Genomic DNA, 72,089 nt, shown 5'->3' with positions numbered 1-72,089 from the left:
AAAAATTCCACAGACCAAAACAATACATTCAAAAACTCAATTGGACATATACAGAAAGAAGTAAAAAAAGCTAATGAAGAAAATAATTCTTTAAAAATTAGAACTGAACAAATAGAAACTAATGATTCATTGAGACAGCAAGAATCAGTCAAGCAAAAACAAAAAAATGACAAACTGGAAAAAACCATGAATTATCTACTTGCAAAAACGACAGACTTGGAAAATAGATCTAGGAGAGATAATCTGAGGATTATTGGACTTTCTGAAAACTATGATGAAAAAAAGAGCCTAGATACTATTTTACAAGAAATCATCAAAGAGAACTGCCCAGATGTAATAGAATCAGAAGGTAAAATAGGCATTGAAAGAATTCATCGAACACCTTCTGAAAGAAACCCTAAAATAAAAACCCCAAGGAATATTGTGGCAAAATTTCAGAACTATCAGATTAAGGAAAAAATTTTACAAGCAGCCAAAAAAAAACCATTTAAATACCGAGGTGCCACAATAAGGATCACCCAAGATCTGGCTGCCTCTACATTAAAGGAAAGAAGGGCCTGGAATATGATATTCCGAAAGGCACAAGAACTTGGGATGCAGCCAAGAATAAACTACCCAGCTAAGCTGAGCATTTTCTTCCAGGGAAGAAGATGGACATTTAATGAAACAAATGAATTCCATTTGTTTCTGAAGAAAAAACCAGAACTAAACAAAAAATTTGATCTCCAAGAATAGAACTCAAGAGATGCAGAAAAGGTAAAAATAACTCTTGAGAATTGTATTTCTGTTGTGGATATACAAAAAGAATACATGTATAATTTGATTGTACTGATATAACATAAAAAAGGGAAGTAGATATGGAAAAGGGATGATGGCAGAATAAGGTGGGAAGGAGGGATAAAAAGAGGGAAACCACATCCCACAAAGAGGCTAAGGAAACTTATCATATCTGAGGGAATTTAGAGAGGGGGAGGAACATTGTGTGAATCTTACTCTCATCAGAGTTGGCTCAAAGAAAAAATAATTGACATTTGTTTTAGAGAAAATTCTCTCTCGCCTCATTAAAAACGGGGGAGAGGAAAAGGGAAAAGAAAAAGAGTAATAAGGGAAGGAAGGGGGAAAGACTCAAAGGGGGGGAGGGAGGGATTATAAAGAGGATAAGTATCGTGATACAAGAGGGGTACATAAGTTTAAAAGGGGGAAAGAGGGTTGGGGGAGGCAAGAATAAGTAAAGCACAATCTGGGGTTATTAGGATGGCAGGAAATACAGATTTAGTAATTCTAACCGTAAATGTGAATGGGATGAACTCCCCCATAAAGAGGAGGCAGATAGCAGACTGGATCAAAAGTCAGAACCCTACAATATGTTGTTTACAAGAAACACATTTAAAGCAGGGGGATACATATAGAGTAAAGGTAAAAGGCTGGAGCAAAATCTATTATGCTTCAGGTGAAGTCAAAAAAGCAGGGGTAGCCATCCTTATCTCAGATCAAGCAAAAGTAAAAATTGATCTAATTAAAAGAGATAAGGAAGGAAACTACATCCTGCTAAAGGGTAGCATAAACAACGAAGCAATATCAATATTAAACATATATGCACCAAGTGGTATGGCACTCAACTTCCTAAAGGAGAAGTTAAGAGAGTTGCAAGAAGAAATAGACAACAAAACTGTAATAGTAGGAGATCTCAACCTTGCACTCTCAGAATTAGACAAATCAAACCACAAAACAAATAAGAAAGAAATTAAAGAAGTAAATAGAATATTAGAAAAATTAGGTATGTTGGATCTTTGGAGAAAATTGAATGGAGATAGAAGGGAATATACTTTCTTCTCAGCAGTTCATGGAACCTATTCAAAAATTGACCATATATTAGGACATAAAGACCTCAAAATTAAATGCAAGAAAGCAGAAATAGTAAATGCTTTCTTTTCAGATCATGATGCAATAAAAACTACATTCAACAAAAAGTTAGGGGGAAATAGACCAAAAAGTAATTGGAAACTAAACAATCTCATCTTAAAGAATGATTGGGTGAAGCAGCAAATTATAGATACAATTAATAATTTCACTCAAGATAATGACAATGATGAGACATCATACCAAAATTTGTGGGATGCAGCCAAAGCGGTAATAAGAGGGAATTTTATATCCTTAGAGGCTTACTTGAATAAAACAGAGAAAGAAAAGATTAATGAATTGGGCTTGCAACTAAAAAAACTAAAAAAAGACCAAATTAAAAACCCCCAATCAAATACTAAATTGGAAATTCTAAAATTAAAAGGAGAAATTAAAAATATTGAAAGTAAAAAAACTATTGAACTAATTAATAAAACTAAGAGTTGGTTCTATGAAAAAGCCAATAAAATAGATAAGCCTTTGGTAAATCTGATTAGAAAAAGGAGGGAGGAAAATGAAATTAGTAGTCTTAAAAATGAAAAGGGAGAACTTTCCACCAATGAAGAGGAAATTAGAGAAATAATAAGGAGTTATTTTGCTCAACTTTATGCCAATAAATTTGATAACCTAAGTGAAATGGATGACTACCTCCAAAAATATAGACTTCCCAGACTAACAGAGGAGGAAGTAAATTGCTTGAATAGTCCCATTTCAGAAAAAGAAATAGAACAGGCAATTAAACAACTCCCTAAGAAAAAATCCCCAGGACCAGATGGATTTACATGTGAATTTTACCAAACATTTAAAGAACAATTGGCCCCAATGCTATATAAATTATTTGATAAAATAGGGAATGAAGGAGTCCTACCAAATTCCTTCTATGACACAGACATGGTACTGATACCTAAACCAGGTAGGCTGAAAACAGAGAAAGAAAATTATAGACCAATCTCCCTAATGAATATTGATGCTAAAATCTTAAATAAGATATTAGCAAAAAGACTACAGAAAATCATCTCCAAGATAATACACTATGATCAAGTAGGATTTATACCAGGAATGCAGGGCTGGTTCAATATTAGGAAAACTATCAATATAATTGGCCATGTTAATAACCAAATTAACAAAAACCATATGATCATCTCAATAGATGCAGAAAAAGCATTTGATAAAATCCAACATCCATTCCTATTAAAAACACTTGAGAGTATAGGAATAAATGGACTTTTCCTTAAAATAATCAGCAGCATCTATTTAAAACCATCAGTAAGCATCATATGTAATGGAGACAAACTGCAACCATTCCCAATAAGATCTGGAGTGAAACAAGGTTGCCCACTATCACCGTTACTATTTAATATTGTATTAGAAACGCTAGCTATAGCAATAAGAGCTGAGAAAGAGATTAAAGGAATAAGAATAGGCAATGAGGAAGCCAAATTATCACTCTTTGCCGATGACATGATGGTATACTTAGAGAACCCCAGAGATTCTGCTAAAAAGTTATTAGAAATAATCCACAACTTTAGCAAAGTTGCTGGTTATAAAATAAACCCACATAAGTCATCAGCATTCTTATATATCACTAACAAAATCCAACAGTCAGAGTTACAAAGAGAAATTCCATTTAAAGTAACTACTGATAATATAAAATATTTAGGAATCTATCTGCCAAGGGAAAATCAGAAACTTTATGAGCAAAATTACAGACCACTTTTCACACAAATTAAGTCTGATCTAACCAATTGGAAAAATATTAAATGCTCTTGGATAGGGCGAGCAAATATAATAAAGATGACAATATTACCTAAACTAATCTATTTATTTAGCGCTATACCAATCAGACTCCCAAAAAACTATTTTAATGACCTAGAAAAAATAACAACAAAGTTCATATGGAAAAACAAAAGGTCAAGAATTTCAAGGGAATTAATGAAAAAAAAATCAAATGATGGTGGCTTAGCTGTACCAGATCTAAAATTATATTATAGAGCAGCAGTTACCAAAACTATTTGGTATTGGCTAAGGAATAGATTAGTTGATCAGTGGAATAGATTAGGTTCAAGGGATAAAACAGTCAACAAATATAGCAACCTAGTCTTTGACAAACCCAAAGATCCCAGCTTTTGGGATAAGAACTTACTGTTTGATAAAAATTGCTGGGAAAATTGGAAACTAATATGGCAGAAACTAGGCATTGATCCATACTTAACGCCGTACACCAAGATAAGGTCAAAATGGGTTCATGACCTAGGCATAAAGAATGAAATTATTAATAAATTAGAGGAACATAGGATAGTTTACCTCTCAGACCTGTGGAAGGGGAAGGTCTTTATGACCAAAGCAGAACTAGAGATCATTACTGATCACAAAATAGAAAATTTCGATTATACCAAACTGAAAAGTTTTTGTACAAACAAAACTAATGCAGACAAGATTAGAAGGGAAGCAATAAACTGGGAAAATATTTTTACAGTCAAAGGTTCTGATAAAGGCCTCATTTCCAAAATATATAGAGAATTAACTCTAATTTATAAAAAATCAAGCCATTCTCCAATTGAAAAATGGTCAAAGGATATGAACAGACAATTCTCAGATGAAGAAATTGAAACTATTTCTAGTCATATGAAAAGATGCTCCAAGTCATTATTAATCAGAGAAATGCAAATTAAGACAACTCTAAGATACCACTACACACCTGTCAGATTGGCTAAGATGACAGGAAAAAATAATGATGATTGTTGGAGGGGATGCGGGAAAACTGGGACATTGATGCATTGTTGGTGGAGTTGTGAACGAATCCAACCATTTTGGAGAGTAGTTTGGAACTATGCTCAAAAAGTTATCAAACTGTGCATACCCTTTGATCCAGCAGTGTTACTACTGGGATTATATCCCAAAGAGATTATAAAGAAGGGAAAGGGACCTGTATGTGCACGAATGTTTGTGGCAGCCCTTTTTGTAGTGGCTAGAAACTGGAAACTGAATGGATGTCCATCAGTTGGAGAATGGCTGAATAAATTGTGGTATATGAAAATTATGGAATATTACTGTTCTGTAAGAAATGACCAACAGGATGATTTCAGAAAGGCCTGGAGAGACTTACACGAACTGATGCTGAGTGAAATGAGCAGGACCAGGAGATCATTATATACTTCAACAACAATACTAGATGATGACCAGTTCTGATGGATCAGGCCATCCTCAGCAACGAGATCAACCAAATCATTTCTAATGGAGCAGTAATGAACTGAACTAGCTATGCCCAGAAAAAGAACTCTGGGAGATGACTAAAAACCATTACATTGAATTCCCAATCCCTATATTTATGCACACATGCATTTTTTATTTCCTTCACAAGCTAATTGTACAATAATTCAGAGTCTGATTCTTTTTGTACAGCAAAATAATGTTTTGGTCATGTATACTTATTGTGTATCTAAGTTATATTTTAATATATTTAACATCTACTGGTCATCCTGCCATCTAGGGGAGGGGGTGGGGGGGGGTAAGAGGTGAAAAATTGGAACAAGAGGTTTGGCAATTGTTAATCCTGTAAAGTTACCCATGTAAATATATCCTGTAAATAAAAGGCTATTAAATTAAAAAAAGAAAAAAAGAAAAAAAAAAAAAAAGAATAACATTCCCATAATTGTTTCTATTCTTATATGCTGGCAGTAGATGAATGTCATGAGTGCAGAATTGAGTCAAAGCCTTCAGAATAATCCTTAAAAATAATACAAACTATATGATACTCCATTTTTTTTAGGAAAATGGAACATTTTATGTATGATATGCTCCACAATCCTTGGTATAGGTTTACTATTTCATAATGATCTAAAACCACAAGAAAATCCTGAGAAAGAAGGAGGAAAATCATGGGAAAATTAGCCTTCTATTTATCCTTCCACCTCTAGTCAACTCCAAAGAAATATATCCTTGGATGGGATCTGGTGGACTAACTATCATCCTTGTCTTTCTATTGATCATGAAATCCTTCAATTTCCATCATTCCATATCTATTCCCCCCTGCAATTACGTTATTTCTCTCCATAATAATGTTATGTATAGCCAATGTGCATGTTTGATTTTATTTTAATAAGGTAGCACTGAAGGAAGTTAAAAGAGAAAAGAAATTGGAATAATATTGAATAAGGAATGATTTCAAAATCATCCACATTTGATTAAATATGTAAAGCTTGAAGAGACCTTAAAGACCATGTAGTCCAACCCCTTTATTTTACAGATGAATAAACAAGATCTATGAAAATTAAATGATTTGATGAAGGTTATATAAAGAAGTATCTGAGCTTGTTAGATTTGAACTTTCAAGTTCCTTGACTTCATAGTAGTGCTCTTTCCATTCCAATCCAACAGTAAAAAAAAAATAGAAATTTGACTATATCATCATCTTTTCCTTCTTCTTCTCTTTTTTTAATCAAACTTTCTCCAATACTTACTCTGCTGGAGCTTGGATGGCACTGTTCCTTTTCAAGCACAGTTTCATGCCAATGTCCTTTGAAGTATAGAAGCCCATTTCTCATCTTGCAAAATTCATGCCAGCAAAGAGACCCCACTGGCTTCAGAGGCAGCTCTGGGTATATCTGAACCCTATAGGGCATGGAGAAAAATAGAAAATTTGATCATGGGGAAAACCACATTAGTCTCCTGATGCCTAAAATCTGGTAATATACAGGGAAAGGACTATACTGTTGATCTGAAATCTGAAAGGAGAAAAAAATCCCACACACAAAGATTAATTTTCAGGCATATACAGTAATGGTGCAATATTAAATTGGACCTTTTTTCTATCTAAAATTTGATTATTCTTCCTCTCCGTCTATTCCCCCTATGAAAACATGACATTCAATTCCAGCACATTGGTTTGCATTTTCCAGTAGCTTTCTATAAGTGAGTAACCTGATCCAGGAGTTCGTGCAATCCTAATATGGAATAGTTCAGAAGAGTAAGGATTGATTCCCAGCAATGAGTAATCAAACATTGACATGGGAGTTTTAAGCCTCAATAAGTGGAGCAGTGAGCCCCAGGGAGAGAATTTTTTTTTTTTCTTTGGTGTAATGAGACTCAAAGATTCTAGCCCTTATGATTATTAGTGGAAATTGCCTATTCCATAAATCCTCAAATATTTCTTTGGGAATAGCTTGTGTATATATGACTCTAACTCAGTCCATCAATATACTAGTAAATCAAACTCAGTATGGAAATTAGGTTGCTATTCATTTTCTTTGCACTCATCAGAGAGTTTTGGTTATCACAATATGCCAAGGGAACAAGTTATTGAATTGGAAATTAGGAGTCACAATTGTTTGTCTTACATCTTCTGAATAGAATCACATATGATGGGCACCTCTCAATTGGTTCAGAAAATTTCCCTTTGAATTATGAATGTTGGATAATAGTTTAGACCTCTTGTCAAAATCTTCTCAACTTTCTCAGGACACGAAATCTTAAAGCTGACTTTTCTGTCATGGCTTTGCTGGGATCAAGCTGGAATTTCAGAGACCTCTTTCTGATACTTCACTGTCTGCATTTGTTCTTTGGTATTGGGAGTAGTGATAGTAGTAGCTGTTTCCAAATGTGATAGATAGCTAGATAATAAAGGTCAGAGGGAGAAAGATAGATAGATAGATGATAGACAAACAGTTAGACATGGAGAAATGAAGACTGAAATAGATATAGACAAGGATATAGTTTATGTGGATAGATATGAATAAATATCATCTGTTTTATATGTGAATATAAATATCATGTCTCCACTACTTACAGTCTTAAGACTGATTATATATTCATGTCCTCACATACATACAACTAGGTTTTCTTGGCCTAGTAAGACAGGGCATAATGGAAAATGAAAGGCAGCCTATAGGTATTCCTATTTATCTATATGCATACATACATACATAATTATACATATATGTATATATTGTGTTACTATATCAAGAATATTATTATTAATGATTAATAAGACAAATATTGGCATAATATATAATTATAATATGTAATCTATACACACATGACTATATACACATAGTGTGAGTATATATATATATATATATATATATATATACATACATATATTATGAGTATATACATACACATATGTACTCTGTGTACATTATATGTATGTATAAGAATATATGATCATTCATGTATATGCCTTTAGTCTTACAGGCAACTTATTACCAGGAAGCTGGGGAAACCATAGTACACAGAGCACCAAGTCAAAATATAAAGGGCAGCTAGGTGGTGCAGTGGATAGAGCATCAGGATCTGAGTTCAAATCTGGCCTTAGACACTTAACACTTTCTAGCTGTATGATCCTGAGCAAGTCACTTAATTTCAATTGCCTCAGCAAAAAAATAAAGGAAGATATGAGTTTTAATTGTGCTTCAGAAGCTTACCAGAAGTGTGACCCTGGGTAAATCACTTAAACTCTCTCTATCTCAGTTTCCCCATCTGTGAAATATGGATGATAACTGTACCTTTCTCACAACACTGTTTTGAGAATCACATGAGACAATGATGGTAAAGTGCTTAGTACAGTGTCTGATGTATAGTAGGTGCTATATAAATGCTTATTTCCTTCCCATCTCCCCCTGCACTGGAAGAGGGATTTCCTTACTGGGTGTTTGCCATACCAATGAAATCATAAGTTTGGTTAAAAAAAAAAAAAAACATGCACACATGCTTATGTGTGTGTATGTATATATATATGTCAAGATTGATTGTAACTTAAAGTGAAAGGAATTTAAATTACCAATAATAAATATCAACATAAATAATATAAATCATATGTGTAGGGGAGTATGAGCCATCAAAGCACTAAGACTTTTGGGATGCATTTATCTGTATGTATATATATAAAATGTATGTATATATATAAAATATCAATATGAAACATATATGTATATATGATTTCTATACACATAGAGTAATTAGGTTAAAAACTCTTAAGAGAATAGGAATTTACTATTTGTCAAACAAATATATGAATGAATGAAAATTAGAATGCTACATAATGTGATTAGGTGCTCTAACTACTACAATGTATCACAATTAAATGATAACTAAGCAAATTGCTATTTTAGGATCTTTAATCCTTTTGTAAATCATTCCATCCTTGATGAAATGTTTCCTTTCTGAATCAATTTTCTGGACAGCTATCTTTGAATATAAAATACATGTTAATAGACTCTTAGTATTGAAAGAGTTGGTAGGGACCTTGTTCAATCAATTAGATTGATTCCATTTAAAGTTTTCTTGACAGATATTGGACTGGTTGGCCATTTCCTTCTCTCTCTTATTTTACAGAGGGAAACTGAGGCAAACAGGGGTCACATAGCTAGTAAGATTTGAGGCCACATTTGAACTCAAATCCTGACTCCAGCCCTGGCACACTATCCACTATACCACCTAGCTGCCCATTGGTAGAGACATTATCAATCATCTAATCCACCTTATACTCAAAAGAGAATCAATCACCTCTACAAAACACTGAACAAGAGGTCATTTAGCTCTCACTTGAAAACATTCCCTAATGTGAGCCAACTACTTTCTGAGGCAGCCCATTCTACTTTTGAGGGGAGGGATTCTAAATATTAGCAGTTTTTTTGTTTTGTTTTTTTCTAGTACCGAGTCTAAATTTGCCTGTTTATAGCTCACTATATCTTTATAGATTCACTGTATCTTTTTTCTTTCCTATGGAGCCAAGCAGAACAGTATAATCATTTTTCTATATGACATATTTTCAAATACTTCTAAGACAGCTATCATGTAGCCCCTCAGTCTTCTCTTCTTAAGCTAAATATTGTCTGTTCCTTCAACCAGTCTCCAAATGGCATGAACTCAAAGCCCTTCGCCTCTCTGGTTGCTCCCCTCTGGATGCTCTCCAGATGATCAACATAACACAATTGAAGACTGTTGGATTTCCTTCTCTGACACTTTGAATTTGTCATGCTGTTCCCATGTAGAATGGGAAGGAGGGCGTCTGATTAGGAAAAAGGAAGAGGGAAGAGAAAAGTTGGAAATTATAAGAGGGCAATGAATGCCCAGTGCATGCTGGGTCGAATACTCTGCCCCTTAGTCACTTAGAAATTGTTATAGTTCAGTCAATACAGCATTCATTTATGCCCAGAGACAGTCAGGGCAAGGTTCAGACAGTCTGCTGGCAGGAAGAAAGCTCAAGGCAAGGGGAGGCCTATTTGGATTGTCATCTGAAGTTATGAGCCTGAGAAATGCTTGCTATGAGTCAGCCTGTCTGATGCTGAGTTGTCCTTATTTGTAACAGTAAGGAAGATAATATTTTAAAAGCTTTTAGGCATAAAGTGAGTTTTAACCACCAAAGAGAAAAAATAATGATCTCCAACCACATGGCTTTAGGGCCAAATGATGATTCGATGTGAAATTAATCTCCCATTAGAGCACCCCACATCTAGGTTCTCAGGTTAGATAAAGTTTTCTTTTTTTCTTTTTCCCCCCCCTAGAGGAGGTTAACTCTCGGATTTGGGAACGAATCAAATGAATTAAATCTGCATAAGGTGTTGCTATCCCAAATTGAAGTTGTCTCTAATAGTCAGATCATTGTGCCTGCTCCTAATCCTGGCAAGGTAAAATACAAAAAAGAAAAAGAAAGACCCCAGCCTTAAGGAATTTAGGACTCGATTGAGGGAGACTAAATGCACATATTTAAGTGTTGGTACTGTTTTCCATTTGGTTTCGATCTCCACATGCCTAAGTACTAGTGATATGAATCCACTTATCAGAGTTCCCCTTCCTCAAATTATTTTGATACATATTCATATGCATTTATGGTGTGCTTCCCATCTGCCCTCACCCCCATCCAAAGTAGAATGTAAGCAACTTTAGGTCAGGGATTATTTTTCATTTAATTGTCCTTGTATTTCCAGCATCATATTCGGTGCCTATTCAATTGAACTAGATTGGATTGGACTGATATACTTGGATTTAAGTAAATTGTTTAGAAACTTCTTTCTTGTTTAGATCAGGATCATAGATAACTTCATGAAAGTATAGCTTTCATATCATGATATGACAAATATGAATCTGAAATCAGGAAAAGTCAAATGACTTCATGTTCTAGAGTAGGAACCCTTAATATAGAATCTGTAAATTTGTTTTTAAAAAAGTATTTTGATAAGTGATCTCATGATAATTAGTTTCCTTAGTATTTCTTCCTATACATTTTGTTTTATGCATTTAAAAGAATTATTCTGGAAATGAATTCAAAGACTTTACTAGACTTTTTAAAGGAGTCTGGTACAAAAAACAAACAAACAAAAAAACTAAGTTAAGAACCATTATTCTAGTTGAAAAAGCCTATAGTTGAAAATTAGGAAACTTGATTTTTAGGAAGGAGGCAAAAGTAAAGGAACAAGCATTTATACAGCACCTACTATGTTGTAGATATTGAGCTAAGTGCTTTAAAGACTTTTTTTCCCATTTGATCCTTTCAACAACTCCTAGAGATAGGTATTGCTATTATCTCCATTTTTTAAAGTTTAGGAAACTGAGGCAGACAGAAGTTAAGTGACTTATTTGGGTTCACATAGCTATTTAATACCTGATGCTGGATTTGAATTCATTTTCCTGACTCAGATCTAGCACTCTAACTACTGTACTATCTGTCTTAGTAAATCAGGTATTATTCCTAGCTTGGTCACTGAGCTTTAACCTGAGGTAAAATAGTGTTAAGAATACTTACTCTATTACCCTTTTGGTTATCTTAAAAGAGATAAGAAATTTCATTCTTTTAGCAAACATTCAAATATGGGATAGTTATCAATCAATTTAATACATATATATATAATATCTACTATATCCTAGGCATTGTGCCAAGCACTGCTAATACAAATACAAAGAATGAAACAATCTACCTTACAATGTACATTCTGAAAATGTAGACAACAGGTACCTATCTATCTATAAATATATAGCATTCATATGTGCATGTACATAATGTTCAGAATATGTATGCATATGTTTTGTATATATATATATATATATATATTTCTCTATATACAAATAAATAAACATATGTGTGCACATCTCTTATTCACTATAAGTCACTTTAGTTCAGGGGCAAATTTTGATTTCTCTTTGGGGGAAGTATTCACTAGTTTGAATTAGTATATTTGAATATTTCTAAACTTTCAAAGTAATTCTAGAAAACTCTACAGACAATCAAACTATTTTAATTCCTGATTCAGGCTGAAAATCTTGCAAGAACTGCCCCACTGGAAGCAACAGCTTGGCTTTTTTGTAGATCTAACCAAATGGCCTATTTTGTAAATTGTTTTGTAAATTCCAGCTTGCCTTCACATGGTAATAAAATTTCAAGTTTGTTCTTGTTTTATGGGATCCATTTTCCTTCTGTGTGCACTGAAAACTCGGGCTCAGAAACAGTCCTGCGAAGAGATTGGATTTTATATTGAAGTGATAGCCAGGCAATAGAAATCCAAGGTTTGTTAGAATTGAGTCATATGTAAACTCTTTTGCAGGAATGGCAATTTTGGGAGAGAAGGGGAGGGAAAAGAGAGAGAGAGAACACCCTTTCCTCTTTCAAATGCTCTATGTACAGTAAATTCCTTTCCCCAATTGTTATGAAATTTTCCTTGCTTTCAACCCAGCTGAAGATGGGTAGTAGCTAGCTTTAGGGAATAATTTAGGGTGGAGGCTTATAATGAATTTTAAAACACCCCATATCACGGATCTAGTCCAGATGTACTTTTTTTTTTTTTTTTTGTCTTTTTAAAGTACAGTCCAGATGTCATTCGTACTGTGCTCATTCTCCGCAGGCCAAGACGAGCTTGTTCTCTGTCCACTGGCTCATTTTCAGCTCCCAGTGTTTGCCTCAATATTTTGGGCAATAGATCATTTGCTTGTAATGTGCCGCACCTATGAACCTCCTCCCTACCAGTGATGGGACAGGCCTGCAACAGAATAGGAACGTTAGTTAGTAAGCTAGTTAGTAATCTGTGCTTTTGTTGCTACTTAACCTTGTTGATCTAAATAAACCAAGCAACAGCCTTAACTATACTTTCCCATACATTACTCATCCCAGAGAGGCTTGGAGCAGAAAGGTCTTCCTTTCCTTTGTACTATCCCAGTCAATCCCATTTGCAGAAATACAGAACTTTGGAGATTGAAGGGATTTTGGCAGTGTTCTGGTACAACTCATCTCCTGATGCTCTCTTTCCTAAAGAACTCCCACAAAAAAAAAAAAAAAAAAAAAGCAACTGACAAATGGTCATCCAACATTTGCTTGAAGGAAAAAACTCTTATCTCCCAAGACAACCTATTCCACTTTTGGACAACTCTGGAATTTTTTGTTTTGTTTTTCCTGAAATTAAGCCTAAATGAGTCTCTACAGCTTTCACCTACTATTTCTCCTGATTCTGCCTTCTCTGTCTTTTCTTTCTGGAAGCTATAGTCTAATAGGATTTAGAGTTTAAAAGATCTAGGTTTGAATGCAATCTCAGATGTTTGCTATCTCTGTGGCCCTAGACAGGTCATAAACTCAACAACAGTATTCTCCTTGGTAAAAGGGAAATAATAGAATTTACCTCTTCAGGTTGTTGTAAAGGATAAATCAACAGAGGTGATGTGTGTGTGTGTGTGTGTGTGTGTTTGTGTATACACATATATGTAATGCTTTGTAAACCTTAAAATGTTATGTAAATATTAATGGTTACCATCTTTCCTTTTCTTCCTCTCTATTTGTGTATTTGGGAGTGGGTCTAAATGTGTATGAATCTGATGAAATTACACCTGGGAGAGTATGGGTGAAGAATTATTACCTTCAGGAAAAAAAAATGATGTTTTAAATTCTGTTTTGTTATTTTAGTGACTTAGGCCAGGATCGTAAACAGTGAAGTGATACTTCCCTTCTATGGCTGGAAAAAAAGTTTAAGACCTTTCCCCATCTCTCTCTCTCTCTCTCTCTGTCTCTCTGTCTCTCTGTCTCTCTGTCTCTCTCTGTCTCTCTCTCTCTCTTTCTCTCTCTCTCTTTCTTTTCTCTGTGTGTGTATGTGTGAGTGTGTGTGTCTGTATCTCTGTCTCTCTCTTTTTGTCTCTGTCTCCCTCTTTCTATCTCTGTCTCCCTTTTTCCTTTTCTCCCTCTCTCTCTCCTCATCCCCCACCTCCTCTCCTCTTTCTCTTCCTCTCTCTCTCTTCCTCTCCCTTCCTTTTCTCTTCCCCTTTCTCTCTTCCCTTTTCCTAAAGGAACTGATTGAAAAGTAGAATTAAAATTATGAGAATATCCTTCATGTATGAGTCAAGTTTTCTCACCTTGGTAGAGAAATTGCCTAGAGGAAGGAAGAAGCTCTGGATTTTTGATTTGGGAAACTTCTTTTATTGATGCCCTAGACTTGAAGTAATCATTCCTGAACAGCTAAAAGAAAGGACAATTTTGGGCAGACCAAAGCTTAGAAAGGTTTTAAAAGAACCTACTAGCTAACTAATCCATACCCATCATTATCAATTGCTAGTATCCCAAAGCATGCTAATTATGTTTCTATATTTTTTAGAGGAGGGAGAGAGAAAGACAGAGACAGAGAGACAGACAGAGACAGACATACACACACACACAGAGACAGACACAGACAGAGACAGAGATAGAGACAGAAAGAGAGAGCAAGCACATTTATTAACAACTCACTATTGTTAATACTGTTCTGCTAGCCTCTAGGGATATGTTTGAAAAATTAAATGATCCCTCTTTCAAGGTGGGTTAGTGAATATTAGACTACTGGTGAGTTGATGGAAAAAATTGGTGAAATAAATTAAATTGGTAGTGAAGTGAATGAGTTGAAAACCTCAAAATAAAAACTACTTCTTATTTAAATAGAATAGAATATCTCTATTCTAGATATATAGTTGATTTATTTTAAGTTTGTGATTTCATTAAAGTAGGGACTCCCCTGGTGAGTAAATTCTCTCCCAAAGCAGACCCTCAACTGTCCTGGAACTTACAGTATGAAGAAGGGACACTGAAACATTAAGAAACTTGATCAAGATCACACAGTCAAACTGATGCAGTTTGTATTAGAGGAAAGAGTTGAATCCAGGCAAGCCTTTATGACTCCAAGGCCTGCTGCTGCTTATTCACTATACCACACTATCTCTTACATAACTGATAGTCATCCAAAAAGATCAATTTTTCAATTTCCAAATTTCAATTTAAGAACTGAAAATACCCCTATCCTCCATGACATCTCCTCTTGATTTTTTAATTTATTTACACATTTGTGGATACCCCAACCATGCACATAGAAGAATATAAGCTTCTTGAGGACAAGGACTACTTCATTTTTATCTTTGTACACCTTAACATCTAATACAGTGACTAGAAAATAGTAGGCACTTTGTGAATTGAATCAACTTGGATTAGGAAAGGGTCAGAAGACTGAACTCTGAGGTAGGTAGTCCTTAACTAACCATTGTCCTTCTGTTGATTTGAAGGGAGCTCTGTATACTCATGAGGAGAAACTGTTGAATCTGAAAGTTCCTTTAGTCCATCCCCTTTATGTTATAGAGGAGGACTGCAAGGAGCAAAGAGATCGTGTGACTTGTCCATAGCTAATATATGGTAGCACTAAGAGAGAGTAGAGTCCTGTTTTTTGGACTAATACCACATTGTGCCTAAAGAATGGAACATCCTGCCCAACTTCCCCTTCTCCCTCCAAAAAAAAAAAAAAAAAAAAAAATCCCAATTCCTTTTCTACCCTTGCAGTTATTTCTGTCAACTCCCTGTAAGGTAAAGGATTAATTTGCTTTGATGTTCTTCTCACAAAGAGCTGAGAATACCAGCCTTCTCCCCACCATGTGGATTCCCACAACAAACAAGGATGGTTGCATTTTCAAAGCATTGCCTGGACTTTTAAGAGCATGACTACAATTAATGTCTATGAGAGAAGAGAGGGTCAGACCTTGTGCAAGTCTTTGAAAATTCACTTGGGACATTTTATGTGTGAGACCCGGAGTTGAAAGACATGAAGCCCATACCTCGAATTCACTTTCCCATGAAAGGCTGAAGAAGCTAACTAAGAGAATAGGAAAAAAAAAAAAGCTAGTTACACTGAAATCACATCCTTCAATCTCATCAGTTTGATCAGTGGCAAGCAAAATTCTGATTGGCACTGTCCATCTGTGATAAGAAAATAAAGATTAGGAATTAAAATGAAATGTTTGATAAAATTTGATTTTAGGAATTCAGTAGTATTATTTAAGGTAGGAATTCTTAAACTTTTCCTATTCCAGCCACGTTTTGCCTGAGAAATTTTTATATCACCCCAGGTATATAGGTATATAAAATAGGTGTACAAATCAAACTTTTACTGATGATAATAAATCATAATGTCATGACCCCCACATTCAGTTACATGACCTTCTCTGGGGTCATGACCCACAGTTTAAGCAGTTTTGATTTATGGGATGGATCACAAGACTAGAATTCAATAGCTTGAGTGTCTAAAATAGGTATCCCACTAACTAGCTATGTAACATAAAGCAAATCATTTCTTGAGGTCAGCTTTCTCATCTGTAAAAATATGCTATTCCTCAATTATCCATGATTTTCTTCTCATAAATATATTCAAAGGATGGGAGCCTCATAATAACGGAAGTGCACAGGAACAAAAGATGTGTCTTATGTGTTGAAGTCTTGAGTAGTTCTGTTTTTTTTAATCATAATCATATCATATTCTTATCCATACATTTTTCCACTCCTACCTTTAAAAAAAAAAAGTCATGACAATCTATGATTGGAATTACATCACTTTAACCTCTAGTAGCTGTGATAGCACAAGACTGTTTAGAAAATATGTTTTAAATTTGTGCTTTTAGGAAAAGTCAGGTGACTCAGTGGATAGAGTACCAGCCCTGAAGTCAGGAGGATCTGAGTTCAAATCTAGCCTCAGACACTTAACACTTCCTGGTTGTGACAAGCTCCCTTAACCTAAACAAGTCACTTAACTCCAATTGTCTCAGGAAAAAAAAAATGTGCTTTTACAGTATAGGTGGAAAGTTTATTTTGACTTGTGGTATAAAAGAAATATATTTCAGTATTCCAGACTGAATCAAGATTCAAATGTGTTGCTTTGCTTCACTCCCTACTACTAGACCATATGTTGGACAACTTGGACTAGATACCATGACCTAGATCTTTTAATTCTTTTATCTCTGGAATCTGTCTTGATTGGTAACTGTCTTTCCTGGCCCCGTTTTGGAAACATGATTCAGTTAACTTTGCCACTATTTCTAGAAGGTATGTACCTGGTTTCTTCTTGTTTCCCCACCTTACTCCCTCATTCATCATCCCAATAACTTTCTTGAATAATGTGATCCTCCTTGGCCAAAACTGTCCTATGTAGACTCCTGTGGACTTTTCAATCATGTTTTAAGAACCTCTTCATCTTGCAAAATAACTTCAGTCCTAAGACATCTATATCAATACTCTCTGTCCTGAAGGCCTTTCCTCCTGATTGGAGGGTGGAGTGTGGAGAGCTCTTCCAGAATCTTTTTTTGAAGAGGCCATCTAGGCTAGCTGTCTCCTCATTTCCCATCCAGTTGTATTCCTGTGGCTCCTCCATCAATTTCTTCCCACATCATCTCCTCCCTTTTCCTCTTTTTTGTTTATTTTCTTTTACTTCATGGAGAGCAGGCACTATCTTTTGCCTTTCTTTGCATCACCAGTACTTAGCACTGTGCCTATGAAATCCATTAAGCAGGTGCTTAATAATTGTTTCCTAACAGATCGAGTTTTCTCAAATCAGAATGTAAGCTCCTTGAGGGCAGGGACTGTCTTATATCCCTACTACTTGTCATAACTTGTGGTATATAATATGAGCTTAATACATATTTTATTTTTTCATTCATTCATTTATTGTCATGTAAAAAAATCAACAAAACTCATGTTTGTGAGTAGGTATATGCATACATGAATTAGAATGTTATATCTTAAAAGTGTAGTCTTTTTGAGGATTCCTGGAGATCCCCAACACTCTGTCAAGGGGCCCATGAGGGCAAAACTCTTTATAATAAAATTAAGATGTTTTAATTTTGAAGACAATGAATATTGATACTGTAACACACATTAGCAAAAGGTTCCCAAAGATCTTTTCAATTTTTAAGAGTGTAATGAGCACCTAGATCAGTCACTTCACTTCCCACTCAGCTGCACTCCTATGGACTTCATCCTCCTACCTTTTTCCTCCTTGGTGAGACCAAAAAGCTTGTTAAGTCATTTTTAAGTCATGTCCAAGTCTTTGTGATCCCATCTGGGATTTTCTTGGCAAAGATACTGGAGTGGTTTGCCATTTCCTTCTCTAATTCATTTTACAGATGAGGAAATTGAGTCAAACAAGCTTAAGTGACTTGCAGGGAGTCACATACCTAGTAAGTGTTTGACGCTGGATTTGAACTCATAAAGATGAGTATTCCTTAACTCTTCTTTCCATGGCACCCTTTGATTTTAATTATTTCTTGGGAGTAGTGGAGAAAGGGAGAATAGAAGAAACTTTTTGTTCCAGGGTTTAATTTGTTAGCCTGTGATAGGCTATATATTTTTTGAAAACTATATAATAGTTCATAGTTTCATTTGTAACCATATGATCATTTTCTGTTCCTAGGCATCTAAGTAATACAATGGATAGAACACTATTCTTTGGAGTCAAGAAGATCTGAGGTCAAATCTAGCTTCAGACACATACTAGCTATGGGACCCTAAGCAAGTCACTTAAACTCTATCAGCCTCAATTTCCTCTAATGTAAAATGGAATGATAGTGCTTACTTATCATGGTTGTAAAGATAAAATTATATATATTTTAAAGCACTTAATATAGTACCTGGAACACAGGAGACTTAATAACTGCTTAGTTCTTTCCTTCCTTAATCTTTGTGATTATCATTTATGACTATTGTTTGAACCTAGCTTTATGTGGTTAGAAAATTATCTAACCCAAAAAGCTAATTGTAGAGGTCAGGCTGGTTTTAGATATGCTCCAGGAAAGCCTAATAGATGGAAGGAATCCTTAGATCCTACTTAGTTTTTGTTTTGAGTCCTCTCAAGTCTTGTTTTTGGTCCACCCAAAACTTACGTTTTTGGTTCCTCAAGTTAGATTGACTTATTTGCTAGTACTCATCTCAAACTGCCTACATGAGACCAATGAGACAAATATCTATATTCTTGTCTAAATTCTATATGATATAACCTCAAACAAGAATTGAGGAAGGAACCATCCTTTCTCTCTTTCCCTCCCTCCTTCCTTCCTCCCTCCCTCTCTCTCTCTCTCCTTTCCTTTCTCTCTGTCTCTGTCCTTTTGTCTCTCTCTCTCTCTCTCTCTCTCTCTCTGAGCCCTTCAGTTTCCTTGTCTGTAAATAGGAGTTATATTCATTGCACCACTCTCATTTTATGGGATTGCCATGGGGAATTGTATTTTGTAAACCACAGAAGTGTAATACTATGACTATGAGCTGTCATTGCAGAATTTGCATCATCTATAACTTTTGATCACAAATTCTTAGTATTTTTTGCTGCAATTATTGTACTATATCGAGCAATGGCTGGAACTTCTAGGCATATATGGACTCAGTCTCTGGCTTTCATTGTCAGTATGATTCTCGAGTCCTTTGTAGGATTATGTACTTTATATACTTCTGGGCTATATTATTCCTCAGTAAATGAGAGAAAAGTATTTGGCTTCTTTGAATTTGGATTCTTGAAAAAAAAAAAAACACCAACAAAAATTCCTTTCCTTCTTGGAAAATGGGAAATAGATTTCTTGATTAGGGCTGGAACCCCGCTGACAGGCATTTCTCTTCACATTGTACCATAATGCAGTTCAATATGTTTTAAAGTCCCTCAAATGGTGGTGGTCTAGCCTTGTCTTTCAGTTAGATGCTGATCTTTATCACAAAGCCATAACAAACTCTGAAAGGAAGAGAGCAATAGAGTTAAGTGGCCTTAGCCTACATTCAGAAAATCCCTAAAATGAAGAGCAAATTTCTTTCTGGGATATCACCTTAAGGATTTTTGGTTCTTGGTTGTCAGAAGCACATATTGGGGAATATATATGTCAATAACTGGCCTAGCTAAATTTGGTAAAGCTCACTGCCATGTCAGCCATAGAAGAATGAACTTTTCACCCACAGAAAACACTACAATTGACTTATTGGTAGAGAAATTAAAATCCACTATATCAGCAAAAGGAATAGCCAAACTGATAAAGTTATAGTTTTACTGTTTTTCTAAATGTTGAAATGTTATAGGGAGTTAATATCATCTTTTCAAGATTCCTAGAGTTGTCAAGTCAACAAGCATTTATTAAGCATCAACTATGTGCCAGGTAACTAAACTATACAGTGGATAGAATACTGGGCTTGGATTTAGGAAGACCTGATTTTAAATCTGTTCCCAGACATTTACTGGCAGTATGACCCTGGACAAGTCACTTTACCTCTATTTGCCTTAATCCACTGGAGAAATGACACACCATTTCTTGCCAGAAAGGCATCATAGATAGTACCATCCATAGTCACAAAAAGTTAGACCTAATTGAATGACTGAACAACAGCAATAAATATGGTAGCCACTGTGCTAAACCACAGGGATACAGAGAAAGGAAAGAGACAATTCCTGCTTTCATGGAACTCATAATATGCAAAAAAGCCATGTTAAAATATATATATATATGTGTGTGTGTGTGTGTGTGTGTGTGTATGTGTATATGTGTGTGTTTGCCTTCCTTCCTTCTTTCCCTCCTTTCTTTCTCCTTCTTCCCTCCTTTCTCCAATACGTACTAGTACAGATCCCTTGTGTATACAACTTATAAAGGTCTCTAAGGTCCTTCCAATCCAACCAATCCAATAAATATTTATTTTTGTTATACATCCTTCATTTTTGAAGAGGACCAGTGATATCACAGAACAATGTCTTGACTTGCACATGACTTAGATTTGAGTGAGACAGAGTTGTAAAAAGTCATCAGCATTACTCTCTCCACTACAGTCACTGAAGAGGCAAGACAAAAGTCAAGATAACCGATGGCCTGGGATGCAGTGGGTGACCTTGTTGTCTTTAATATCTGTCCAAACCCTAAGTGCTCACAGCATCTGCTTTGTGTATCTTCATGGGTGTTGGAAAAAAATTGTTCTCATTTGCCCATTCTGCTAGGGTCAGTCTTCACATATTTGAGATAGATATCCACCAACTAACAGAATGGTTTGAAGTCTATCAGTTACTCTCAACCTGGTTTAGCCCATTTGCCCATTGGCAGCTGCACATGCTACAGCTTCTTGGAGGTTGGATGACAGGTGGACACCACAGGTAAATGAGCAGCTTTGAAAAGGGTTCCACAAATTCTCACACCAGAAGTGTTAGTTCTCCCCGAAATGCTTATTTCTTGAATATGCATGATGAGAGTAGAAAACAGAATTCTTTGTTAAAGCTAAGGATCTTGTACAATCACTTTATCTCTTCAACAATTATTTGAAGTAGAACCAGAGGTTTAAATTTAATCTCTACCATTCACTACCTGTGGGTCTTTAGAAACAAGATCCTTAACCTCCTTAGACCTATTTCCTCATTTGTAAAATGAAGGGATTGAAATAAATAGTCTCTGGCCTCTGAGCTCCCTTCCACAATCATGGGTGTTTCATCCTTTAGAACCATCACCCTATAATCTGTTAATGTCAAGTTCTCCATATCCCTATCTATTTTTGTCTTTCTGGTTCTTATAGATACTTGCATTAGAAAATGACCAAGGACTTGTGAAGTTATGTTATGAGTCTGTCTATTTAACAATTCTTGGTAATATTGTATTATTCTATTAAGATCTCAGTAGTTACTAACTAAGTGGTCCAATGGATAGAGTGCAGGGCCTAGAGCCAGGAAGACCTAAATTTATATCTGGCTTCAAGATACTTACTAGTTGTGTGATCCTGGATAAGCCAGTTAATCCCATTTGCCTCAGTTTCCCCACGTATAAAATGAACTAGAGAAGAAAATGACAAACCTTTCCAATATCTCTGCCAAGAAAACCCCAGATAGGGTCATGAAGAGTCAGATATGACTGAACAAAAAAAAAAAAAAAAACACACACATTTTTTTAAACTATTTTAATTTAGGGGGAAGGGAAGGCAAAATGACCCATTTTGTTTATCTCCTGGTATCATAATAGATTTAGGGAAATAAAATGAATTTAGATTCATATGTATGAATTGAGGCAGCCTATTGTTGCAAAACTGTTTTCTTTTTTAAAAAGTTATAGTAACTTCAATAGCCCTCAAATCTGACATGGAGTTTAGAATGCAGAAGGTGTAATGTCAACTTTAGTGTTTTAGGTTGGTTAGGGGAAAAGGTATAGGGACTGTAGCAAGAAAGACACTAATTACATATGATCTGACTAGACTACAGATAATTAAAGGACTTATAGAGGCACAGGTCTTCTGTTCATTCTCTTTGTTCCTTTCCTGTTGAACAGAGCCAAGGCAGCAGCTGGGTGCCTTCTCTTCCTGATAGGAAGGACAACAGTTATCATTAATGCATATCTGATAATCAGACATAGCCTATGTTTATCCTGTATGTGTTTGTGTGTCTATCTCTATCTCTTTCTATTTTAGTCTTTGTTTTTTGTCTCCATTTTGCCACTTCTCTCTCTCTCTCTCTCTCTCTCTCTCTCTCTCTCTCTCTCTCTCTCCCTCTCTCTCTCTCTTTTCTCTCTTAATTCTCTCTTTTTTTTTTCATTTTTCATTTCTCTTGTATGATTTGGAGCTCAGGATATTCTAGCACTCCATTTGAGTTAAAGGGTCTCAACTTATCCGAACAGAGATCAGCTTATTCCATCTTATTTACAGGAATGTTTGTGTATGTTTCCCAACTTTAGTGTTATTTTATAGAATTTGATTTTGGTAAGATTTGCCTGTTTGCACTAAGACAGATATTTCCCTCAAATACATGCATTTGCTAAGCTTCCTTAAATATCTTTCTCCCTCTCTCAGGTAAAATTGACCCTTATTCAGTGAGATGAAGTGCCAAAGATGAAACCTATTGTTCACTAATTAAAATTCCCTAATGAGTGTAGCATTTTAAAAAAATTGAGTTCCAAATTTACTTTCTCCCTTCTGCCCCTTCTTCACCATTTGAGAAGGCAAGCAATATTTGGGTATAACATTTGAAAGGGCATAGTGCCTTTGATAACAAATCTAGATCTGCTCCAGAATTAGGGTTCCATGTAGCCAATCAAATAATGTTTTACCTTCAAATAGTATAACTTAACCCTGAACAAGAGTGAAAACCCAAGAATCTTTGTCCAAGGAGTCATAATCTGGGACAATCTTCTGCAGTTTGGTTGACACCTGATTCCTTGCCCCACATACTCTGAGACCAAGAGAGACATGGAAAGAAATAAAAAGAAACAGTTGGGCAAAAGCAGGAGAAACTGAAATAAGAAAAATAGAAACAAAAACAAGGATTGAAAGAAATCCTGCTTTATGGATAATAGCAATTTGCTTTGTTAAAGAGAGCAGGCCTAATCTGGTCTCCCTCTTTACCTCCTGTTCTTGAACCCTTCAATATTCAGTTCCAGCTATATCTTTTAGGAGAACCCTCCCTTAATTTCCTTCTAGTTGATGCTAATCTTCCTCCCCAATATTCTGTATTTATTTTGTATACTTGTATGTGTGAATGAAAGGCAATTTATTCTAAGGATAGTGACCTGGCCCCAAAGAGAGTCTGATGTTCTGGGTTAATGTCCCCAGCTCTGGTCTATACTTGCTGTATGATTCCAGTCAAGTTACCAAACATCCCAACCCTCTATGTAATTCTTTAAAACTCAAATTGTGGAGAATGGGCTGACCTGCATTGATAGTGGAAGATTTCTTATCTAAGGAGTTCTCTGTTAAAGTGAGATCACAGATCTATTCCCTAGTCCCATTTCTGTATGTATAACACTAGTTCCTGCAATAATAGAAGCTTCTTGAAATCAGAAACTCTTTCCATATTTATTTTGGTATTCTAGGAACCTAGTACAATATCTGGCATATAATAGCCACAGAATAAATTTTTGTGATTTTAAGTCCTAAATTATCTCAGTCATGCCTGTAAAAGTAAGAAGACTGCTAATGAAATAAAATGCATATCTTTATCAAGGAAAAGAAAATGGCAAAAATATTAAGACAAATAATAAAAGAATAAGGATAAACATTGTGTTCTCAATGAGATCCCTAATCATTTAAAAAACCAACCTAACTATCCACTCTGGGGGAAAACAAAACAAATAACAATAATGACAAAAACGAATGGAAAAGATCTTGTCCAGATCATGTAAGGCAATTGGATAGACAGCCTGCCAAGTTAGTTTGTTGGTCAATGTATCTCAGACTAGCTCTGCAGACAGATGGATGATGAGTATAGCCCATACTGATAATAGAAAGCAGACTTGGGACATAAGACTGAATCACATTTGAGAAATCACATAGTGTTTTCTAAGGTCCCAAGCTTCTCTTTCTCTCTCTCTCTCTCTCTCTCTCTCTCTCTCTCTCTCTCTCTCTCTCTCTGTCTTTGTCTCTATCTGTCTCTGTCTGTCTCTTTCACACACACACACACACACACACACACACACACACACACTTTACCAGTTAACCCTATCTAGTTTTTAGGTTCTTTATTTTTTTCCCCAGAAATATCAAAACTTGGGGCAGCTAGATGGTGTAGTGTATAGAATGCCAATCTGAAGTCAGAAGGACCTGAGTTCAAATCTGGCCTCAGACACTTAACATTTCCTAGCTGTGTGACCCTGGGCAAGTCACTTAACTCTATTTTCCTCAGAAGAAAGAAAGAAAGAAAGAAAGAAAGAAAGAAAGAAAGAAAGAAAGAAAGAAAGAAAGAAAGAAAGAAAGAAAGATATCAAAACTTGTAGAAATAAAAGGCAATTTAAGATACCTTCTGGTTCTAAGTAGGCTATAGCACTGTTCCCTTCCACCCCCACCTTCCAGTGCAAAAATTCATGTAGGGAACTGCTTGAGTGAGTAAACTTCTTCTCACAAAGAGTTGCCTAGAGTACTGAGTAACTTGTTGAAGGTCATATAGTATCATCTGTGCAACTTGAACTCAGGTCTTTGTTTTCTTAGCAAGGATACTGCAGTGCTTTGCCATTTCCTTCTCTAGTTCATTTTGCAGATAAGAAAACCAAGGCAAAAAGGGTTAAGTGAATTGCTTAAGGCCACACAGCTAATAAGTACCTGAAACTATATTTGACTCAGGTCTTCTTGCTCTAAGCCTAGCACTTTTTCTTTTTTTTTTTTTTTTTTAATAGTAACTTTTTATTGACAGAATCCATGCCAGGGTAATTTTTTTTACAACATTATCCCTTGCACTCACTTCTGTTCCGATTTTTCCCTCCCACCCTCCACCCCCTCCCCTAGATGGCAAGCAGCCTAGCACTTTTTCCACTAGACTACCTAGCTATCCTAAAAGAATAATTGTAGCCGATATTATAACAGTTTAAGAGATACAAAACACTTTATATACACTATCTCATTTAATTACATTATGACTTTTTGAGTCATGTAACCTTTATACTATGTAACCTATGCAATCTGCTCCATAATCTCTCAAGCAAGAACTAGAGTATATTCAGTGGATCCTTTTTGTGGAGAATTTATGGGAAGTCATAGGTAGGTATTGAACAGAATGAGATGGTATGGGAGACTTGTGATCTGCACTGGTAGAGATATTACCTATGCTAATGATATCATAGACCAATTAAAGAAGCAGTCATTCCTTTTGCATAAGGCACCTGAATTCCATGACACATAATCTGAAGCATTGAGTTTGTTTTTGTATATTCCATACATACAGGTAGGTCCCCCATTTATGTAAATAACAAATGCACTAGGTATATTATTTAAATTTACACTGCATTTACATTGGGCTAGAATCAATGCCCATATTTTATATAATTATAACTTTGAATAATGTGAATTCAAATGTATTTGAGCACTTAACTGAATTAAGATATTAAGTATCTTCTCACCAATTTCATTTGCCTCTTCTCTCTAGTTGGAGGACTGGAGGTTGGAACAACAAACTCTTTCCAATGCTTTTTCCCAAATAAGGCTCAAAACTTCACAACTAAAGTATTTATTTTTCATCAACTGTTCTGTTGGTTTTGACTTCAAAAACATCATAATACACTATGCCCCCCAACTCTAGCTTCCTTCTGTATATTGTCTTCCTCCTTTAGATTGTTAAGTTCTTTGAGAGCTGGGGTTGGCTTTTTTATTTTGTATCCCTAGTAGGCACCATAAATACTTGGCATATATTTATTGATTATAATATTGATTATCACAAGGACATTAGTCATATAGGACCTAGCTTCACTGAACAGAAATACACAGTGTTAGTAAAACTAGTCTCAGAGTGACAGGCAGTTGTTGTTAATGTCCAGTCTCATATGACTTTTTGAGACCCTTGTGAATCCTATGACACTCCAAGTCCTTCTATCCTCAATTATATCCTAAACTCTGTTCAAGCTCACATCTATTGCTTCCATAATACTATTTAACTATTTCATCTTCTACTGTCTCTTTCTCCTTTTGCTTTCAATCTGTCCCAAAGTCAGGGTCTTCTCATTATGTGGCCAAAATATTTAAGCTTCAACTTCACTATTTGTCCTTCCAGGGAAAAACCTGGAATGATTTCTCTAAGTATTGATTGATTTGACTTCTTTGATGTCCACAGGGCTCTCAGAAGTCTCCAGTACTACATATTGAAAGCACTGATTCAAGGGGGTTCAGCTTTCCTTATAGTCCAACTCTCAAAGCCACACATTAGTCCTGGGAAAAAAATACCTCTGATTGTATGGACTTCTGTTGACAAAATTATGTCTCTGCTTCCTAGTATGCTGTTCAGATTTGCCATAGCTTTGCTTCTAAGGGGCACTGACTGCAGTGATCATGGCGCTCTTTTGAGAATATAAAATAGAGGGAGAAGAAACAGAAGTAGTGTCTGAGGACTTCTATTCAAATTCCAATCATATTCTTTACTATGTAACCTTGGGAAGCTTTTACTTTCTGGGCCTTGATTTTTCAATCTGCATACTTCGGGATTAGATGATCTGTAATATCTCTTTCAGCTTCAAATTCTATTGTGCTAAGGTAATAACTTCTCCTTTTAAAAGATTATGAGTATATTTTCTGCTTATATAAAGCTGTCTCTTCTTACAACCAGTTTTTCTACACATAGAGTTGTTGAGATCCTTCGAAATTCTTCTCTCTGCAAAAGAGAGAAATTAAATTATTAAAATGCCATAATTTTTTGGGTTATTTTACAAACAGAAAACTTTTGATTTGGGGGTCCTTGCACTTGTATTTTGAGTTCCCACACAGAGAAAAGCTAAATTCATTTTGGAAATGGGGAAAAGTTTTATTTTCTAACTGCAATATTTGACCTTTAGTGGAGAGAGAAATTAGACACAAATCAAATGTCAAACTGGCTGATGAAAAACAGGAATGATTAGTGTTGACGTAGAGACCTGACCCCAGATTGCTGCGCAACCAATACAAAATGCACTGTCTATCCTGGAATCACCCTAGGCACAAAAGCAATAAGACTACAAGGTAAAGATCTGGGATCCACAGTGCTTAGGGAAATTTTCAAGCCTAATCAGACTGACAGCTCAGCCAGCTTTCAGGACAATGTTTATTTACTCATTTTTGGCAGATGAATAAGAAAGATAGGACCCTGATGAGATTGGTCCAAATGGGTTCTGGCTCCAGACACAGTCAAGCAGGACAATGTCAAACAAAAACTTCCTATCCTCCCTTATATTTTGGTCTACCCTGGCACAGACATGAAATGACCTCAGATAGCAGTGAAAGATAATAAGGAATATATCTTTGGGGAAATGTGACTCTTTGCTAGTAGCAGGCTATAAAAATATAAGTAACAATAGAACATATGAAGATAAAAGCTTAGGTTTACCAAACGCTATGTTTCCTACATGTTTTAACAATTCCATTTGCCCAGAAATGAATAGAAAACAAATTGTTATGGTGTGCCATTTAGGGCCTTCTATGTTATCAGCTGATTGTTCACAGTGCTAAAAATATAGAACCTCCTAGCTGTACTTTCTGTATAGTATTATTAGTTGTTATTACTAATAATGTAATAAATGCCAATGATGTTTTGTGCCCAGCATAGAATATCCTATTCAATTTATTTCTGTTGTAAATGAACATTGTTCTGTTTCTAAATTCTAACCCTTTAGACTTTTTGAAATATACCTGACACATATCTTTTTGCATTTTGAATATCAGTTTCATTTAGAGAAGCAGTATGATGACCCTGATATAATTAAAATAAAAGATTTGAAGGCAGAGTTCAAATATTGTTTTTTACATTTTCACATTTACATGTGACCATGGGCAAGTCCCATCATATCTCTATGACTCCATTTACTCATCTGTAAAACAGGTCTAACAATACCAGGACTTTACTCACAGAAGGTATTCTAAATCTCAAATGAGATGACTTATAGAAAAACACTTTACAAATTTGAAAATACTATGTAAATGTCAGTTTAAAAAACTACTAGAATGTAGACCTATGCCTGACACATAAAAGTGCTTATGAAATGCTATTGATTGATTTATTTGTTAGACCTACCTAGTTAGCATCAAAAAGTCATATATTTTATTTGCTCACATGTTTTGTGTCTCAATTTATATCTCTTGACTGGGTCATATAGATTCTAACTTCAGCCTTTGAAAATCTTAAAGCCCTGTAAAAATGCCTATTATTATTTTATTCAAGGCTTTTTAGATTTTTCTCTCAATTTTTGCATTCATGTAGTTGTCTTATGTATGAATTTTCTTATCAACCAGAAAGCTTTACAATATAATTAATGTGGGAAGAAAAAATTCTATGGAATGATTTCTGAGAATTTCAGCAATCAAAAATTTGGTTGTGATATAATTTAAAAGATTTTGGGAAACCCTTCAACCCAAAATCTATTTTTACTGCCTGTGGTTGGTTAATGTTTGAAATTTCCCTAGTTGTTCATTGTAATGTTCTCTCTAAAATATAATGTTCTCTGTTGTAGGATTAAATCAATGCTAAAGTAGATTTAACCATTGTCTCCTCAATTCCATTTAGTACCTTATTTCAAGTTCTGGCCCATAATAACATCTCCTTGTAGGATAAAATCACTCATACTGAACCATGCTAAATTAGATAACTATTGTTTCTATCAATTCCACTGACTTAATACCTTGTTTCAAGTTCAGAGTTCTGGCCCATAACAGCTCATCAATCAATCCTTTGGGTTGAAAGAAGGTAGTGTCCTATAGTAGTAAGATCACTGTGATTACATTACCAGGTGGTACAATAATTATTTTCTCCAGACCTCTCCAACAAAAAGAAGAAAAAAAAACAAAACAAATTAAAGCAAACAAATAAAACCTTAAAAATTGAAAAGGAAATAGTTTCCAAATCAGTAGTACTGAGAAAGAAATACTACCCAAAGTAAAAGCCTTAAATTTTAAATATTTAATGCTCCCACTCACTGACATATTCCTAGCCTAATCTGTGTACTGGATATTACCAGCACTATTAGCATTGACTTAAATATTCAACTGTGGGAATCCCTTTTTGGTTACCCCACAGCAATAGTCCATCCTATAACCTGTCACGCTCCATAGGTGGTAGAAGATGTTGATTCTATCCAATTACATAAAAATAAGGGACTTCAAAATATCAGAAGGGAAAAGTGGCCTGCTAATTGAAGACATCATACATATATACCTATCTAGGGGGAAATGAGCTGCTCTGACTAAAAGAGAACTGGAAGGAAATCTCTAGCTGAATTGCTACAGCATCTATAGAATTTACTGTAAGTAGGAAATCACACCTCTCAGTCCTTGGTATCTAAGAACTCCTTTGGATCAAAGAAAAATTCCATGATGCAGCATTAAGGGTGAATGGTCAAAAATTGGAAGGGAAAAAATCAGACAAGTCACCAGGAAAACAAACAAACAAACAAAACCCCATAAACTGAAAATCTAAGAAAGAAAGACTAGGTAAAAAGCCTAGCTTCCAAGCAGATAAACCAATACTGAAAGTTTTACAGAAAGGAAGGGGGGGGGGGGGATAAAAATCAAAACAAAAAAATTCCATGACATTTTGAATATATTGAATACTATGGAAGAAAATGACCCAAAGATCCCCAAATGAAAATGAAATTTGACAGACTCCCTAGAGATAATGGAAAAAACAAGACAAGCCAGTTGGAATCTCCCAGATGATTCCACAGATTAGAAGATATAATGGAAATTTGTTCACAAATAAGAACAATCAAAGAAGAGTTAATAAAGACAAACAATAGACAACTAAGAACTCAAGATGCAGACTCCTTCCAACATAGTAGAGACTATGCAAAACACATTGAAAGATTCCAGTCAAAAATAAAGAAAAAGGGAGAAAGAAGCATGTAGGAAGAAAAGGAAAAGGTATCAAGACTGAAAAAAATGTATGAATCCTACATAAGTAAAGTGACTGATCTTGAAAATAAGGTACAGAGAGATAACTTAAAGATCTCAGATTTCCCAGGGGAACATGACAAATTAAAACAACAACAACAACAAACAAAAGCCTGAATATGATAATTCAGGAAATACTGAATTTCTGAATATAGGCAACAATGTAATAAAGATCAAATTCACTGATTCCTGTCAAAGAAAAACCTCAGTTCAGCAGGGAGGAAAATGGAAGCTTGAAAAATAGATATATTAATCAGAAAGCTTAGAAAGACTTGTGTAGGGATGATTGTATTGAAGACAAATCCTATCTGCAATTGCTGTTAATGTGGAATTCCTTGGCTTCTCCTCTGGAAACCATTGGTAGGGGCAAATTCTACAGGAGCACTGAACTCAGAGCAGCCATCATGAGTTGTGATGGAAATTTTTCATCAAGGAGAAAAAGGGTTTAATCAGTGTTTGTCAAATGAATGGACAAAAGGAAACAAAATGGTTTTTGAAGGATAAATAGCATATAGACAAGGAGAAAGGAGAAGAGAAGGTACATTTTCTGGTCCTTTTATGTTTTGTTTCCTCATTAACTAATTGTAAAATTGGCATTCCTAAATTTTGTGTGAGCTGATACCTACCCACATGTGGGAGTCTTCCTTTCATTAATAATCGTAACAAAAGATTGATTTGGTGTCCCAAAATCTGAACCTTGAAATTAAATATTGATGTAAGTTTTGAATTTAAAATAGAGCTAGGAAATATAGATCTTTTGAAAATATTAAAAGTCTTAAAATGCTGCGATTGCTGTGAACTCTTATGTTGAGGGTTGTTTCATGGAAGTTTTCAATTCTAGAGTAAATCTAAACCATACTTAATCAGCAGACCCATCATAATCTCTATAGAGGATGAGACACTCTAAATGTTTGCAGATGAAATTATATTTACAGTATCAAGTCCCAGAATTTTACAGAGCTTCAATGATATATAAATAATGATATATAAAATTCACTTTAAAGAATTAATCTAGACTAAGAAAGAAGTTTGACATAGAGCAAAGGTGGTAAGATATGGAGTCAGGAAGTACTTAATTTAAATACCAACTGTTTCTCATTTTACTCATCATCATCACAAACTTTGTTTCCTCATTTATAACTTAGAGATACTAGTGTTGTAAAAATTAAAGAAGATGTATATGGAATGATTTGCAAGCCTGAAAATACCACATAACTATCAGAGATTAAAAACCAAGTGGATAAAGAGTGCCTGTTTTCTGAAATACCACTACACACCTCTCAGACTGACTAAGATGATAGGAAAAGATAGTGATGAATGTTGCAGGGGATGTGGGAAAACTGTGACACTGATACATTGTTGCTGGAATTGTAAACGGGATCCAACCATTCTGGAGAGCAATTTGGAACAATGCTCAAAAAGTTATCAAACTGTGCAGCATATCCTTTGACACAGCAGTGTTTCTATTGGACTTAAATCCCAAAAATATCTTAAAGAAGGAAAAGGGACTCACATGTGCAAAAATGTTTGTGGCAGCTCTTTTTGTAGTGGCTAGAAACTAGAAACTGAATGGATGCACATCAATAGAAGAATGGCTGAATAAATTGTGGTTTTTGAATGTTATGGAATATTATTGTTCTGTAAGAAATGACCAACAGAATGATTTCAGAGAGGCCTGGAGAGACTTAAATGTCTTAGATGGCAGGTAGTCCAATAAATGTTACATGTGTTAAAGTATATGTTAAATCCAATATATGTATACATATTTATACAGTTATCTTGCTGTACAAGAAAAATCGGATCCAGAAAGAAAGAAAAAAACCTAAGAAGTAAAACAAAAATGCAAGCACACAAAAAGAGTGAAAATGCTATGTTGTAGTCCACACTCATTTCCCATAGTTCTCTCTCTGGCTGTAGCTGATTCTTCATTACTGAACAATTGGAACTGGTCATCATCTCATTGTTGAAGAGAGCCATGTCCATCAGAATTGATCACCATATAATTTTGTTGTTGTTGTGTATAATGATCTCCTGGTTCTCTTAGCATCAATTCATGTGGGTCCCTTTCCCTTCTTTTTTTCCCCCTTTTCTCTTCCCATTTCTACCCATGCATCTTCCATTGGGAGTTGACCTAATGTGGTAGAGGGTTTCCTCTTGATCTCATCTGTTGACCAGGGGTATTAGAATGTTCCTTCAAGTATAAATCATAATCACTACAAAGCAGATTCTTTTAAAAATTATTATTATAGCCTTTTATTTACAGAATATATGCATGGGTAATTTTTCAACATTGATCCTTGCAAAAAACATTCTACAAATCTGGTTCATGAGTACATATATTTTGCATAAAAACTATAGGTAGTCAACAAATGATAAGAGGAAAAACAACTGGCTGGATAGTATTTGGAAAAATTTTCTGTGCTCCAAATGACATCAAATTTCTCCCTGAAACAAAATAATACTTTTTAAAAAATCAGTGTTCTTTTGGTGGTACCATGTGATTATGAATTATTTAATACCAAAATATCTGAGGAATCAAATGTATGGGTCCCCTAAAGAACAAAAGAAATACAGATGAGTGTTAATAGACTGAAGTATATTACAAATTATTATGTGCTTATAGAGGAATTTAAATCATGAAAAATGTATGATGAAGAAAGGAGACATTCAACAAGATGAGATAATGGAGGTATAGACTATGTACTCCACTGGTCAACAGATGAGATCAAGAGATCAAGAGGAAGCCCTTTACCACATTAGGTCAACTCCCTATGGAAGATGCATGGGTGGAAATGGATAAGAGCCATGTGGGATAAGAAGGCATGGAAGGGATGTGACCTATATATGTGGAGGGAGTGACCAAATTGATGAGAACAATGATTCATTGATGTTTTGAGGTAGATTTACAAGTTTAGGAGCAATGACCTACATATTTGCTAACAAAAAGGCACTCCACAAGAAATATATGTCAGAAAAAGAAGAAAATAAGTTGCTGAATAATTTTTAGATAGGTTGCTATAGAATTTTAGGTAGCATTTTATTTAAAATGTATGAATTAAACCTTATTAAAAGCATTTGTCTTTATCTTTTTATCTTTGTACTACAATTCAATAGGTATCAGGACTGTATTTGTTCTAATATTTTCTTCCTTAATTTTTGAATAATTTGTGCATTATTAGTATTATTTTTTTTTAAAGTTTGACAGAATTGTCCTGTAAATTCTTCTAGATCAATTTTTTTTGTGCTAGCTCTTTTATAACCAGTTCAATTTTTAAAATTGGTTAAAAATATTTTTAGTGTTTCCTTTTGAATGTTTTGATTTTGCATCTTGTATTTATAACAATGTTCATTTCTTTTAAACAGAAATTGTAATGTCTGGGCTAGCTTTGTGGAGGATCTTTGGACAGGTGGTCTTTAGGTGGAGAAGTGATGAAGGCAGATGCAGTGAATTTACTCTATCCTATTTTCACCTTTATGCTTTGTTGCCACCATAAGGTCAAAGATGGAGATCAGAGTCTGGAAGTCTCCAGTCTTCTCTGTATCTGTGGCTGAGAGATTTTTCTGTGTCTGAGACTCCCTTAAATGCCTCAATATGATTACATCACTATAACACACTGAGTATGTGCAACCATTACATCACCAAATCACATTAAGTATATGTTTAAAGAACCATCCTCTCACACTGAGTAGGTGCTTAATTATAAGCACCCTGTCCTTTGATTTAAGTACACCTTTTCAGAGTTCTGGTCCTCTACAAGAAATGATTGCATATGGCACATAACTGTATAATAAGTTCTTTTTTTAAAAAAGCCCTTTTGTTTAATCTATTCTGACTTTAGTTTGACCATTTAAAAAATTTTAATGTATTTTCCTTCTTTTTCTTTTTAATCAGTTTAATGCTAAACATTTGTCAATTTTGCGAGACTTAAAAAAATAAGTCTTTATGCTTTTCAATTGTATTTCTTTCTAATATAAAATTTTTTCAGGTTAATTCATTTATTTCATAGTTACAAGATTATATATTCAATTCTCCATTCATCTTTTTTTAAAATGTGTCAATTAATTATTTGTTGAAACCTATATGTAGGGGTTCATGATACAAACACAAAGAATGAAATAATCCATATCAACAATCTAATATTCTAACAAATACACACATACACACATACAGAAACACACACATATACATATACATGTAGGCTTTTTTTCAGGGATCTATTTTTTCCTCTGTTGACAGTTTTAGCTGCATGAAAGAATTTTGATGTTATCTCATAATTATCATTCTCTTCTACATATTTATTTATTGTTTCAATTATTTCTAATATTTCTATCAAGATTTTGCTATTACCAAGAAGAAATATTACTTTTGTGGATTTATATTTTATCCTAAAACACTACTGAAGATACTGTCACAATTTCTTTCTTTGCTAATTTTCTCTGACTTATATTTATCAACAAATGGAAATAGTTTTATTTCTTTCTTTTTTTTTTTTGCTATTTTTATGCATCAAATCTTTTTTTCTTTTGTCTTATTGCTATCACTAACATTTCTAGGAGTGTGTCAAATTAAAGCAGACAAATGGACATACTATTTCCATTTGTTAACATCTATTATAAATTCCAGATAATTAAATCTACAAAAAATAACATTTCTTTTGACAATAGCAAAATCTTGATGGAGATAATAGAAACTGAAGTCACATTCAAAACAACTGCAAAATGTAGACAATACCTGAGAGTCAATCTACCAGCACATGCTTAAAACCTTTGAAGATACAATTACATTTCCTTTAATAAAAAAAAAAACTTCAATAATTGGAGGAATATCCAGTACTCATGATTCTGTCAACAAATGCTGTGAAGTACTGTTTTGGGAATACAAATAAAAACAAAAATACAGTCCCTGCTCTTGAAAAACTTGCATTCTAAGGAGAGAAAGTTGGAAAAGGTACACTTAGGCATAGTGGAAAAAGATGTTCAGAAAGTCAGAAACAGGACCCAGAGAGGAATAAAGAAATAATCATCAGCTGGCCTAGATATTTCCTTAAAATGGAAAATCTGGGAGGAATGGACTAATCAAAAGAAGGAGCAAAAGGACCTTCCAAGATCAGAAGATTCTGTAGAATGATGAAGAAAGAAATAGTCAAAGGTGGTCCCAAGGAGAAATGAAGAAGAAAGTTAATATAATAAAAATGAGGACACTGTTTACATTAATTTCCAAATTTAGTGACATGAAAATTCTACTGCCAAAGGGATACTTCATAAAGTGAGTCAAAATAATATCTATTTTCACTTTGAAGAACCCCCCCAAAAAACCCATGCATAAATCTCAAAGGAAATAATTGGGAGGGGGGAAGTAGGAATGAATGAATACAACATTTTTTAGACTTTGATTTATATATCAATGAAGAAATCGTCTAAAATATTCATACTCTATTAAGATAAAAAAGCAGATTAGTGAAACAAAATGAACAAGGAGAAATCAGACTTGATTTCAATAACTATGTATTTGATAAAGTTGAGAACACAAATTACTTCACGAAGAACTTTTTAATGAGAATTGCTGGAAAAACTGGAAAGCAGTTTAGCAAAAATCAGGTTTAAATCATTATCTTATGTCATATACTATAATAATTTCAAAATGGATATTTGACCTCAAAATGAAAAATTGCATCATTAAAAAAATTAAAAATGAACCAGAGTATCTTTCATAGCTATGGTTAGGGGAGAAATTATTAACCAGACAAATCATATGAGAATGTACTTCCCTCCTGGCTCTCTTCTCCCACTTCATATTTTGTAGTGGTAGGGGACTGTGTGTCAAACACCATATATAATGTTGGAACTTGCAGGAATATTGCTTAATTTTATACAACTTTTCTCTCTCTTTATTTTGGATTATACAGAATAGTTCCTATGGAGGTGCTGAGATGTGGGAAGGATACTGGGAAATGAAGGTGATATAAAAAAAGATATCAATACAAAATTTAATTTTAAAATCCCAACAGAATAAAAGTGGAAAATAAAGACAACAGAAGTTGAATTCAACCAGCAATCATGTATTAAGTGCTTGCTATATGATAAGTACTGTGCCAAACACTAGCAGTATAAAGAAAAAGCATTAAAACATGCCCTCAAGGAGTGTATAGTTTAACAAAATAGACATATAAAAGAAGACAGAGAACCTTTTCTTTCAGATGACTTAGTTTGTTCAATTTACCAACTCTAACCCAAAGCATGTCATTTCTTCTCCCTCTTACCTTTTACTTTACCTTACAGAAATTTGCCTAGGTACTAGGCATCTATCATCTGGAGAAAGAGAATGACAAAGATTTTCGTTTTGGCTCTGCCAGTACATATATATGACCTTGTAAAAATGTGCTTGCCTTTTTAGGCTTCAGTATTCTCATCTGCCAAAAGACTATTTTGAACTAGTAAGTCTGAAAGCTTCCTTCTTGCTTGTATCATCTACTGAATTAGAAAAAAAATTTTTTTTCATTTATTCTGAACTTCCTGACCTTAAATCTAGCATTCCATCTACTAAGCCATGACTCTGAAAGACTTTTGATGCATGAAATCTCAGTTTCCTCATCTGTCAAATAATTTAGATCAGATTAGTTGACCTTAAAGGTCATTTCCATTCAGCTCTTAATCTAAATCTAGCTCTAAATGGTTTGCAAAATTTAAAGCACTGCATAAATTATAGATATTATTATTATTACATTTTAAAGTTTCCTGAGTTTTTTGTTTGTGGTTGTTTTTGGTTTTAGGGGAAAGATGAAAGAAGCAAGCTTTCATTTAGTCCGTTCTTTTGGAAGATGGATCATATAGCAACCATCAATCTGATTCTCATAAACCACCAATAAGTTTTAGATCAAGCCCCATTCGATCATTGTTTGGTTACTGATTGATTCAGATTAAATGTAAATAACAATCATTTCTACTTAAAGCAGAACCCTAAGGCTCTCCCCCCAGGTTTATTTATTTAGATTTTTTTTTTTGATTGAGTGAGAAAATAGATTCGTTGCCTCAATTGTTACCTAGCCCCAATCACTGAAACCAAGTGGCCTCAGTCAAACTGAGACCTATTGAAGAACTTAGTTTAAAAAGGCCAGCATCTCTCCTTTCATCCCCAGCCAACTCTAGTTCTCTTGATCTATATCCTGCCAGTAGACCCAGATGGTTCTGGAGGGGAAAGTGAGACAAGTAACCTTGCACAGCCCTCCCTCACTTAAACCAGTTCACTTGCATGTCATAGCATCACCTCCCTGATATCAATCATGATATCAATCAAGAGAATCATCTCGTAGAGAACAAAGAACATTCAACAACATCATAGACCATGTTTCTTGCAATTAAGAAGCTGAGAGGGAAAAACATGACAATTTAATCTGGTTCTTCCTTCTTGTCCTGCTCCTCTGATCCATAGAGCTGAAAATGTTCTTAGCTAAATAAATGGCTTTTTTAAAGTTCCCTTTTGTCACTGCTTCTTCTTCACATTTCCTCTACTACACTCATCCAGCTGCAAGAAACTGATAAATTAGAAAATGACAGTCAGTAGTCAAGGAGTGGAATTTGAAGGGTTGAATGTGGTCATCATAGAAGGAAAAGAAGCAATCATTTAGATGATCTAATGGGATATGATTTGAAAAATATAAGACAGGTTCAGGAGACTCATTCTTGCCTACCTCATTCATTAAGTATATAGAAAACTCTTTTATATAAAATAAATTTTAAAGCATCATAAGCATGTCAGTTATTAAATGGTGGGTGGATTTGACAACCTCCTACATATATTATACCTCATGGACACTGTTTTGAATATTATGCATAATTAAATCTCAGACTACAGATCTGCTTGTTAAAACCATAAAAAGCAGCCTAACAGGCTGCAGAGAGCAGTAGGCTTGAAATCAGGAAGACCTGAATTTAGATCCCTCCTAAGACACTATGTAACAATAAATAAATTACTTTATATCTTTTATCCTTGGTTTCTTCATCTGTAAAATGGAGCTAATGCCTACGGTGTCAAACTCACAGGGTTGTTATAATATGCAATGAAGAAGTAAGATGAATTAGATAATTAAAAGTCCTCAGTTCCAATTTCATCACTAATTTTGTGACCTTGTACCGATTGTCTAATGTTTCTGGATGTAACCTCTTCATGTGGTTGGAGCAGATGGTCTATGTTTCCATCTGATCCTAAAGTTATGATCCTATATGAAATACTTTGCAAATCTTAATACTAGATAAATCTCAGTCATGATCATTCTGGAGATGACACATATAAGAAAAAGAAAAGGAAGTATTTTGTCCAGAATAATATGTCAATTCAGTGAATAAGATCATTGGTCCTGGAGTTAGGAAGACCCAAATTCAAATCTAGCCATAGATATTTACTAGATATATCTCTGGAAAAGTCTCTTAATTTGTGTTTGCCTCAGTTTCTTTGTCTGTAAAATGGGAATAATACTAGTAGCACCAACCTCCTATTGTTTTTGTGAGAATTAAATGAGATGATAATTGTGAAATGTTCAGTACTGTGTCTGGCATATAGTAAGTGCTATATAAATCTTAGCTATTATTGTTAGTAATTGAAACCATTGCCTTCAGCTTTAACAGCATTTAACAGAATATGAACTGATTGCTGAACTTGAAGACAAGGAGGCCTAGATCAAAATCTTCTCTTAGACACGTAGTATTTTGGAGATTCAAAGCAAGTCAACTTTTTCTCTAAGCCTCAGTTAATTCATGGTAGAAATGGGGATAAAACTGAAGCATATATTTCACAAAGCTCAGGTGAGATGATGCCTAGAAAGCCTTCTGCGGGTACTGAAGCTCTATATAAATATCAGTTATCATTATTATGAAGATGACATATATACCAAAAGGTCAAGTGGGGAGTCTCTATTCAGGTTCTATTGCATGTGACCTTATATAAGGTACCATAAAGTATGGTAGAAGAGAGAAAATTTGTATTTGGGTTCAGATTTTGCCTCTATTACCTATTATATGACCTTGGGTATTTTAGAACTTTTCTTCTTAGAAATCCAATTTTCTCTTCTGTCCAATAAGGTGCTTTGACCACATGATCTCCTCAAAACCCTTCCTACCCTAAATCCAATTCTAAAATCCTAAAAACTGAATGTTAGTTTTTTTCTAGAATTGGTGGTACCTGTAACAAGACTATTGTGAATTCTCAGAGTGGAAAAGTAGAAAACTTTTCACTTTTTAAAGTTTTTCCATGTTTTTTATCTCATTTTATTCTCACAATAAATGATGAAGCATTATTCTTATTCCCATTCAACATATAAGCAAACTAAAACTCAGAATTAAGGTCAATTGACTATCATAAAACAGAGCTAGACAAATCAGAAGATCTAGAGCTTCTGATTCCTACTTCTAGGGTGTACAATGCACAAATTGTAATGGATTCTCTGTGCCTTTATCAATAATGTCACATAACCCACAGGGTTATGAGAGACATGAATTAAGTATGACCTGGGTATAGGTTTTTGTTGGAGCTAACTGTAAATATCCTGAAAATTGTGGCTCACAAAAGCTGATTGTTACATTTTTATTGTGAGGATTTTATACCTTGGGCAACTGGATAGTACAGAAGATAGAGTTCAGGTCCCGGAGTCAGGAAGGCTTATCTTCTTGAGTTCAAATCAGTTTCAGACACTTACTTGCTGTATGATCCAGGGCTAGTTTTTTTTTAGCCTTGTTTGCCCTAGTTTCCTCATATGTAAAATGAGCGGAGAACGAAATGACAAACCCCTCCAGTATCTCTCTCAAGAAAACCCCAAATTGAGTCATAAATAATAGGACATGAATGAACAACAACAAAAATTTACAACTTGGAAAGTGCTAAATGCTATAAAACAGAGCTTGATTTTTTTTGATCATCCAAATTCAAAAAATCATGAGGAAAATGTTAATAATTCAGATTAAACTTAAAGATGTGCCTTAGTACATTTTTAAAAAATTCATACAACTGACTGTTAAACATTTTCCAGCACATTCCTGCCTGGATATCCAATGAAATGATGGTCAGAAACTCATCTATAAGAAGGGTTGGCCTTAGGCAAAGATATTTCTAGGGAGGGAAAGCTACTGTAGGAGCAGTGGAGTATTGGTCTCCTTTTCACCAGTAAGTATATATGCCCACAAAAAGTCAACCCAATAAAAGGAATATGAAGTTTCTGATAGATGTTGTTGGCAGTTCAATTTCTTGGATGCATCATTTTTGAAGAAGCAGTGTTTTTGAGTCACTTAGGAACCTTATGGTATGATATCTGCTTAAATTCTTAAGTTTGAGTCGAAATATCTGAGCAAAATGAAGCTCATACAACTGCATTCCAACTGTATAGTTTTGATATATGTGCATAATACTATGTCCCTTGGTTTGTGGTAGATTATTGGGATACAATGTTGAAAGACTTATTTATACTCTTTACCAGTTAGAACTGACTTTTTCTAACTATTGAAAAGATTCCAACAAAATGACATTCATTTATTAAACACCTACTATTAAATACCCTTGCTAGATGCTTGGGCTACAAAGATTAACATGGAACATTCCCTGACCTTAAGGAATTTACAATCTATTGAAAGTGGGGATGGATATAATATTCACAAAGCCAAGTAAAATATATAGTAATTTGAGGAGGTAAGGAGCATCAGAGGCTGAGGGAATCAAAAAAGGCTTCATGGAGAAGGTGGAATGGAAATATGACCTAGAAGTATGAGTATACCTTGAAGGAAGATAAGAATTCTAAGATCTAGAAGGATGATTCTAGGAAGATGGCAGAATAGATTAGTAAATTTTAAGCTCTCCATATTTTCCCCACAAATAGAACAATTCTGCATCTCAGGGTGAACACAAACTGATAAAAAACCAAAAAAAAATTGGGGCAGAGCATGGGCTTCTTGATATAACAGGAGAAGAACTAAAGAAAGCCCAGGATTAACCCAAATGAAGTGCAAACACTTCTGGGCTAGCTCAGCAGAAACAGCAAGTAGTGATCCATAAGACAAGCAGGGTGTGACTGGAGCCTCAACAGGAACAACAGAAAGTTTCACCTCCTAGACTGTGGAGATTGGGGGAGAGTTAAGGTAAAAATAGTAATTATGTTGGACTAATGAGGTGCACAGAAAGAATAGACACTGAGGCATTAAAGGGGAAAGTAAGGCTCATTGTTCTGAAAATCTACTCACATCAGATATCGGTTAAATAGGCAACACTTCACATATACCATGAAGAGTATAGCACCCTCCAAAATCTATAAAGAAATCAGAGGGAAGTGATAGGTGAATGGGGAAGCAAAGGGTGAGAGAAGAAGACAAGGGAAGGATCCATGGATGGGAGGAGGTTAAGTAATAGCAAGGCAAGTTAAGGAGCAGAATTAAAGCAAAGAGTCAGCAGATAAAAGAAATATATGTGTGCATGTGTGTGTGTGTGTGTGTGTGTATGGGCAGTATGTTTGTGTGTATATGTATGTATCTACTTATATATACATATATCTTTACTATACATTGCTTGGGGTTGGTGAAGGGGATGAAATGGGGAAAAAGGAATAGAATAAAAAGGTCCTTAGCAGAGAACAAAAGAACAATGTATAAAGAAGTAAAGAAAAGATGGACATTTATGAATATAACTTCTTCTATTAATATATATATATATATATATATACTTTCTTGAACTGGTTATTTGTTGTTATACCTTTTGAATCCTCTTTGAAGATCTGCTGAGAACATAGCAATTTTCTCTTTTATTTTTGTTTTGTTTTGGTATTATTATTTTTTTCTTTTTTCTTATTCTTTTTTTTTTAATAAAATAAATTTTTAAAAAAGAATCATGGAGGGAGGGAGGAATATCCATGATATTCTTGTACTTGGAAAAAAAAAGTTAGAGATAAAATATATAATAGGTATTTAGGAGTTTCTTTTTGTTTTTTTTCATGGAATGATTTAAATTTTATACATAAGGAGTGAAATTAACTAAATATGATCAAAATAAATCTTTTTTCATTTTAAAATGCAATAAATAAATTCTAAGATCTTGAGATGAGTGTGAAGTACATTTCATGCATGGGTGATCAACTGTGAAGGCAAGGAGGCAGAGTTTGGAATCTGGATTCTGGAGAATAACTAGCAGTCATCTGAGCAAAGTTTAGGCAATTAACTTACTCCCAACAGAGTAACTTCTAATAGTCAGATACAATGGTGATAATTGTTCAGTTATGTCTGGCTCTGACACCATTTGGGGTTTTCTTAGCAAAGATACTTAAGTGGTTTGCTGTTTCCTTCTCCACCTCATTTTACAAATGAGGAAACTGAAGCAAAAAGGTTTATGATTCTATTGTCCCACCTTCTCCTGTGAACTTTGATCTTATCTCTACTCCCTGTCATATAGCTAGTAAGTGTCTAATAGCATTTAAACTCAGGAAGATAATGACTCCAGGCTCCATACTCATTCTACTGTGCCACCTAGCTGCCCACATACTACAGAATGGTACTTGAGGATTTAAGTTATGGCTAAAAACTTCTATGGCATTATCAATTGTGATATGGATGATTAGATGAAGAGATTTTCTGTGTGTATTGCTAAATCAGATTTTTTCTTTTACAACCATTGTTGACTTGATCTATTCAAGTTCTATAGAAACTTGCATTTGGCTTGGTCTTGAAATGCTCTGTAAGGAACAGGACTCCAGACAGCATTTTGGGTGGGCCAAGATTTGGCAACTGACATATGTGGCCAGAATGGTGCCAAAACAGGGGTGGGAGCCATGTGCTTGAGGTCTGCAGAAGAATGTTGGCAGACAGTCCCATGTCCATATGAGTCTGAAGTTACACAGATCAGTAGGAAGTAGAGGTAAGATCAAAGATCACAGGAGAAGGTAGGAGAGTTGAGTCACAAGCTAAGTTGATGACATCAAAGACCTAGCATGAAAGATAGAGAAGCAAGGCCAAATCTTAAGTGGGCAAATCAGGATGATACTAGCCCAGATAAAATGGGCTATTTTATGCCTCCTGTAGAAGCAGGAGGTGGATGTTTTTTAAAGGATTTAAAGCACTGGTCCCTTCTCTCTTTCTTTTCCATCATCCCTTCACCTAAACTTTCCCTAGTGGAGGTAAAATTGGTCAACTGGTCTAGCTTATAAAACAATGTTCTCAACTCAGTTGTAACTCCCATAAGCTAGCTAACTCACTAGGTTATATTCACTTATTCCATACAGCCAAAAACCAAACACTGGCTTCTACACAATGTTTTAAGGAAGGTTCAAAGTCATTGCCAAGGAATAATAGCATCTTCATGTCAAAAAGTAAAGGAAGGTAGATAATATTACTATTTATTTATGGGTCTGTAGGTGACTTGAATGTCTACATATTTGTTCTTATTCTGGTAGTCAGAATGGGAAAGGATTGGATAGCTACCTGGGGATTTAAATGTTATGTAGCATCACTAACAACACCCCAGGGCCTGTCCATGCACAGACTTTGACTAGAAGTCATAAATATTATGATATGAAATATTTGGGGAAGGTTGTGGTAACAATAGCACTGGATTTGTAAGAAGGAGCTTTAGTTTTGAATCCTATTTCTAACTCATGATAACTTTGTGAGCCTAAGCAAATCATCATAAACTTCCTAAACCTTCATCTGTAAAATGAAATTAATAATAATAGTTGTACCTCATACCTCTTAGGATTGTTGTGATAACTAAATGAAGTAATGGATGCAAAGAACTTTAAAAACTTTAAAGTATTAGATGAATATAAACTATTATTATTATGTAAGCTAATCAAGCAGCTTTGGAGCTATCAGGTTGCTTATGTAGTCTTTAGGCTAGAATTTAGCTGCTTGAAAAGTAGACATTTGTTCAAGGAGCAGAGATTCTTTATTTCTGCAATTATGTTTCTATGCCATGCCTGTGTGCCTGCTCTTGTAGCCTATATTGGTACTTTGTTTTGTAGGAAGCAGATTATTTAATACCATTGGTTGTTTATAGGCAACATATTTTTGGACAAATAATAGCATTTTCTTTCCACTATTTTTACATATGTAACATATAAACCAGCAATGCATCCTTAGGGAATTTAAGTCTAATGTTTCAATAGAAAAACATTTTTATTGTTAAAATCCCTTATTTGATGACAACTATGTGTTTGAACATACATATGCACATAAAGATTTTTAACAGTAGGAGCTACCATTTATAAAGTTCTTTAGTTTGCAAAAGATTTTCTTAAGCAACAGTGATCTAAAGTAGAGGTTTTTTAAGTAGAGGTTTGCAAAGAAGGGAGCCATGGAATTACCCAAAAGTGTACCATGGCATGACCCCAGTAGGAGTAGTGATCAACCAATTAGAGAATGGGAAGGTGGGTCATATTCTAACCAGTCAGTAACCATTCCTGGACTTTCCTCCAATACAGCTATATAATAATATCCCTATATTATCTCAATTCCCTCCTCTTGTATCCTCTCCCATCACTAGTCACCCTTGCTTATGCATGGCTCAACACTGATCCTTACGAAGTTACAATCTAACTATAATTTAGGCAAATTCTGCTCCTTCTTCCTTAATGACCCCACACTTGGCTCCCCCTATTCCAATCTCTTCATTGCCTTCCCAACTAGAGTTCTGCAATTTCAGGGAAATGAAAAGTGAGTGAATTCTCCTCACCCTTTTCAATTTTGGTGAGACAGAGTGAGTTATTTAATACCATGACTGAAATATATAGCTTTTTAACATATACAATTTTCAGTATGTGCAGACATGGATGGCTTTTGATCTCTATAGTTGAGCACATTACATTATATTATACATAATAATACTTAGAAAAGAATAGATCTTTACAATTAGCAAAATGATCCATTCTTCTTCTGAACTTCCCTGTTATTGAAATACCACCATCCTTCTAGTTACCCAGTTTGCAATCTTGATGCTGTCTTCAAGTCCTTACATCATTCTACATATCATCAGTTACCAAATCTTTCTGTTTCTATCTCCAAGGTATTTCTAATATCTGTGGATATTACATGGATAAGATGCTAATTGGTTTTTATTTTTTAAACATATGTAACCTATTAAATATTTTACATCAAGTATTGTTAAGTACATTATCTTACAGCATAGCACTTTCAAGTTAAAATGTCATTAATGCTAATATTTATAATTCTTGTCCCTTATGCTTATTTCCAGTATCTAACACAGTTCTTGTAGTATTGGAGATACTTAAGAAATATGTGTTTATTGATTGAATTTTGTTTGAATTGAATTTTCCTCAACGTTTCAGGAGAATTAATTTGTAGCAACCAGATATTTTTATAGTTCCCAGATTTTCTGGGATTTTCTGCTGGGATTTTCTATCTTTGAATTCCATTGATAAATATGTATTATATTGTGGGAAGTCATCCAACCAGCAAAGCATAGCAGAGGGTAAGAAGATGAGCATTATCAAAATCTGAAAGTTTTATTTTGCCCAAAAAAATAGGCTGAGGAAATTAAACTGTGCAAAGTCTCATACAATGATAGATAAGATACAGGATCCCTTAGCTCAGTAATCATGTTTATATCAAATGTAATTGTCTTTTGACTTCCTAATCATTGTCACTCTTCTGATTAGAGTACAATTTGTTATTGTACATAATAGCCTAGATCTGCCTTTTGTCTGTGATGGTGCTGATGTTGTGCCTTGGTGTGCTGTCATTTAAAAGGGTGTGGCTGACAACTGGGGGGACTCTCTGATCTTGTCTGTGTGGGGAAAAAAAAAATCCTTGTTACTTTTTAAAAGGACAAACTGCGTTTCTAAGCTTCTGCACAGCATAGAATTCTGCCTGGTCTAATCTTAATGTTTTGCACCCTTTGGAATCAATTAAAAAAAAGAATTGACATTTACATGGTGTTTTAAAGTTTGCAAAATGCTTTATCTACACTATCTCATTGATCTTCATGATGATCATGTGATATAAGTGCTGTTGTTATTCTTACTTTACAGATGAGGAAAGGGAGGCTGAGAATGGTTAAGTGTTCAGGTGACATAGGTAGTAATTATCTGTGTTAAGATATGACTTCAGGTCTTTCTGACTTTGAGTTCAACACTCTAGTCACTGTTAAGCACTTCCTCTGTAAAGGCATAGTGTTAGGAATGTAGAAACACAAAAAAAATAGGTCCAATCCTTAAGAAGACTTAAAGGGATACTGAGGGATACAACCTGAACAAAGGTTAAATGCAGTAAATTTGCATAGGGAATGTTCTCAGTTGGGAGGCTCATAAAAGCTTTGCTTAGGAAGTAAAAACTAAACTAATACTTAAAGAAAGAAAGCTAAGGATTATAATAGAGTCAATAAGAAGAAAATGCATTCCAATCATAAAAAATGGTTTGGGAAAATGTAAGAGATGAGGGAATGAATTTTCAAGTTTAGGAAATAGCTAGTAGTCCCTGTATGGATATAATGTTGAAAACTTAAAGGGGGAGAATTATGAAATCCAACTGGAAAGACTGATTGGGAACAGATTGTGGAGGCCTTTAAGTGTCTTTTAATGCATAGTGGGTTCTTACTCACTTGTCTGACTTGTAGGAAGTCAGTTTTAAATAAGAAATTCAGTTTTAAAATGTCCAATAGATAATTCATGAAAATGATGATGATATCTAAATATTCTGATAAAGACCTCATTTTTAAATCATATAAGGATTGATTCAAATTTATACAAATTCAAGCCATTCTTCAATTGATAAATGGTCAAAGGAGATGAACAATTTTCAGATGAAGAAATTAAAACCATTTATAGTAATATGAAAAATGTTCTAAATCAGTATTGATCAGAAAAATGCAAATTAAGACAACTTTGAGATACCACTATACATCTCTCAGATTGCCTAAGAGAACAAGAAAAGATAATGATAAATGTTGGAGGGAATGTGGGAAACTGGGGCAACAATACTTTGTTGGTGGAGATGTAGCTGATGATGTCAAAAGCTGTAGTATCACAAAGATAAAAGGCTTTGGGACTTACCAGTTAAATAAGAGAAGGTAATGATAAGAAGGTAGATTTAAGGGCTTCAATGATATAGAGGGAAGGAAGGTGCCATGGGGATGGCTTTTGATCGGATTATGATTTCCAACATGCCACAAATTATTAATGGATTATAAATGTATGTTCTTTCTATGGCACTATTTTTCTTACTCTCAGCATCAAGGTCCATAAAATCATGTCTCTAATCAGTCTATACATAGAGAAACTTGCCTAACCTTCAAAATTAATTGGAAAGGTCTTCTTAATTGCACATATTAACATATATTGGATTGTTTGCTGTCTAGGGGAGGGCAGTTGGGGGAAGGAAGGGAGAAAAATTTGGAAGGTTTTGCAAAGGTGAATGCTAAAAACTATCTTTGCATGTATTTTGAAAATAAAAGCTATTATTATCAAAAAAAAAAAAAGTCTTCTTTCTTGACCAAGAACACTGTCATATATGTCATCAATGGCATTACTATAAGATTGCCCATACAGGTCTTTATTGGATCAGAAATGTAAAGCTGGTAGGGACTTCAGAAACCAATGAGTCCATTCTGTCTTTTCCCATCCCTATTTTACAGATGAAAAAAAACTGAAATTGAGACTGGTGTAGTGATCTGCTCTCTGTCACAGTAAGCATCTGAATCAGGACCTTGAAGTCAGAAAGATCTGAGTTCAAATAACTTAATAGTTGGATGTCATCAGATAAATCATTTAATTTTGTGTGCCTCAGGCAATGGAAGCTTGGTAGCAGGATAGAGTGGATAGAGTCCTGAGCTTGGAGTCGAGGAAACCGATTTCAAATTGGTCCTCAGATGCCTAGTAATTGCATGATCTTGAGCAATCTACTTTGTCTTTGTTTCCTCTTCTGTAAAATGGGGATAATATAGTACCTACCTCTCAGTATTATTGTGAGAATCAAATGAAATAATAAATAAAAAAAAGATAGCACAGTACCTGCCACATAATAGATACTATGTAAATATTAAGTATTTTTATTAATTCTCTAGCATCTAACCAATAATAACTGAAATTTTAAAGTAATTTCACATATATCATCTCATTTTCAGACTCAACTACAGCCACCTTCTACAAGAAGCCTTTCTCATACTCTTTTATCTTAAATGCCTTTCTTCTAAAACAACCCACAATTTGTCTTTTTATAACATATTTGTATGTACTTTCTTATTGTCTCCTCCATTAGACTGTGGGTTCCTTAAAAGCAGTTTTTTGCCTTTTTTATTTATTTCCAGCACTTAGTATAGATGCTTAATAAATATGAGATGACTGACAACAATCCCATGAAGTATGTGCTATGTTTTTCTCATTTTTGCCACTTATACCTCTATGACAAGCCACTTTTAAAATGAAGAGGATGATCTAGTTGATACCTGAAGTTCTTTCCAGCTATAGAACTATGATTCTATTATCTCCATCTTACAGATAAGGAAAGCAAAAGATTAAAACATCAAGTAATACATAAATTATTTATGCCCCCCCCCCAAAAAAAATCACAAGTCCTTTTCAACTGACTTCATTTATTGCTGATTGTTCCCTGACTCCTTTTCTTCCTTTCATAATGAAAACTCCTCATCCTAAATTTTTTTTTTTCCTACAGAAGAGTAGAAGAGGTGGGGTACTCTCAAGATAAGCAATTAATGTGACTGGTAGCCTCACCATCCAGGGTTTATGAGTCTTAGAGATGAACTATTTCTGTATCTCCTCTTCAATGAATGACTATACATTAACATGCCCCTCTTTTCTCAAGAAAGAGTCTGCCTCTCTCCCTGTCCCAAGGTGAATCTGAGATTACCTGAAATTGTTGGTAGCTCCTAGGAAAGGGCAAGTTTTCCCACCTGAATTCTTCCACTGTCAGCTGGTGAGGGTTTTGGGGTGGGTGTGTATTTCAGTTTGTCAAAAAGGGATCAGTTCCTGTAATGAAAGACAAGCCCAAGGCAATGTTACAGAGCAGAAGAGATTGGGAGGGACAATTATCACATAAGTGGTTCTCACGGCTTAGGCTGGCACTGGGTGCCAGGTTGCACATTTATTTCTTTGACGGTACTTTACCGGGTTTACTCAACATTCTCAAGTGGTGGCTTTGTCGATTGTTCCCTGGACTGATATTTTGACAGATGATAGCCCCCTGATGCCAGCTCCGGCTGGCTAATAAGAAATAGGCCAACATGAAACTTTAAACCTACAAACTGCTGCTGGGGGATGGAGTAGTCCTAGGTATTTTCTCTCTTATTTCCCCTGGAATGGTAATGAATTTTGATCAAATATACTCTTTTCCCACTCTCCCAGACTTAGGGGAAAATAAATTATTTAGTGAAGTGGGCAAGTTTTCACAAGGAAGCTTTTGAACCTTCTACTAGTAGGAGTTTGGATGCAACAAAAGGGACTACAGATTATACAGAATTATAAAGATAGAATTTATGTTTTTATAGTGATTACAGAAAAATGATGGGGTATGTTTCAATGTCATTTCCAACTGTTAATATTTTTTTCCCTTTTAGTTCTGCCCCTGTGGTTGAAGAACTTGTAGTATGGACATTCCTTCCATTGATGCAGATAGGAACTGCTCTGAAACTTAAAATTTAAAAAAATTACTTGGGGAGGACCAGTCCAAGGTTACAAAGCTCATAGATCAGAAGCATGATTTGAACCTTTGTCTTGTTGACTCCAGGAATAGTAGGCCCTTAATAAATATTGCATAGGTTAACTATCAACTACCCCACATTCCCTCCCTTCAGGAACTGTACAAAATTAGCTCCAGGCATTAGCAACATAGCTGCCAAGGGAGAGAATTTAAGTTGAGATTTACCTGATATTCTAACCACTCATCTCATGAAAAATGCATCCCTTAGGGTCCTAGGTTTTTATTTTTTCATTTTTTTTTTAAAATAAGGCTACAAGAAGAGATTCATGGAGCTATTTTTTTTTTTTTTTTAATGAGCATAAACATGTGATTCCTCCATTTGGCATTTAGCCCAGTAGACAAGAATGGACTTGGGTTACAATTTCATTGGTAGCTGTATTTGAAGCCCAAGCCTATACTATTGACCCATTTGGATTTGTTGGTATTTGCTGTATATCATGTTATTATGTTTTAGTGGAAAACTTGTATTTTAAAAACTTCAACTATAATTATAGAGGTTCATGATGAACCATGTTACCCACCTCTTGACAGAGAAATAATAGATAGGTTCAAGAGTCAAATTGAGACATATATCTTTCTAACGTTGTCAAAGTGAGAATTAGTTTTGTTTGATTGCATATTAATTACAAAGGTTTTCTTTTTCTTTTTCCATTAGGAGATAGAAGAAAATATAACTTTTTTGTTAATTAAAAAAAATTTAATTTAAAAAAGAAAACAAAACCTTTTGTCTTCTGAGTGATGCATTGGATAAAGTCCAAATCAGGTCTCAGTCATTTACTAGCTGTGTGAATCATTGAACAAATCACTAAACTGTCTGCCTCAGCTTCCTCAACTCTTTATCAACAGAGATAAAAATAGCACCTATCTCATAGAGCCATTGTGAGGGTAAGATGAGATAATATTTGTAAAATGCACATAGTATCTAATAAATATTTATTTCTTTCTCTTCCTTTATTCCTTCATTCAGTAAAACATTTGCTAAGTTCATGCTGGAAACTTTCGGTCCAATTTGTAATTACCATCTAATTCTATTTTTTGTCTTTATTAATTCATATAGATTTAAAGTTTGAAGAGAACTTTGGAGTCATCTTGTCCAATTTACTCACTTACAGTTGAAGACATTTAAGTCCAGAAAAGTTATCAAGGTCATACAGATAGTAAGTGGCAGAGATAGAATCGGAATATAGATTCTGTAATCCCAGATATAGAACTCTTTCTAATGCATCATGTTGCCTCATAGAAAATAATATACTGTAATGCAAAGGGGATGTATCTGGAGAGAAAAGCAAGAAATTTAACTTTACATTACTAAATGAAATCTCAACTAAAAGAGTTTATTTTTTTCTCATAAACTTTCTATTTTGTCTTTCCAAACTCCACTCCTCTCTTTTCTCCTCTTTTCTCATTTCCTCTCCTTTTCTCTTCTTCCTTTTTCTTTCCTTTCCTTCTCTTTTCCCTTTCTGATTTTCCTTTATCCTTTTCCTTTCCTCTGTTTGCCTCAGTTTCCTCATCTGTAAAATGAGCTAAAGAAATGGCAAACCACTCCAATATTTTTGCCAAGAAAACCCCAAATGGGTTTTCTTGAAGAGTCAGACATGATTGAAACAATTGAGCAACAAGAACAGATATAATTAAAAGCTTCAAATATTTGCAGTTCAATCTAACTTTCCATGTATATTTCTGTAAGAACAATGATTGATGATTTTGAATTTTTCTCTCAGGGATCCCAGAATCTTAAAGAATATTGCTAATATATGTCCCCTTCTGAATAGTGGAAAAGTGGAGGTGCTAAGAATATGTGGATTTTTTTTTTCTTTTCAAAATCACAAGACAGAATTATGGTGTGGAAAAAAACACCTTGTCAACTTCAAGAGAAGTTGATTCTCAGTGCAGATATATCATTATTCAGCAGAGCCACCCCAGGCAAATCATTTCACTTTTCCAGTTTCCTCCTCTATCACATTAAGAATTTGAACTGGATGACCTTCCAATCCCTTGAAAAAATTTTTTAAAAGATATATATGTATATGATTATATGACCATCTGTATTCTCTCTCTCCTTAGGGAAAACCTACCACAAGCCCAAACTAGAATTTCTTTAAGGTATGTAATATGAAAGGAGGGAAAAGCATTCTTTAAATATATTTGTGGAAAATTTCCTATTACTTTGAAACATCCAATACTGCACTCCCCTAAAGCTTAGAAGGATTCAAGGTCCTCTTTAAATAGCAAGTCTTTCCAGAGTTGCATAGTCATTCATGTTGCTGGCTATAATATGTCACCTGCCTTTGTTTCTAGATATTTCTCAACACAATTAGCTGTGCATTTCTATAGAAGGCACCTCTTGCTGGGTCTCTTTCCCTTTGACTTCCCATTCTGCAAATACTTAAAAATTTTATGAGACATGGAAAAGCAGACAGAAATTTTATACAATGTGTGTGTGTGTGTGTAGGTATACATATACATATTTTATATGTATAGATATATACACATTCTAGGTAGCATTTACATAGCTCTTTTAAGGTTTCCAAAGTGCTTTGCATGGTATTTCAATTTATTATCACAGCAATCCTATGAAGTAAGCAGTATGACCATTTCCTTGTAAATGAATAAACTGAAACTGAGAAAAATTAGGTGAAATATATGTATGGGTGTAATATGTATGAGTGTATAATATTTGTATATATAGACTCATATGTAGTATATATATAATAGCATTTTATATATATAGCATATAATTATATATTATAGTTTTATATATATATATATATATATATACAACACTTGTTTCTCTCTCTGTCTCTCTCCCTCCCTCCTTCCCCCCACCCTCTCCTCTCTCTTTTTCTCTGTCTCTCTCTGTCTCTCTCTCTCTCTCTTTCCTGTTCTCTGTCTCTTCCCACCCCCACTCCATCCCTGCCTCCATCTGTCTCTTATAATGAATAGAGTTCTAGGTCTGGAATCAAAACTCCTGAATTCAAATCCAACCTGAATACTTACTTAGTAGGTGTGTGACTTTGAGAAAATCATTTAATCTCTGTCTCAGTATCCTCAACTGTAAAATAGAAATTAAAAAGAAACCACTTTTGATTTGAGGATGCAGGGAAATGAGATGATATTTGTAATGGTTTCCTAAATCTTAAATTATTATATAATTGCTAGCTATTTTAGAAAAAAATGAGCTTGTTCAATATTAATTCTGGGGGCAGTTAGATGGTGCAATGGATAAAGCACCATGCCTGAATTCAGGAGGATCTGTATTCAAATATGACTTCAGACACTTAATAGCTATGTGACCCTGGACAAGTCATAACCCCAGTTGCTCAAAAAAAAAAAAAAAAAAAAAAAAAAAAAGAAAGAAAGAAAGAAAAGTAAATATAATATTAATCAGATTGTCTCAATCTTTTCAATTTTAAGTATTTCTAGAAGGGGCTTACTATATACATTACTATACTTCAAGAGCAATATTAAATAAGATACACAGAAATTGTCTTTCAAGAGTTTTTGTTAAATTGAGGATAGTAAATAATTTAGGGGACAGGACAGAGATCAGGAGAAAGTTATTCCCTGTTTTGTGAATAACCAGGTTGGTGAGATAACTGGGGACCATTTTACAAGGACTTATTGGTCCTCATAAGGCTCCTTAGCCCAGAAATTAGGCGGCTTTGGGGAGAAAGGTGTGGGGTGAGAAATGAAACTCGAAAACCACCACCATCATGACAACATATAGGTGTGTGTGTGTCTGTGTGTATATATATATATTTACATATATACACATGTATATATGTATGTGTGCGTATAAATATACATTTGAAGGGACTGGACTTTTTTACTTGGTCTCAGAGGGTTTAACTTTGGGTGGCTATTACAAAGAGATACCTTTGTGCTAGATATAGGGAAAAACTTAATGTTATTAAAAAATAGAACGACAACATTAAACTAGTGCTTTCCCCTTTACTGGAAAATTTTGAGCAAAGTTTGGATGACTTCTATTATATTATTCAGAGGATTCTTAAGGGGCTAAAGCAGTAAGGAGAGTTGTTGAAATAACCTCTATTTGTGTCATGGATCCTATGGGCCATATGGTAAAGTCTGTGAATCCCTTCTCAGAATAATGTTTTTAAATGCGTGTAAAATAAAATACGTAGCATTATAAAGGAAATCAATTACATTTAAAAATGTAATTTTTATTTTCTTACCCAAGGCCATAGTTTTCCTAAAAACTGTTCATGGACCCCTTGAGGAAAAGGGCAGTCTGTGGACCCCAGTTTAAAAATTCCTGAAATAGATGATTTCTGAGGTCTTTTCAGCTCTGAATGTTTATGATTGTATGATAGTGGTATTGTTGGGTAATTCAGTTGATTCCAAATCTTTGTGACCTCATAGACCATACTGTCCATGGCATTTTCTTGGCAAAGATACTAGTTTGTCATTTCCTTCTCCAGTTGATTAAATCAAACCAGGTTTGTTAAATGACTTGTGTCTGCGGACACATTTGAACTCGGGTCTTTTTAACTGTAGGCCCAGCATTAAGCCATGTACCTGCATCATTCCCATCCCCATGCATATACATATATATATAGTGACTACCCATAACTATAGTGTGATTTTTTTTTTCTCATTCAGACATAAAGTCACCTAATACACATTGCTTAATCCAGTGTTCAGAATATGTAAAGAAAAAGCATTTTGAAGAAATTTAAAATTAGGGCTTCCTGAGGCACTTCTAAACACCCACATGTGTGAGGACCTCAGGAAGAGAAAATGAGGAGGCAGGGGAGGAATGGTTAACTTAAAAGGACTGGCAGGACTTGAGAGAAGAGCCAATGTGGAAGGAGACTAAAAACAAAAGGAAAACAAATCTATTTAGGATTTATTTTAGCAACTCCAGGAGAAAGAAGGGTGGGGATGGGGGTGGGGAAGCCCTTAGGTCTCTAAAAGTTTGGTACTTATTACTCATGCTTTGTTTTGCTTACCAGCTCCTTACCAGCTCAAAAGGCCTCAACCTAATTCTTTTATTAAATCAACTAGTTTGCTCTTGGGACTTTAGGACCAATTTCCCCCAGGGGATGGGAGGTGGGGGTGGAGTATGCAAGCTTGTTGTTTTAGAAGGTTTCTAATCACTAGAGAACAAAACTGTCCACTTGGTTCATTTCCTTTACCAATTAGTGGCACAGACAGGAGGGGGAAGGAGGGGGGATGTGTCTCCCTACTGTTACCAGGATGGATTCCAGTGACTGACCCTTTCAGACTTGACTTAAAATCCCTGGGAAAGTGGCAACAATTTTTAGGGAGGGACAGGAAGTTAAAAATCCTGGGGAGGGGGTGGCCTAAGAGCCTGAGAAAAGGGGAGGTGGCCTGCAAGCCAAAAAGGAGCTTGAGGAGGGAGGTAGGGAAGTTTTATTTTTATTTGAAAATTTCAGTCTCGAAATGGAGACTGGGCCCTGGGAACCTTGTTTTATTGAGCATCTTCCATAAGGAGCTTGCTGTGCCTTTGCCTGGACCAACCCAATTTGCTTTCAGTATCCTTTGAGGCAAATAGGGAGTTGTTATTCTGAATGCCAGAGGGCAGCCCCAGGAAAAGAAAGGGGCAGGTCAGCAGGGGAAGGACTAGAATGAACAAAGGAGCCTTTCCACTTGACTATAGACTGATTGGCTCCGGCTGGCTTCCCTAAAATGCCTTGCAACTCTCCTTGGATGACTCCACCCTAACTTTCTCCCCTGAGAAAGAAAATGAATAGTGAAATGAGAAAGACCTAGAACTCATTACCTTTCTCCTTCAAACCCATGCTTCTCTCAAACTTCCCTATTTTCGTCCAGAACACCAATAATCCTCTAGTTATCTAGGTTCATAAACTCAGTATTATCCTGATCTCCACAATTTCACACGTTGATAATAATGATGAAGATGAGAATGAGGAAGATAACAACAGTGATGATAAACATTTATATATCACTTTAAGGTTTACAAAATGCTTTATAATGTGATCTCATTTAATTCTCAAAATAGCCTTGTTAAGTTATTATCCCCATTTTACTGATGAAAAATACTGAGGCTAAAAGAGGCAAAGTGACGTCCTCCCAATGGGACATAACACAACATGTGTCTGAGGTAGGATTTGAAATCAGGTCATCCTGATGTTAGGCCTGGCCTATATCTACTTTGCCATCCAGGTATTCAAGCAGACTTATCCTGTCCAACTCTTGCCAAATTCTTTCATTTCTAGCTTTACAATATTTCTTACATCTCTACTCACATAGCCACTAGCTTACTTCCAAGTCTTATTATTTCTTCTCTGGACTTTTGTATTAGCTTCCTAATTTATCTCATTGTCTCAAGTCTCTCCCATTCTAATTGATCCTTAATACTGTGGTTGAAGTGATTTTCCTAAAGCACAGATCTGATTCTATTGGTCTTCTATTCAATGAACTCCTGTGACTCCCTTACATTTAGGATCATACATGAAATTCCTCTTTGGGCTTAAAGGCTTTCACAACTTGACTCCAAACTATCTTTCTAGTCTTACTACATATTTTTCCTCTTCCTATTCTTTGGTGTAGTCACACTAGCCATTCTGCTGTTCCTCATACAGAGCATCCTAAGTCCATTTATACACTGGCTGTTCCCAGTGGTTAGATTGAAATCCCTCTTCACAGCTTCATTTTAGAATACCTCATTTCCTTAAAAACTCAATTCAAGTGTTATCTTGTATATGAAGTCTTTCCTGGTCCTCCTAATTGCTAATCCTGCCCTCATTTCCCATTATCTTGTACTTCATTTATATCTATTTTCTATATATCCATAGAGATACATATCGGTTCTCCTTGCTAGATTTTAAGTTTCTCAAAGTCAGAAACTGTCTCACATTTCTTTTTATATCTCCAGTGTAGCACATAGTCCATGATTAATGTTTTCTTGTTGATTGGTTGATCTGCCTCAGAAAAAAAGAGAAATATATTAATCTATGGAAAAGTCAGAAACTAGAGTGTTATTCTCCTCACATAGTAGGTCATAATTATCCATCTTTATCCATATCCTAAACAGTTATATTACATATAGTCCGTGTCATATATTATAACAATTAGATACTAATTGTTAAGTTCTCTAAATGCTTAATTTGTGTTAGAAATATGGCCCCATCTAAAATATAAGCTTTGTGAAGACAGGAATCATGATTTTCAAGTCTCATGAATTTTTCATAGCATGGGAATTAGCACACAGTAAGTCCTGTTTACATACTCAATCAATTAGTTGATTAACTGAAGGATCAATTCATTGAACTGAAAAATGACAAAAAGGACATTAGATTTCCTAACCAAATAGAAATTAAAAAATGATTATGGCTCTCTGTAACTTTAATGTTCCTTTGACATAAGTCATATTCTGAGATTTCTCAATGAGAACTCTAAATGGAACAATGTAAACCAAAGATGATAGTTTAAGGATTAGTCTTAAAGATTGGATTTTCTCTATGTAAGGCCAGAGCATGGGGAACTGGGCCATGTTATGTTTATTTCTATGGTGGAATATAAGCTCTTTGAGGATGAAAACTATTTCTGCCTTTGTCTTTTTCTCTGGAGTAACAAGAACAATATCTTGCATAGGGTAGTCACTGAAATATATGTTGAATTATTGAATCCCTCACATGAAAATATTCTGCTTGATTTTAAAGGATTTTAAGAGACACACACATGCAAAACAAAGCATCAGACCTTCCAAGAAAAAAAAAGTCTACTAATATTCTTCACGATTACCACCAGACCTTGTTCCTATCTACCCAGCTTCCTCTCAGAGCAAAGCAGCCGAGTTCCATCAATCTCTGGCAGCTTCTAAAGGGAAGGTAGCAGACAATACTAATTGGAAGGATCATTACAAGATGTCTGAAATATGCCCAAAGATATTAGATGAAGAAGCAGATACCGAATACACATTTCAAAACTTAGCTCTTTGAACAGCTTAAAGCTAGCTGAATCCAGCTGAATATCAGCCTTAGGATACAAATTCAGGAACGATCAAATGAATACATTTGGCAATTTTTGTTCCCAAGAAAACTGAAAAAGATAAAGATGGAATGTTCATGCTTGAATAGTAAGCCACTGATTTCTGCATGAGAAAGTACACCTACTTCAAAGACCCAAATAAGATCATATTTGTAAAAAGTCTTTGTCTGGCACGTTGGAGGTGCTATATAAATGCTCATTCCTTACCTTCTCTACCCATGATACCATGATTCTTGCCCAAAGAGTCAACACGTGTAAAACATATTTAGAAGATATATCAGAGTGGATAGATTTTTAGAGCCTTAGAGAGCATGGTACTAGCCTCTGGGGAAACATTAAAAGGTCTCCTGAAGAAGGTAGCATTTAAGAAGAGTCTTAAAAGAATTCAGGGATTTTGAAAAATGGAGATTAAGAGGGAAGTCATTCCAGTTATGGAGGATAACAAATTAAACACTTAATAAATGTTAACTACCCCAGATTTACATAACTCTATGTATGAAAAACACAAAGTAGGTCAATCAAAAAAGCTTTTATTAAGCACCTAATACGTGCCAAGCTTTGGAAGTGCTGAAAATATGAATAAAGTCCCTATTCTCAACAAATTCAGTCTAATTAGGGAGAAAACATGCAAATTATGTTCTAACAGGATATTTGGAATATTCTCAGATGGAAGGTACCAGAATTAAGGGGAAGAGGAAAAGCTTCTAATAGCTGGATCACAGAGTACATGGATGAGAGTGATGTAGAAAAAGTCTGAAAGGAGAGGAATGAGTTGGGTTGTGAAGAGTACAAAACTCTTTGGGGAGCAAGAGAAAAAAGCATCAGTGGGGTGCCAGCATAAGGAAGTTACATAATACTTCCTCCTCATCCTTTTTCCCACCCAGCTATTGCTACAACAGGCTTGATCTGATCATTTGTGTACCTTATAATTCCTGGAGGAGCCTCTTGATCTATATTTCAAACCTTTTGGTGGCTATTACCTTAAGATAGATTTAGAAATTCATGGAGTTGTTTGCTCTCCTTTGGGTAATAAGGGCTAGATTATGCTCAAAGCAAGCCTGGGAAGTTGGCTGCAGGCTCTCAGGGAAGAGTTCCCTTGGGGCAGCCAGTCTGTTCCAAGACTCCCTTTGATTCAGTTTATTTTCAGTCACATAAAATCTATAAATTAAACTGACCAAAAGAAGTAATGGGAGAAGCATTATTTTACTTCTTTCTGAGTGAGAGGAAAACTTCATGAGCAGCTAGATTACAGTACAGTGGACTCATCTTCCTGAGCTAGAGAAGGAAATGGCAAACCGTCTAATCTTTGTCAAGAAACCCTCAAAATGATGTCAGAAAACAACAACAGCAATAACGAGTAAGGGGAATGAGCTGAGTATCCAGAAGGATTCTGGGAGTTCTTTGATGAACAAAATTTTTTTTTGATTATGCACTATATGTCTTTTTAATTTATGAATGTATGTATATTTCTAGATTGGAAATATCTTCTTTTGTTAATGCATTCAGTATAAAATACAAAATAGAAAATATTAAAGAATGAAAATAAATTAAATATATTTTTTAATTTAATGGTTTTTATTAATAGTACATAAAAACGATTTTGTTTTTGAAAAATGACTGAATATCTTTCATTATCTATTTAAATCTCCATATATGTCCTAGGAGATAGGGCAGATGTGTAAATGATAAATATTTGTTGGTAATGGATAAATCAATTAAGTTGATCTAAGTAGCCAAGGTTGCTAATTTGCTGTGATTAAGATCTTCTCACCTGCTTTCCCAGAGTCTATCTAACCTGAGCTGAACACCCTTTTCACCCCAATGAAGTTTTCTTGAAGTTTTTTTCAGTTATCTTGAGTTGGAGTTTCATTTTTCTCATTCTTTCAGGCTCTGTTCAGAGGCTTGGTTTCATCTGGTTTTCAAGGGAAACTGGAATAGCTTGAGCAGTTTCCTGACTTTACTTTGCCATCTTGACTCCACCCCCAGAACTCCAGGTCAGATGTATAATTTAGGAAAATCACTTTGACAGTTATGTGGAAGATAGATTGGAGACGAGAGAAACTTGGGAGACCAAGACCAGTTAGGACATCACAATATTCCAAGCAAGAGGGGATGCAGACATAAACTTTAGTGATCCTGTGTGAAAAAAGGGGATGAATGAATGTAAGAGATAATATAGAGATAAGAGATGATTCAAAAACTACTTGGATATGTGTGATGTGAGTGAACAAAAATGTTTTTTGATCCCAGGAATTAGAATTGGAATTATTAAAAGTATGGTGGTGCCCTCAATTGTAATGAGGAATTCACAAAAAATTAAAGTTCAAAGGAAAAGAGAATATAATAAGATCTATGCTGCAAATCTCAATTCATGAATGCTTATCCAGTGCAACTCATTTTATTCCACCCACAAGGAAAGAGCTCATTCTCTGAAGAAAATTTACAGAGGCAATGGGGTGAGGAGATGGGATAAATTACTATGTTGGGCTTGAAGCAGAAGGAATTCTGCTATTGGTTCCTAGGTCATGCTTATATTACAATTGCCCTGAGAAGCAGATGCCTGGAACAAAAAAGAAGAGGTTAGGAGATCAGGAACTGGAGCTGAAAATGTAGGAAGTGTTGGATTGTAATGGGTGAAGGGTACATATGATTGTATTGGTGATGAGTTCCATAATTCATGTCATGATTCACCCTTTTTGAAGGTATCATTGTAACCCATCTTCCTACCCTCTATTTGGCTGACTCCTTATATCATGATTCTTCAATAGGTCATGACCTCCATTTTAGATACCAATACTCTAGACAACAAGGATGAGACTTCATGAGGAATTAGACAGAGCTTCTCTCTAAGTCACTGAATAGTTGTTCATGGTAAATCTCCTCCAGTAAAAGGACCCCTTGTCTATCTTGGCAGGCACTAAAATATGCAGCTCACTATGAGGTGCACAATCCCTTTTTTAGGTTAACTTGTCTTGTTGTCCAAGAGACTGTCTTTACTTACCTATTCAAAGTCCCTCTCAGTGTGGTACCAATCCCCTCATCTAACTCTAGCTCCCACAATTTACCTACACAAATTCTCCACTGCAATCCAGATGGTTTTCTCATTATATTCTGAATATAATTTGCATTTTCCCACTCCCTTACCTTTGCTTACATAGACTCCTTTCCCTTCAACACTTTCTTCTTTCTTCTTGACCCATCCAAATCTTACTTTGTCAAAGTTAAGGTCTGCTAAATAACTCTTCCTAGAGAGTTTTTAATCTCTTTTAATCACTTTAGTGAAAGTGAACTGATCCTTGACTCCTTTGAATCTCTATAGAATCTATTGTCTATAGTACTTAATTTATATTTACATGGGCATTGTACTGTTGATTATCTTTTATAGATATTTTTTCTCCTCAATTAGACCAGAAGTTTCCTGAAGATAAGATCTGTATGTTATTTCTTTTCAATGCAAAGAAATCTTGAAATATGATATGATAAAATAAAATCTGGTTGATAAATTTCACTTGCTCTGGTCCTAATTTAGTGGCTTCATGAGTTCCCCCAAATCCTCCTTTAGGCTCAAAGTGGGGACAGCTATAATCACTAAAAGTATCCAAATGGATTCTAGATGAATTATAGTTAATTGATAGATGATTTATGGATAACCACTTGGTAGCAAGAAAATTCATAAGATGTCACTGAGCAACGACCCAGCTCTCTTCTTTGTTCTAGCTGAGCTTTCCTAAATTATCTGTATCTAAGACTGCACTCCATATTAGTGATGCAGAAATGCACTTTCCCGATGTACTTTGGGCCATAGTGAGTTCAGTTGTTTGAAAAAGTTCTCAGACATTTTATTATTTCAAGTCATATATTCTTGGCAAAGTGGGGTTTTCCTTCATTTAAGGATAAAGACTTGAAAATTTTTACTCATTAAATATATTCTGGACGTTAAATAACTCCTCTGAAATAGTTGGTAGTTAACCATGAATCAGTAACAAATCCATGAATTTCTTTCAGAGATTAATGTATCAAGAAAACTAAAGAAGAAAAATATGTTGCAAGATATATTTGGGGATTTTGAATAGTATTTGGAAAATAGATTAAATTATTAGACAAATTGTATATTTGTCAGATTCATCAATTGACAATTTTATTTTCATTTCTGAGCCTCCCATTTTATCATTACACTATTTTCAGAGATTTTTCTAAACTGATATACACACACACATATACATACATACACATAATTAATCTACCACATAAAGAAAATTAGATTACAAAAAGCCAGAAAAAAATTAAAACAAGCACACAAAAACAAAGAGAGAATGAGCATTTATATAGTACCTATATAGGTGCCAAGTGGGTGTCTAAGTCACACAACAGATAAAGTATAGAGGTTAGAATCAGGAAGACACATCTTTGTAAGTTCAAATCTGGCCTCAGACACTTATTAGCTGTGTGATCCTGAGGAAGTCATTTAACCCTATTTGCCTCAGTTTCCTTAACTACAAAATAAGCTAAAGAAGAAATTGGCAAACCATTCAGTGTCTTTGCCAAAAAAAATTTCCAATAGGATCATGAAGAGTCAGATTCAATTGAATAACAATAAAATGTTCCAAATGCTATACTAAGTGATTTTATATATATTATCTCATTTGATTTTCACAACAATGAAGATTTAATTACTTACCCAGGGTCTCATAGCTAGGAATCAGATTTGAATTTTGAGGACAGATTTGAATTCCAGTCTTCTTGACTTGGACCTTTATCTACTAGATCAAGAAATATGTTGGATGCTAAGAGAAAAACCATATAAGAACATTTAAAATGGTTTTAAGAAATTTTTCTTTTTTAAGGTTTATAGTTATTATAGAAGGATCTGTGATTTAGTCAGCTCAGAATCTGCACCAACCAGCTAGAAATCCTCATGATGTAGTTATTATTGTTTGTCCTTCCTTCTTGAAAATGACTATTATATCATGGAGGTGATGCCATGACATGCAAGTGAATTGTTGTTAGGTGAGAAAGGGCTGTGCAAGGTCATCTGCTTTACTTTCCCCTCCAGAGCCATCTGGGAAAAGTGACAAGGTACAGATCAGAATCTTGGAGAATGGCCTGAGGTAGGCAGATTTCAAGTGACTTGTCCAGGATTTCCTGTTAGTAAGGATCAAAGGTTTGATTTCTGGATCTTTTTTTCCAAGAGTGGTACTAAACCAAACTTTGATATTTGCTCTTAGAAAAGTCATACCCAAAATAAATTAAATCAAACCAATTTACTTTCTCAATCACTTTTTTAAAAGATGTCTTTTTGTTGTTGTTACTCTCCTCCTTCCTTTCCTTTCTTCCTCCTCTTTTTTTCCTCATCCCTTTTTTGTTTTTCCTTTCAATTGGTATTTAAATTGCAGACTACATTGGATTTCCCAAGACTAAACTTCTCGGTTGAGAAGAATAAATCTTTTATTTCTGAAGACCTCAGTTCAGTGTGAAGCACACAATCCTGAGTTAACAAAACAGCTGTTATTGGAGTCTCAAAATGAATTCATGGTCATTTAAGCTGTTGCTAAAATGGAAAAGTAAAATACATTGTTGGAATTTTTGTTTTTCCTTCTCTCCCATTCCCTTCATCAACTGAACCTGGCTAAAATGCTAAGGAAATCTATGCTGACGCTCTGTTTGACATAGACTGTGTGGTATTAGTAGATAGAAATAGCCTTAAACTCATGAAGACTGTTCAAGTCCTGCCTCTGACACATGCTGACTCTGTAATCCTGGGCAAAACACTTAACCTCTCAGTGTTCTTCTTAACTTTGGGTAGAGGGAGATTCCTTACCCAGAAATAGCCATGACACCATAGGTCTAGTCATTCTTTCATTAGAGATGAAGACGGGAGGAGGGATGAGATAAGAGACATTTAAAAATCTTTTAAATTCTGTTCTATGGCTTCCCTTGAACACTCTAAATTTTGGAAACACCACCCCAGTTTATAATAAAGTGACTCATCAAAGTTTGCCTGGTAATCAGTAAGAAAACAAATTGGAATCTTTATCTTGTAACATTTCTTCTCCCTTCAATCAATCAATCAATTGATCATTAAACATTTTTTAAGAACCTACTATGTGGCAAGCACTGTGCTAAATGCTGAGGATACATAAAGTGGCAAAAGACTGTCTTTACCCTCAAAGAGCTCACAATCTAATGGGGAAAAGGGCAGAGACAACATGTAAACTAAAATATTCAAAGAAATTTATATACAGGATAAAAAGAAAATAAAAGAGAGAAGGCATTAGAGTTAAGGTTTGGGGAAGGCTTCTCCTATAAGGTGGAATCTTAGTTGAGACTTACAGGAAGCCAGGGGGGTTCTGTAGCCTGAGCTGAGGAGGAAGAACATTCTGAGCATGGAAAAACAGCCAGAGATAATGCCCAGAGTTGAGAGATGGGATTTCTTATTTGTGGAACAGTCCCAAAGTCAATGTCACTAAATCAAAGAGTACTTGTTGGGCAATAAAGCATAAGAAGATTGGAAAGGTAGTAGGGGGTTAGATTATGTACAGCTTTGAACACTAAACAGAGAATTTGTATTTGATCCTGGGGGCAACAAGAAACCCCTAGAATTTATTGAGCATTTTTTTTGGGGGGGAGATGTGACTATATCTATACTTTGGGAAAATCACTTTAGTGGCTAAATGAAAGATAGATTTGAGTGGAGAGAGACTTGAGGCAGGCAGACTCATCAACAGGCTATTACATTAATCTAGGTGTTAGGTGATAGAGATCTTCTCCACAGTGGTGGCAAAATCAAGAGAGGAAATACACTGAAGAGATGTTGCAAAGATGGAATTGATTGGTCTTGGCAACAGAATGGATATGGAATGGGGAGAGAGTGTAAAAGATGATAAAAAGCTGAGGATTTCTCTCTCTGAAGTTGTGAGCCAGAGGGACTGAGAGGATGGTATTGCCCTCTACAGTTATAAGGAAGATAGGAGGAGGAAGGCTTGAGAGAAAAATGATGGGTTCAGTTTTGAACAAGCTGAGTTTAATGTCTTCTGGACATCCAGTTGGATATCTACTGGATGTCCAATTTAAGTTATCTGAAAGGCAGTTGGAAATGTGAGAGTGGAAGTCAGCAGAGTTTGGGCTTTGGGCAGCTCCATATCATTGTGTTTCTCTGTAGGTTTGCATTTATGGTCAAGAAATGACTTCTAATCCTCCAACAAAAGGGAGATAGATTATAAAGGGTGGGAATGGATAAGTCAATAGTGATTAATTTTTAATATGTGCCACAGGTAGGTAGCAAACAACTGTTTAGTTTTATTTTTTCCCCTTGAATTTAACTCTTTGCTGCCCACCAAGGGGAAAGCCATTGTACTGGATGACCTCTAACTTTCCTCAAGTCTCTGAATCTATAAGCCTGATTGTTTTGTCTAGAATTGCTGTTTTTTTCAATGCAGAAAACAAGTGTCTGTGTATGTGGTTGGGGGTGGCTTTGTAATTATTCAAGGGAAATATTTTTCTTGACTTTTTTCCAAAAGTTGGAAGTGGGCTGGATAAACAATAGAGGAAAATATGCAAGTGAGTATAAGTACTATCAACTAGCTTATTTTGTGTATTTTTAAGTTGTTTTATAGATACTGTGCTAGTGCAGAAATTGTCCATTTATTGACCAGAACAAACTGAAAGAAATGGTGTGCAGAAAATGGAAAATTTAGGATAAATTAATAGATTAGTGATTTTTTTTTTTTCCCTTGTTGGGATGTGACTGCTTTGAAGTGAGTTCTTCTTAATGCATTAAAAACTAATTCGATTGGTATGGCACCTAATGCAAATGTACTTTCTGTTGCATTTTATTCTGTAGGATCTAGTATACCAAAGTGTCACCTCTATGATAGGTGTGATCTCATAGAGAACCAGGAATGGTCTCTGTCCATTTTCATCTGTGTGATGAGAAGTCACCTAATGGTGTCAGTCTCTGCAATGACCTTTTTGACTCTTTGCCCCACTGTCCCATTGACCCCAGCAACTGGAGCCACCTGTTGCTTGGACTTCACTCCATTTTCACAGATCAATCCTCTCTTTAGGAATGAGCTCTATTTCATCAATTCAGTTTTACATATAGAAGGGTACTGACACCCCAAGAGAAAGTTATTTTGCCCAAAATCTCAGAAGTGTTAAGTGACAAGTAAAGATGTGAACTCAGGTCTGATTCCAAAACCATCCTAATTTTCTGAGTATTGTACTGCCTCCTGTGATAATGCTTTTCCACCTCATAATTTCTAGGCTTAGATAACTCCCCCTGAACCCGCTCACTACTGATGGCCATGTTGTTACCTGCTACTTTTTTTTCAATGAAGCTGCCTGCTTCCTAACAGACACTTTAATCTCTTGCTTATTGCCAGATTTCTCTGAAGCCTATTGTGCATCCCCCTGAAATATCCTTCTATCATTTACTGCTTGAGATACTTTGTACTGCACAACCTGAGTATTTCTAATCTCTGGGGCCTTATGATCTCTGATTTGGCATATTTACTTTCAATCTTTTTAATGGTGGATTCATCGTTTGGAAATTAAAATTGGTCATGTATTTTGAATTGCTAGAAAGAGTAGTCAGAAAATAATACTTAAGTTTAGAAATCTAAAAGTTTCTAGTATGGAAACCCCCTTTAGTAAGGAAACCCTTAAAATTTAAAAATTTAACTTTCTTTGACTTATTGTATCAGCCATAAGAAATATCCTACATTCTAGATAAATTCATAGAGGAAACTTCAAATTGAAAATTCAGAGTTAGCCTTGGGCTCAGGAATATGTAGATTCAACTACTACATAAAACATACATGTTCTCAATTCTCTAGGCAGCTTTGAGGGCTATAAATTGCAGGAAAGATTCTGACTTTCATTGTTAGAGGGAGTTTCTTTATCTGGGAGTTCCCAATGTCAATGCAATTCAGTTCCTAATTCAGTTAAACCTATACCTGACATGTTAAATTATTTCCCTAGGATCACTGAGCTGGTCAACATGATAGTTAAAAATTGAACTCCAGGACTCTTTGACTTGAAGTCCAGCTCTCTGCTTACTAAGGCACACTGTTTTGACATTAGTAAAATAAAAAGATGAAATCATAAAATGAACTTAGAGAGAACCATTTAGCTTTTAAACATTCCTTGGACTTTCAAAGTGCCACCTATCCAAGATTGGCATTCATTAATTATTTTTATGTACAATTGAAACTCCTGGCATATCTATTAATGAAGAAAAAAAGAAATGCTATGATAGCACGGCTATAGAAAATCTATTTGTTTTCATTAGATAATGTGGAACTTTTCTACTATTTTCAAATTAGGGACTAAAAAGGTTATTGACTTAAAAAAATATATCCTGAACCTTTTCAGCATTCTAGCAAAACTAGATCTTTTCTCAGACAAAAATGTTTTTAAATGCATATAATAAAATGTATAGTATTACAAAAGAAGTCAGTTATAAAGGTATGGGCCCAAAAGCTATCATAATATATTTTTAAAGTTCATAGATTTAAATTTAAATATCCGAGCATATTTAGAGGAAGTTAGACTTTCAAAGGCAAGGAGGTTAAAGAAGGAGATAGAAGGATCCTAGGGATACAGCACAGCTTATGCAAAGATGTAAGGGTAGTTCATGGGATGTCATTTTGAACACAGAACATGTTAGAAGGAATAATATGAAACCAACCTGAAAAAAGTGTTGGGAAAAGATAAGGAAGGGCTTTAAATACCAACCAAGATATTTACATTCCTGTTACAACACCTTGCTATTCTACTATTCCAGACTTTTATGCCAATGCCTCGTGAAGAAAGATAATAGTTAGCTTGAGAGGGAAGAAGGTTATATGAGGTAACACTGGCCTCTGTAACCTTATTCTTTCATCTTCTTCCCCTTGCCTTTCAACTTTGTCTCTTTGATAATCAAAGACACAAAAACAATCCCACAACTTTTTTTTTTAAAGGAAAAAGAGAAAAAAGACAATTTTTTTTTTTTTTGGTATCATGAACTCTTTTGACAATCTGGTGAAACCTAAAGACCTCTTCTCAGAATAATGTTTTTAAGATGAATGAAATAATATATAGCATCATAAAGAAAAACAATTGTATTTAAATGAAATTATCAAAAAGTTTTTTGTTTACTCTTTTGTTGTTGGGTGTTTTGTTTTGTTTTGTTTTTTACTCACTGGCTCCAGATTAAGAATCTCTTGCCCTAGAAGCAATAAGGAGTCAGGGGGCTTCTTGAGCAATGGAAAAATATGGTCAGACTCATGTTTTAGAAACTTTTTTGGAGTAGCTCTATGGAGGAAGGGTTGTTAGATTTCGGGGCAGTGGGTGGTGATGAATGGGGGTAGTTAGAGCCTGAACTAGATTAATGGTTGTGTGAGTGCCGAGGAGGGGGGCAGATTTAAACTATATTATAGCAGTAGGCCCAATCTAAGGCTCTTTGTAATCATCTCTTTAGCTGACATTTTAAAATAAAAGGGCTTGGGATCCTTTTTTTTATTATTATTATTTTCAGTGATCACTAGCCTGGATGTAGGTGTAACATGATGAATTTTTTGGTCCAGCACCTAGCACAACCTACTAAAACATAGAGGGGTCTCAATTTGTATACATGAAAGGAGCACCCACACCTAAGCAAATGTAGTCAGTAGAGAAGATAAACACCTCAGGCTCTACGGAGAACATTGGGGAAATCAAATTTTCCTTCTAAATAACTATTGTATTTTGTCCAGAATTCGCAGCACCATCAAAGCTGTTAATTGACCTATTATAACACCAGTTTTCTAGATCTCTGGGATGGAGCTAAGTTTCCATTTTGCCATTCTAAGTTATTGCAGCTAAAAATAATCCAAAGGAATGGCATTTGGGACAATGGCCACCTGTTGAAATGTGAGACTGATAGAATTGTCAGGTAGTACAGGGCATTCTTTTTCTCCGAGGCATATTATGAAATTCTGTGACAGAGTTCTCAAAATTTGAATTGTTCAAGAAGACAAGACCAGTGTTTTTATTTGGCTTTGTTTCGTTTTGTTTTTCCTCAGACTCATCATAAGACCTATGGCAACAATGGTGAGTAAGGAAATCTTGAGCCATTGCTCTTTGGCCTCTCAGGACAAATCTATCTCCTTCCTCAGCGGAGCCTGCATCCAATTTTCCAACGTGGGTATGTGCCACACAAAGGGTATTGACACTGCTCTTTTGGATAAGACATGAGAAGAACAGCATTTGATTGTTAAAGGAGAGCACGTGCTCACGCACACGTGTGCTCTCTCACACACATTCTTCCCCCGTCCTGGCCAAAATCAGGTCGTGGATTTCTGACTCGCTGTTGTTGTTGTTGTGAGAGAAAAATGGATCTTTCTGCTCCCTGCATGCTCAGAAAACCAGATGTTATCATCACTTGATTATTTCTCTGCTGGTACAGCTTGTTTCATTTATTAAAGAAAAGACATGGTTGAAATTGGATCTATGCAATACATGTCAGTAAGCTTTATGTGTTTGTGAATAATAAACAGCTTTCAGTGTTTGACTCTGACTCCTAAGCTATAACCCTGTCATATGAGTTTATGGTCCATTGAATGGCCACATCGTGGTGTCTGTCTCTTTAAATGGGAAAACACCTTTAAGAATAGAGGAGGGGGTTGGGTGGGGAGCTGGAGAAGGACACAATTCTCATTTCACAAGCAGTAGGGGGAAAATGCTTTGTTCAGTTAGGAAAAATGGACCATGTCTCATGGCTGCTGCAGTTTAAGTAAACATAAACTCTGGCCCAAATAGCATAACCATCATTTCCTCAATGCTAGCAGCACGAAACCAAAATATAGTTTTATTTGGCTAACCCCAAAGTAGGATGTGGTTGCCAGCCTCCAAAACCACATGATCGAGTTTCAAGCAGACGCCACTCGAGCTATCCCGTTGTCTTAAGCAGAAAAGTCATAACTGCATTGACTCTGTACACCATCATTATGTTTAACAAACAGCTGTAACCATAACAACAGGTACCTTCCCTGCGAATCCTATAGGCCCTCGTGTCCTGTAATATTCACTGGGCAGCCTCTCTTGGTTCTATGGCTCTCCTTACAGAAAGGCAAAGATGTTGTTTAAAAAAGAGCATAGCTGGCAGAAAGGGGCTGGAGAAGGAGAACTACAAGCTGATGTGGGAGAAATGACCCCATCCCCTTTGGCGTATTTCACATTCTGCTCTGTGAACAGAACATCTGGAAACAACTGGCCTGGGATCCATCTTGAGAAGCTACACCTGGGTCTCCTTGGACATTTGCTTTGGTGAAAAGCTGATCCAGAGAAGAAGGAAGGGCCAACATATGGTGACAACGTGCCACCATTTTGTTTGTCTCTCTGATTGGGAAGGAATACTTTACCAGTTTTTAAGAGATCTGTCCCTCTTTAGAACCATTTCAAAATTCCCGAGGCTCACAAGGCTTTGAGACTTTATAGTAGTTTTGTGTTTGTGAGGGATGATGATTTATTTGTTTATTCCAATGGTATTGTTACTTTCCTTTGCAGCAGGGCCAGTAGCCAATGCACAGTCTGAGCCACCTCTGAGGGATGGACAGATGATAGAGTTGGGCCCCCCAAGTTAATGACTAGCACTATATTCAAAAGCTCATTTGGTTTGGTTTTCATCCAATGCTTCAATGCTGCTGATGAGAGGGAATTAATTTTATTGAGAACAACTCAGTGAATTAAAAGAAAAACTGCTCACTTGGCTGGAAATGCTTGGACAGAAGGCAGAGCAGCCGGTCACATTGGAAACACTTTACATCTCAGAGACTTTTTTGAGGGGGAAGTGACAAATGAGGTGCGTGTGCGTGTGTGTGTATGTATATGTATGGAGGGGAAAGCTTAAGCTACAAGGCAACTATTACAGGGTGGTTTGAATAGCAACAGAGGCAAGCTGCAACCCTTCAATCTGATTTCTGGGTCTCCTGCCCCTTTTGTCTGATGATGAACTGAATCTGTTCATGATCCCCCCCACCTACCCTCACACACACCCCATCCCCTTCACTTCAATAAGTTCCCAATAAGAAGCTAATCATCCTATGGTGAATTGGAGAAGAAGAAAAGATGTTCAGGGAAATGTTATGGTCATAGAAAACTCCTTAGCATTGGAACCATCTGGTGCCCTGTGACAACAATGCCTGGGATAATTGAGTGCCCAGCAACTTCTTTGGGGGACAAATAATGGGCACTCACCCTGATTTGTATTCTTTACACCAGTAATTCCTCATCATTTCACACCACATCTGCACATTTCCTTGATCAATACAGAGCTACCAATAAGTGACCACACTTAATTAAGCCCACCTCATTCTCCAAAGAGAAGAAAAGTTTGTGTGGAGGCCCTGGAAGCCCAAATGAGATTGTAGTGACCCTTGTTTTGTATGCAGAATTGAGATTGATGGCAATCTCATGCCACCAAAACACCCCTCAACCCCCCACCCTTATCAGAATGGAGGGGGAGCAGGGTGGGTGGAGAGGGATAAACTGTGAAAGCATCAGGCAAATCAACAGCTGTGTATAATGTGAGGCTTTCAGGCTAGCAAGACTCCTGGAGGAGGTGATGGGGCCCCTATTGTCATGTAATCTGGCTTTTGAAAAAGTGTTACAATTGATTTGATTTGATGTCTAAGGTGCTCAGCACTAGTGTATCATTAAAAACCCTTTAAGAAATTGGAGAATAGACTCCTATAACCAAAAGGCGGTTTGGTCTTCTTCAAAAAAAAAAAAAAAAAAGAAAAAAAAAAAGAAAGAAAGTTTTCCATTCCATCTGACAGAGAGACCCTGGAGGGTAAACTTAGAATAAATACAACAGCTTGGGTTTTTGTTGTTGTTGTTATTGTTGTTGTTCTTTTAATCACCAAGATTAAATGTGTTTCATTTTTAATTTGATTTGTTGGCTCAT

The 72,089-nt window shown here is 35.2% G+C and overlaps 1 long non-coding RNA gene across 2 annotated transcripts; it reads right to left on the bottom strand.

The window, feature by feature from the left end:
* Positions 1-25,969: 25,969 nt before the first annotated feature.
* LOC116421102 lies at positions 25,970-54,455 on the bottom strand. 2 transcript variants are annotated; one of them, XR_004231419.1, is made up of 3 exons: positions 54,361-54,455; positions 49,316-49,434; positions 25,970-27,212 (listed from the first exon to the last, which is right to left on the bottom strand). It is a non-coding gene; the product is annotated as an uncharacterized LOC116421102 (long non-coding RNA). The 2 variants fall into 2 exon arrangements; XR_004231420.1 differs by lacking the exon at positions 54,361-54,455 and adding an exon at positions 53,162-53,217.
* Between the last annotated feature and the right edge of the window lie 17,634 nt (positions 54,456-72,089).

Source organism: Sarcophilus harrisii, chromosome 2 (assembly GCF_902635505.1).
Source record: "Sarcophilus harrisii chromosome 2, mSarHar1.11, whole genome shotgun sequence".
NCBI lineage: Eukaryota > Metazoa > Chordata > Mammalia > Dasyuromorphia > Dasyuridae > Sarcophilus > Sarcophilus harrisii.
The sequence above is the reverse complement of the archived record's forward strand: the minus strand, read 5'-3'. Positions and strand labels throughout refer to the sequence as shown.